We start from the raw sequence: 60,948 nt of genomic DNA on the forward strand, positions 1-60,948 counted from the left end.
TTTGATATTACGACTTCAGTATTTAGATATAATTATTACTAGTTTTAGGTACCCGAGCTCGACACTAAATGTCGAATAATATAAAATCCAAACAATATTTTGTATGATCGTTACACTCAATACAATGTAAAAGAACTAAAGTATCAGCAAAACATCACATCGAAGGTACCTGAGACCGAAATGTTTATATTAGCCACTTGAAACTATAAACAAAAACTGCTTGCGTCATCTGTTTATACTTCACATTCCAAGCCTCGGTTTTTTGTTTTCTTAGGACATAAGTGTTGAATGATGCTTGTTATAAAAAAACAAAACATTCTTCGACCCATTTTTTTGGATTTACCCTCATTTCACTACGCCGAAACTTATCAAATTATATTATATTTGAAAGGTCAATTTTCAAGGTCTCGAATGGTTACAAGTTTTATTTAGCTAACCACTATTTCCCTTAGAATCTATATATATTGTGTTTCCTGGAAATTAGATAACATTCCAAGTTGAAGATATCAACAATTGTAAAAAAAACATTATATTGTTCCATTGTATGTATTGTTTGTGCTGTAGTGTTGTCCGCTAATTTTTCGACAATATCATCGACTATTATCAATAATTGTCCGAACCATGTCTTTACAATTGTAATTGTAAATCACAAAATAAAAAAACTATAGCCAATTTGTATTGTTTTTTACAATTTATAAAAAATAATTTTCAATTTGGTATATGCTATAGTAACAAACATCATTTTACACATAGAGATAATGCCCCATCTCTATACAAAATCATTCGTTATACTAATAGCTGTCAGTAATGTCAACTTCATTCTATCATCTGGTGTCTCAACATTGGTCTCAACCAACGCTAAATTTTTAAAAGATAAAGAAATCAATTTTTAAAAATGGATAGAAAACGGTAAGTCGCATATAAGAGATATCTCTAACAATAACAATCATGATAACATAAAATGTTTATTTTACTTACTAAAATTTGGTAGTCTGATGTATACACAATTCAATTTAACGATTTACGATCTACGGATGGGGCTATAGTAGGATCTCGCTAATCCGAACGGGCAATAACTTTATCCAAGCGTCCGGATAACGGACAAACAATATACTGTAAAAAAATTACAACTAAATTAGGCGATTGACGACTAACAAAAAATAGATGAGTAGTGCATGGCGACCCGCGCCCTTCCCGCCTCCCCTGCTACTAACACTCCACGCTGATTATCACCCGTCGTAGATCACCGGATTTGCGGGATTACTGTACTTTATAATCGCGCGAATGTCCATGGCTTTGCGCATGTACTAACAGCATGAAATTAACAGGGCTCACGGTGATGGTTCTGGGGATGGTGACCCGTCGGGGCCACCGCCCCAAAAGAAGCTGTGCCCGTCCCCGGAATTGGGGACGGGCAATTTTTGCGAGGCGTGCCGCGCCGAGGCGGGCAAAACGAAATTCTGTCATGTACCAAGAATAAAAATCAGTTTATAATAAAGGAGAAATTATACTTTGTGTGTTATTTCAATGTACTAAATTGGCGACGAGGATGAAGGCGATGTTTGGACAGATTGAGCCTTATATGGGGGAAAAAGATTTCAATGTTTATGTCCATAGGATGGAGCAATTTTTCGTAGTAAACGGAGTAGAAGAAGAAAGAAAAGTAACGATGCTACTAACAGTAAGAGGTCAACAGTGGAGGAGAGATACGACTTTTATAAGTGCAAGCAAGCAGAAATAGTCGGTAAGAGACTTTATTGTAGAGATAAAAAGAAAGGCCACTAGATGTGATTTTGGAGTGTTCCTAGATCAGGCATTACGGGACAGGTTAGTGGTGTCACTACTGAACCATTGATTAAAAAGTTTCTTACGGAAGGCAAAGAATTGACCTTCGACAAGGCGTATAAGATAGCCACTGCTTTTGAATCTGCAGAACGTGATTCCAAGAATATGCAACAAGAAAACCACATATGATTTTAAGCTGCCCAAGATATTTCCTGAGATAACCGCTCAACGTCGATCATCGATTTTTGCTAAGAAAATAAAAAAGCAATCCAAACAACTGGTGTACAATGTATATTTCTTTCTTTAAACTAAGAAAATAAAATCAGTCGTCTATAGAATATTTACAAGATATAAATAAAACCGTCGCACTAACAATAGGAATTTCAGTATCTACTGTAAGTAAAATTGCTAAAGAAGGTAACGATCTGTGGGCCTACCATCATCTCTTATTCTGACTCAGTTCAGGACCTAAACTGGACTGGTTAACTATTTCGTACCATGATGTCGTCAAACACGACCAATATACGTCACCGCCTAATCATGTTCAATATTGAATCGGAATCTACTATCATTCGTTCTTTGTCATACCATTATTTACAAATGAACCTAAACTCAGTCGGCTATCTGTCAAAATAAGCGATTCAAAACAAGTTACTATTTTTGTGCTTGGATTGGTCATGTTTGTTATTTATTAAATACAAAAAAATAGCAATATCTGTTTTAAAAAGTAATAGTGTTGCAGCATGTGTGCTCCTAGAAAGTATAAGTGGCAACTTGTGACTTGCGTTCGGGCAAAAGCACTCGAAATATCACCGCGAAAAAAGGTGCAAAAAATGTTGTATTTATGTTCTTTTATGAGAATGCAGTAACGTCGAATGCATTTTCGTTTATACATCATTTGAATTTTGTCGTGTAAAGTTGTCGGGCTTTGTGATTTTTTTTAATAAAGGTAAATAAATTCGTCCTAATATTTTGGTTCATATTTTGAATATATATGTTTTCAGATTTCAAAAAGTGACTATTAACTTTATTTTTAGATGTCGGACGAATTACTTTTGTTAGAATTATTAGAAAATGACGAATTAAATGTGATACGGCGACAAAGACGACGCGTTATACGGGAGCACCCAGATCCTTTCGATATGTTAGAAACAGACTTCATTACACGATATCGACCTTCTAAAAAAATTGTGCTGGATTTGTGCAACGAGATAAGGCCACTTTTAAAAAGCCAAGAAGATCTATCAATTGAGACAAAGGTATTTAACCCTTAATCAAATATTGGGAAATTATTTCCCACATGCCACTACTGTAATTTTTTTGTTTTATTTCGTTTTTGGCAACTCTAATCAGTACCAACCTTAGGGAAAAATAATCGTACAGAATTTTTTAATTTTATTTATTTGCAACATTTTGTCTTAAGGCGCGAACTGTCATTGTATGTCAATGTCAAAAACACAGTTTGAAATATTTTGTGAAAAAACCGGTTCAAACGGAAGATTTAAAAGTTTTTGAAGAAAAAAATCTGGTAAGTGCATAAACACAATAATCTTGTAAACTAGACTTGTTTTCTGAATGTTTCTTACGGTTTTTGGGCTCGCAGCATTGATATTTGTTGTATTTTCTTAGGTTTAATTATGTGGGAAATTATTTCCCATTGTTTGTTCCTGCATTTGAAAAATACCAATTTCTATATATACAATAAATAATTTGTCTGTTGCACTATATAAGTACCTAAACAGGTATAGTTACTTATAATTTTATCTAACTTACACAAAATTGTCAGCGAGTAACTCATATATGGAGCTTTCTCGAGAGTTATGACTGCGTTTGTGTGATTTCTCACTTGATTTTTATAACTAATTATTGTTGTAAATATGGTATATGTTCTTAGTAATTAAATAAAGTTAGTAAAAAGATGTTATTGACATGAGTGTTTATTTCGGACTAAAGAGAAGTAACTATGGCAAACAAAATACAATTAGTTCTAAAAATAGAACATATAAAAAATAATAAGTCACGACGAAGGTTACAATCTCCAACAGCCGCCCTTAATCGCAGTTGTGACAGAAACAAAAAACAAATAAAATAATTAAGTTTCTAAACCTAAGTTAACTACACATCGTTTGTGTGCTAGAGGTCCGAGGGCCTTCGTTAGTACATCAGCAGGCATATCGTTACTTTTTATATATTCTAACTTAACAATATTATTAGATACCTTTTCCCTAATAAAGTGAAACCTAGTATCTATATGCTTCGTCCTGCTGTGGTGTACAGGATTTCGAACAAGATTAATGGCACTTTGGCTGTCAGAAGCTAAGTTAACTGAACAAAGTATACCTGTTATCTCGTATATAAACCGACGTAAGTAACACGCTTCCTTCGTGGCAGACACTAATGCCATATATTCTGACTCGGCCGAACTTAACGCAACAGTAGGTTGCTTCTTGGATTCCCATGATACTGGACCTCCACTTAACTTGTAAACATAACCGGTGTATGACCTTCTGTCGATTGGACAGTTTGCCCAGTCTGCGTCACAAAACCCTTTAAAGGTTCTTCATTCTTATGACTTGACCATCCGTTCTTCTTGCCATATTATTTTAAACTAATGGAGTATCCACGGTCTTACACTCCTTCATATTAAACTTTTCTAATATAGAAAGAATATAATTCAGAGATCTTTTAATGAAAAATATCTCGACAAATCTTCTCAAAAATTCAAATTCTTGACAGTGTCAAATGTCAAATTAGATTTAAAGAAGACTATTATGTCATCAACAAAATTCCCAATATCATAAGTTCTTTACCATAGAGTTTGGTAGTTTAATTTTGTAAATCCATTTACAGGGCATAACCTTTTTTTTTTAGGCTTATCTACTAAATTCCATGTATGGAGTTTCATTAAAGAACTATACTCACCAGCCATATTATGGTGCCACTTATCAGCATCATCGGCATGAGTAGCTTCGTAATATGTCGTAGGTTCATTAGAATCTACCATTGACGTATTGTAAGCTTTATAAAAATTTGTTGCTTTTCTATCTCTGGAAGGGTATCTGCGCTCAGGGTGCGATTCCTGTTCCAAATTCGCTGTCATTTCTTCCACACTAGGCAGCCTTAAGTCACTGAGAGACTCTCGCTCTTCCAGAGTCACTGACTCTTTTGCACTTTCTAGATTTACTGGTAAAGTTGCTTCAGCCGCCGGGCTGATACTCTCATCACAGTGATAGAATTGACAGTCATGATCAAACTCAGAATCAATCTCTTTTTGCTCATCAAATAACAATATAGATTCTGACTGTGCGACAGATTGCTTCTGCTTTAACGCTGTAAAGCAATTTTCAAAAAGGTTGCATCTCTGGATATAATAACTTTTCGTGGGTTAGCAGGGTCCCTAAAAATATAAGTGCCTGGATTTTCAGAATAACCGACGAAAATTGCTTCCTGTGCCTTGACATCTAATTTCTTCCTGTGACACGAAGGTATATGGACTAGAGCTCTACAACCAAACACTTTTAGATGGCTAAGATCACCTTTTCGTCCATACCATTTGTCATAAGGAATTTGTCCACCTAAGGCTCGATGAGGAGACCTATTCTTAAGGTAAATGGCAACTTGGAATGCATCTTCCCAGAATGCTTTCGGTAGTGAACTTTCAGCTAGCAACGTTCTTGCCTTTTCTGTAACCGAACGATAGGTGCGTTCCGCTACTCCAACTTGCTGAGGACTATAAGGCGTCGTTGTTTGATGTTCAATACCTTTTGAAGCAAGATAATCAACAAACTCTTTATTCACGAACTCCTTACCTCCATCAGTCCTAATTGCTTTAATTGTTTTATCTAACTGATTTTCAACAAAACATTGAAACACACAAAATATATCTTTGACTTCTGTTTTAGAAGAAATAAAATAAGCAAACACTTTTCGCGTATAATCGTCTACTATTGTCAACATATATCTATTTCCTTGAAAAGAAGTTGTAGACACCGGTCCCATCAAATCCATATGGATCAGTTCCAAAGGGGAAGTAGCCCTATTAAACGCTAACCTTTTGAAAGGTTTTCTTGCTTGTTTACCTTCCACGCAAGCGATACAACTAGTTTTATCTACTCCTGTATACTTTATACCTACCTTGTGATTTTTCAGTTGGTTCATGCCTATACGACACAAATGTCCTAACCTCTTATGCCAAATTTGATAACTATCCTGACAGCCAGAGTGCACATCTTGTGTCAAAAAATTATCCGCCACATTCTCGGAAACATTTACAGTACCATCTAAAACGTACAGTCCACCACAGGGCGAGGCATGAGCAACAGATTCACCTGTAAAATTAAAAGTATCAGATTTATAAAAGTTACATCCATTTTTATCAAAAACACAAATAAAACCCTTTTCAACAGTTTTATATACAGATAACAAACTAGCTTTCAAATCTGGTATATAAGCAACATCACTAATGTTGTTGACTACGTTCTCGGGCGTGTTTATTGAAATATTTCCAATTCCGCAGCACTTAATCTGTTCTCCATTTGCGACAGTAACAGTACCTTGATTTTGTATCGAGATATTCTGAAACCAGTCCCGTCTAGAAGTCATGTGTCTAGTACAACCTGAATCTACATAAATTATGTCCTTTCTTGGGTTTCCAGAAGTATTAAGACTTGTAAATATCGTATCATTGGTATTTACCGCATTGCCTTTCTCCTTCTTGTTTCTCTGTGGACAGTCTGGTCTCTTATGTCCAGGTGTCTTGCACTCATAACAAACTATATTCTTCTTCATTGACTTAGGCTTCTTCTTCGCATGAAAAACAGAGTCTAATGACGTAGCCACATCTTTGGACATTTCATTAAGCAGTTTTGTTTTCACCAACTCTGTAGTCACGTCTACATTGCAATTTTCTAAAGCCATAATGAGAGGTTCATACCTTGGAGTTAGACCTCCCAAAAGTATTGCAGCAATAGACTTGTCCTCTATGACTACATCAATATCCGCAAGATCCTGTGCGGTTGACATAACTGCGTTAATATATAGTTCAATATTTTTGAACTCTGATAGACTCAACTTGTACAGTCTACGCTCCAAAAATAATCTTCGTCCTATTCCCTTATCTTCAAAGGCTTTTTGCAAACAAGTCCATGCCTCAGATGCAGTTTTCGCACATCTTATATGGGTTATCGCTGCACCTTCTACTGATAAGCATATCTTTGCTAATGCCTTTGCGTCTTTGCGTACCTTTGTAGAGGCAGGGGTTGTGTCTCCATTTGGGTATCCACCGATTGTTTCCCACAGATCCTCATGCATAAGGTAATTGCGCATCTTAAATTTCCATGTAGGATATCCATCTTTATTCCTCAAACATGAAAATGTAAAAGATGAGCTCGACGACGGGGAATTTTTCACACTCGAAACATCTCCAGATTCATGTGACATTTTCAGACTATTACTATTTCCTAGTCACACAAAAAATATATACAACTTTATTTTACCAAATAACGTGAAAAAAAAAACTAAGAACTAAGCGTTCGTGCTGATAACGTGTTGTAAATATGGTATATGTTCTTAGTAATTAAATAAAGTTAGTAAAAAGATGTTATTGACATGAGTGTTTATTTCGGACTAAAGAGAAGTAACTATGGCAAACAAAATACAATTAGTTCTAAAAATAGAACATATAAAAAATAATAAGTCACGACGAAGGTTACAATCTCCAACAATTATTATATTTTAGAACTATTTGTACTGCTCAGACTACCAAGTTAGTTTAGACTTCCTTTTATTTGTTTTAGCTATTTAAATATGGACGCTAAAAAGTTACAAAAAGTTCTACCAAAGAAAAAATTGGAGGAGGTGGTGCAAAATTTAGACAACTTGTCTGATTTATCAGCCTCAGATTCTGAAGATGACTCATGCTATGTCAATAGCATTCATTCTCCATCCGATACTTACCTCAATCAGCTTGACGATAACCTAATTGAACAACGTCTTGAATATATCTTCGGCTTCGAATCGAATGAAGATAAACAAGAAACGCCTACTATACAAGCCCAACAGATTTCAACGGATGCCTTACTGACAGCCTTAGGAGAAACATCTCATATCACAAACTCACCAACAACAGACAGTCCTTTGCTAACTTACTTAGATACAGAAAATGACGAATGTAATATACAACTTCAAGACATTCACGCATTTGAAGTTCAGCAAAACTTAAATGTCATTGACGTTCCCATGGAAGAGTTTTTGGCAGATGATGAACAGACTGAAACTAACAACGAAATACGCAGAGATCGTTCTAAGCCAAGAGTATGGGAGACAAAATCCGAAACCCATGATATTCACGTTTTTGAAAAACGTTTTAAACCCAAGGCGAATGACACGCACAAAACTTCACCACTAAGTATTTTTGAACGGCTTTTTCCTGATGAACTGATTGTTATAATTGTGGAACAAACAAATAGATACGCATATCAGAAAAATAGCAACAATTGGCAACCAGTAACTCAACAAGATATTAAGGCGTATCTAGGAGTTTTAATCCTCATGGGCTTAAATCCTCTGCCGGACATGGAACTGTACTGGTCTTCAGATCCTTTTTATTACAACAAGGAAATTGCCCAGGTTTTCCCAATCACAAAATTTTAAAAAATTACGGAAAATCTCCACTTAAATGATAATGAAATGGAACCACCAAGAGGCTCTTCTGAATACGACAAATTATATAAACTGAGACCCCTCCTCACAGAACTGAACAAGGTTTATCAGAGAGAAGCATTTAATTCTGAAGTACAATCAATTGATGAATGTATGGTGAAGTTTAAAGGTCGAAGTTCGTTAAAGTAATATATGCCGAAAAAGCCCATCAAGAGAGGATTTAAAGTCTGGGCAAGGTGCGATGCAAAAACCGGGTACTTGTACCATTTTGAAGTTTATACTGGAAAAGGCGACAGCACGGAAAATGAAGGATTAGGATACAATGTTGTCATGAAACTCTGCAGTAGTGTACCAAAAAATACTTTAGTCGCATTTGATAACTTTTTTACAAGTTGTAATCTTATGGAAGATCTTTATGATAAAAAGATTTATGCAGTAGGGACAGTCAGATGCAATAGAAAAGATCTACCTGATATAATAAAGAAAAAGCAACCAAAACCATTGCGATTGGAAAAACATCAGTTTGCAGCTGTTACTGCAGAGCCAATCACAGCCATTAAATGGCTTGATACGAAAGAAGTCGCTATACTTACGACAGCCCATCAGCCACTAGATACAATGCTTGTAAAGAGGACCCAAAAGGATGGTTCTAGAGCAGACATTCTTTGCCCGAAAGCAATTGCTTCGTATACACTTAGCATGGGTGGAGTTGATCTATTCGATCATTTTAGATCATCGTATCCAATAAGCCGTAAATCACGAAAATACTGGATGAGACTTTTTTTTTTTTTGTTCGATGCATCCATAATAAATGCATATATTACCTACAACTATACACATGTTGCGACCCTTCACGGACACCGAGAATTTAGGTTACGCTTAGCACGTGCCCTAATAGATAATCACACAACACGGAAAGGTAAAGCACAAACAGGTGTACTTTTTAAAAAAGATAAGAAAGGGGGTAGGTTTGGCGTGCCAGACGAAATTCGTTTATTGAATGTGGGCATACACTTGCCAGAAGAGACTAATACTTACAAAAGGTGTCGCTTTTGCAGTACCAAACAGAAAGAACAGAGAACAAAAATACAATGTTCCGCCTGTGGAGTAGCTTTGTGTGCTAAAAATTGCTTCAAAACCTTTCACACTGTTCCACCTCAATAATATTATTTTTCTTAGTAATTAAGTTTCAGTTTATATTAAAACTATATATCATTCCTAACGTTGTTGTTTCATTTTATAACTTTATTCACTCATATTACAGTATTTTTTTCAATTTTATTATATAAGACAAAAAAGAAACAAGTAAAGTAGGAGCAACTTACATGTATAGAACTTGTAGTAAAAATATATCAAAAGTTGAGAGCTATTCCGGATAATGGGAAATAATTTCCCACTTAATTATATTTTGCTTTGAAATACCGGATACTGGGAAATAATTTCCCACTGCAAAACCCCCATTTCCCCCCTTTTTATAAAAAAAAGGAGTTGTTTTTCGAAATCTACGACACCCACTTACCTAAAAGCCGTGACCAGATTTCAAATTACTCGAAAAATAAAGTTTGTTTGATTAAGGGTTAAAATAATTTCACCCCTCAAGTTATTCTGTCTTCTTAAATTACTCACAAATTCATAAATCTATTATAAAAATATGTACATTAGGTTAGTTAGTATATTTATATATTAGTGTGAAGTTTGCTCGGTCGCCATACTAAACAAGTCGCCGCTATTTTGCGCAGTGACAACTCCGCGTCTGTGTGGGAGCTACGTCTCTGTAGTGTTGAGTGAACATTCCTCTGGTAAGTCTATTTTACGGTGTTTGATGTCTTATAATTATATTTATTAAACCAAAAAATTGTTCAGTGTGATAATTTATAGCTGTTTCTGTGGTATGAAGTAATATTTAAACTGATACGTGGTATGACATTTTTTACGTAAAAATAACAGTCCTCTGGAAATTTATAACACAGAGGACTGTTCAATGTGACAAAGGACTGTTTTATTTGACGTCCGTGTATTTTATTAATATTCTTTATAGTCTGCACTAACCTACTGCTTGTCGATAGCCTCTTTCTTTCTTACATTGGCCTATCACGCTAATTCAGGTCTTTTGTTTTCTACTATTATGGATTTTGGAATATAAAATAATACGTACATAGTAACTACGTGTTTTTAAACCCTTACGGTTTTTTTTAAATATTCCCACTCCACCTGTCTCTGTCTACCCCACCTGTGGGACTAAGGCGTGAGCTTTATGTAATGTAAATATTAAACGTATGTTTTATTGTTTTATTATTGCCGCAATGCCACCAAAGAAGAAAGATTAAGATGTGAACGGCTAAAAAATGATCCTGTAAAAAGAGAGCAATTGAAGGAAAAAGAACGACGAAACTACCAACGTGAACACAAAGCTGTGACTAAAGAATGGAGAAAGCACTGTGCTACCTATCGCGCAAAAAAGAAAGCTTTGAAAGAAATTACAAACAATTTTGTACGACAAAATAAGCCCGAATCCGAGGGTTCACCTTCTCCTCAAAGTTCTGTCTCTCTGTCAATAATACCTATTACCACTCCACGAAGTAATGCAAGAAAGAAACGTGACAAAATTATAAAAGATAAAGACAAAAAGATCGAGTATTACAAAAAAAAATCCGAGAAGTATAAGAAGAGATTAGAACGTTTGGAAAAAGCTAAGACAAGGGAAAATGTAGACATCCCTAACACTAAACTTACCAAAATGTGTGATTCGTCAGAAACTCGCAGAGAAGTAGTCAAAAAGGCACTATTCGATGAAGTATTGAATGCACAGCTGAAAGAAAACTATGCTAATTTAAAAACCCTGCAAAGACAAACAAATATTCGGAAAAATCGTGTCGGGTAAACTAATACACAAATACAAGTTATGGCGAAGCAAAAATAGTGCTATATCTTACAAAACAATTCAGAAGTCAGCGCGTCAATCAGTTTTAGTTAGTACCCAAGCTTCGGACTCGTAAAGACAAAATTTCATCTGATTGCCTAAACATTGTACGAACCTTCTATGAAAATGATGACAACAGCAGACTTGGCGCAGGAAAACGAGAATGCCTGACCAGAAAATGGTTTAAAAACTAGAAAAGATATCTATCGGTTAGCATCGCAAATTTATACAAGAAGTTTCAAGCTGAACATCTTAAAATAAGCTACACAACGTTTTGTCGTTTACGTCTTTTCTCGGTCATAACACCAAATGTAAACGAACGTGACACGTGCCTCTGCATAAAGCACGCGAAAATCGATCTGAAACTGTCAGCATTGCACAGGCGAAGAATTCTGACTTACAATAGTCACACTGCATTGCTTGTAAAGACGTGTTGTAATCGCTATGACGAGCTATGTTTGTCACGAACCTGCCTAAGCTGTATTGACAAGAATCCTGACTACAGGGAGTTTGATGACAGCTAGCCTATTGAATTTAAAAAATGGATATCCGAGAATCAAACTTACAACGACCCCAAGACCAAGAATGCTCGAACAGTTACCAAATACCTAAAGAAAACGTTCACGGTTCGCCGTCGAGAACTAATAGAAGAGCTGCACGATGATTTGGAAGCCTATTATCAACACGAAAGGAACATTACCCATCAATACAATGCTATCAAGAAATACAAACAAAACCTTACCGACGAAGATGCTATCATACATATTGATTTTTTAGAAAATTATTGTTCAAAATACGGTCAAGAAATACAAGCACTTCATTTTGGAGGGTCAAGACTTCAGCTAAGTCTTCATACTGTGGTAGTGTATACCAAAAACTCTATCAAGTCTTATTGTACCGTTTCCAAAAATCTCACACATTCACCAGCTGCTATATAGGCACATTTGCGGCCAATCTTTAAAACTCTCCCACCTAACATGAAGAGCATCCATTTCGTCAGCGATGGACCCGTACTCAATACAGAAATAAAACGATGTTTTACATCCTGGCATCAAGGCTTCAACAAGAAGTTTTAAATGTGAAGAAGTTTACGTGGAACTATTCAGAGAGAGGACATGGCAAAGGGGCCCCTGATGGCATTGGAGCGACCTGCAAGAGAACCGCTGATGCCGTCGTCGCGACAGGTGGTGATATTGATAGCTTGGAATCATTTGTAGAGGCCATTCAACTAAGATGTTCCGCAATTACCTTGTTCACAATCGACGATAAAGCCATCCAAGAATTGACAGACGACCTTCAAAATGAAACAGTTAATTTAAAAAGCTTTAATGGCACTCTAAAAATTCATCAAGTAAAGGCTGAAATATTAAGAAGTCCTCTGGAAACAACTTCAAGTGCCACTAAACTCATAATGAAAAGTTTAAGTTGCACTTGTGAAGACGAGTGCCAGCATTTCAATTTAGGAGTGTTACAGTACAAAAACACGACAAAACTTAACGTAGATGATATATACACAGACTCAAAGTGAAGACATGGACAACTCACAGGATTCCACAATGGAGACCGACGACGACGCTGCACTGGCTGGTCCTAGTTCAATCAACCAACAGAATTACACCGTCGGTGATTACGTCTTGGTTAAATTTCTAGTAAGAAACACTGAATATTATTATGCTGACGTAATCAACAAGATAGACACGGAAGAAGGCGAACTAACAGTAACCTTCCTAAAAATTTGTGATGACAAAGGACACACATTCAGAGTCGATGAAAATGATGTTTCTGATGTGTCCTTTGACCAAGTATTAAAGAAGTTGCCAAACTCAGATATTGCCCTAAAAGGGAAAAAAATATTTTATAATTTTAAAATATCTGTACCTGTTTTTGAGAAATAAGTCTGCATTTATAAGTAAACAAGGCTGATTCTTAGTACCTAAGCCTAATTTTGATTATAATTATTTTAATTCGTTACTTAGAGAGCTAAACTCGTAATTTGATCGTGAAAAATATCTATAGTATTTAAATTCTGTATGTGATACAGTATTCAATAAAGAAGAGAATTTATTTGATTACATTTAATAATTAATATTGTGTTTTACTTCATATAAACATTGACATAAACTGTTCTCGGGGTGGCAAAACAGTCCTCTACCGCAAGTTTTTTTTACAAAATTGCCTATAATTCGAAAAATAAGGGAACATTACAATGGTTTCTTGTTTATATGTATTTAAATTATAACTATCTATCGATTTAACATATTATATTTTTAATTTTCTAGAAAAATAGGGTTTGGACAATTTTCAATAGACAAGTTTCCAGTTAGTAGAGAAAGGCCCATAAATATTTATTGTTGTTTCAGTTTATTTATTATATGATGGCACTAACACCTGCCGAACGAGCTAAACGGTACCGCGAAAACCTGAAACTAAATAAAATAAAATGAAAAATATAAATAATGTAAAACACACGAACAAAAAAAGATATTACGATCGATTGGAATTTCCAAGACTATTCTCCAAAAAAGAGGATCGAAGGCACTGGTATCAAAATATTTAGGGCTTAAAATTACATAAGATTTAGCAGCAATAAGAAATATGTAAGAAGATAAAAGAAGAGATGGAAGTTTTTTACAACCGGGATGACATTAGTAGATCTACATCCGGCAAACGTGAATGTAAAACAAAATATAAGAAAAAGATGCAAATACGGTATCTAACCGACAGTTTAATCAACTTATTTCAACTAAATGCTTGTGACATAAAGTCATTTAAATGTATGTACAGTTTGTGTGATAAATGCAAAAACAAAAAAAATAATTTCGAAGGTAATAATAACACTGAAGTTGAATGGTTGCAGTGGGAGCGTGCAAAAAATTATTTGCCACGTGTAGCCATTCTTGAGGTGTTGTTGGTATCTGGAACAAAAACAGAAGATTAAGTAACAAGAAGTTATCGTTTACTTCTATTCTTTCAGAGTAACAAAGAAAACGGGGTAACGAAAAACAGAAGTGATTCAGAAAACACTCTCAGTTTAAACGAAACAGAAAATACTGTAACTGTAAACGAAACTACGGGAACGCTTTTCGCCGCCCCAAAACCATTTCGCAAAAGAAGACTGCCAGTTGAAAAAGATACAACACAACAAGAAGCTGTAAAGATTTTACAAAACATGTACGAAACTAGAAAGAGCAGGGATGAAAGTGACGCATTTGGAGAGTATGTCTCTAAGAAACTGAAACAAATAAAAAACAGTTATGCTAGGAATACTACTCAACATCACATTAACAATATTTTGTACAATGCATCAATATGACAATATGATTTTCCTACAAACCCCACTGCTAGTAGTTCCTGGGGATACAACTCTGAACCAAATCTATCCACTTTTTTGGAAAATAATGCTGTCTGTAGCTCGAGAGGATACTACACCGCACCGAGACCCTCAGCTTCATTTGAAACCAGTTCTTCGGATAGCTCCAGGGCACATATTGCACATCCTCGTACCAGCGCAAGAACACCGAGTCCGTCTAATTTATCGGAATCAAGCCAAAATTCGACCCAATCATTAAACGATTTGTTGGGATCAATCCAAAATAAAAAAATACATGATGATTTGTTGATTATTAAAAAATTTATCAGTAAGGTGAATATCAGTAAAGTATGATTTGTCTCAATTGTGTGCAAAAAAATAAGCTCGTATTGCATTTTTTGTTAATATATGTTTGTAAAGACACAAATTATTTTTGTTAATGTTTGTGTTTTTTTCCAACGTAGTAGTCACCCACCCTCGCACCACAACTGTCAGAAAGTTTTGTTAGATCATATTAAAAGTAATCAAAAATAAAAATGTTGTTTGACTTACCTGTATGTATTTTTGTAAAACCTCATTGAGAGCCTCGCACACTTCTGGTATGATTATAGATATCACTTGGTCTAACAACTTGAACACATTTCCAAGACTTTTATAACTGCTACCAGTTGCCAAAAATCTTAACGTTACCGCAAGTATTTCCGTCACACTTACAGATTTTCTAAAATTAGTTTGCCTATTTTTGTCCCAACTAAATTTTGTAAATATTCAAATTCGGAACTGTTCATTCTTATAAAATCTTTTAAGCAACCATCAATGCCCAAATCCTTGAGATAGTCTGTGGCACTATATTTTTCTCTCGCTTTTAGCCATATACAGCAAGATAAAAAAAAATGTATACCTTGATGAAAGTTACATTCCCTCGTCCTACTAATTGAAGAAATGTTGGCAGTCCGTGACATTACTTGTGTAAGACAATATGACCGTGATGCTAGTGAAGAGCCATAAATAGGATCCTATCTATGAAATCGACCAACTTGGAGATCATGGGCACAAAATGGTAAGACTTACTCCTTACCTCTGGGATCTGAATCCTACTGAATTCATTTGGACTTAGGCGAAACAAAAAATTGCTACGTGAAATGTCGGCGCAGCTGACATTAAACCTCTAGCTAAAGAGGTATTCGCGAGCATCACTGCAGAGGACTGAAAACATTGTGGTGAACATGTTATAAAAATAGAAAAAGAATACTATGAGAGAGGTCAAATAATGTATGAGACCATGGATCAGCTGATAATTAAATTAAATGACTCGGTCAGCACTGATGATTCAAGTGACTCAGCATCCGAAGAGACTGCAGGTCCTTCATAACTAAGCAATGAAAAAGAGCAGTTTTATGGTGTTGAATATTTGGAAGAAAAAAAAATTAAGGTTAATATATTCTTATAATAATTCATGGAAATTAAATAAACTCTGAAGTTCAGTATGCAACGAGTGTTTAAAAATACAGAGGTTAAACTAATGGCTAGGTCAATATGCGCGCCGAATCTAGGATAAAATAATAATAGCAGTATTTTATAATAATATTACGCGCGCGATAAACTACAGTGCGTTCGAATTGTAAGACGTTTATAGGACAACTACTAAATTAGTGTGCGTTATTGTATGATACTACTGGATGATCGTAAACTAAATTTAAAATTTTAATAACTTAATTTAATTAATTAACTAATTCAATTTATTAAACGTAAAACGAACAAGATAATTTATAATTACCCATGGGAGATAATACGAGTGGGGAAGCGACGAAAAAAGGGACAATGGCTTCATCCACAACCCAGTCTGTTAACCCTGCAAATAGGATGACCGTGAGAGAGACCGTGAGATGAGAGCGAGACCACCATTGGGAAGCGTATTGTCAGCACGGTAGCCGAAGAAATTGATAAACTGGTAATCGAATTACCGGATATATTCTAATCCTAGAGGAAAGACGGTTCATTCTATCTACCCGCCTCTAACGACCCTGACGAACCGCAAGCCTCGGAATCTCTCAAAGCGGAGGTAATCACTTCAGTGAAAGAGGAATTGAATAAGCAACTCCAAGTGATCCTATTTTAATCTATAAAATATCTCCAGTGTGGAATAATTCTAGAAAATAAGGCATTAGACAATCATTCGAATAAAACAAAAACCAAAGCTTGGGAGGAAGTTCACAAAAAGTAAAATCTTGCCAAGTACTTTTTTTCCTTTCATGGATCACTTGTCTTGTAACATCATCGTCACCTGTTCCAGGTTAAACGAGTTAAATGGACCACCACGCACCCTGAATCAAATAAAAGTTCAATGGAAAACAATGAAAATTAGTGCTCGAAGGACAATGAGTTTTTTAAAAAAGAAAATAAGAAAACTGGTGGAGGTGGGAGACCAACAACTCCCAGTGATGAAGTTGTTACAATAATAGATCTATTGAATCCTGCAGAGCTATTAATAGATAAAAATGTATTTGATTCAGATGGAATAGTATATATATTTCAATTTTTCCTGACTCATAGTGCCATGCATGTGGTGTTGTTTTTAATAATGAGTTAATATATATCAGTAAAGCTTACCAGTCAAATACCTCTACCTATACTCGCTAAGGAATTTTAAGTTTCAATCTGTGAATGAAAAGTGTTAATGATAATATAAATGAATTTCTCAGAAAATATGTATAGGTATAAATATTTTGTACTCACACATAACACAACATTCAACATTTGTCTAGTATTTATGTACTGTTATGTAGATAATATTTTTTTGAACTTATAGATTGTTACTCCATCCACAAGTAATGTAGAAATGGAACCTGCCAGTGAAACATGCACATTTTTATTACTGGTATGTTGGTAATATTTTGCAATAAAAAGTTATACTAATTAGTCTTGAGTACAGTACATAATATTATTTTCCTCTCCATTTTAGGATACCAATCTAACCAGTCTAGCTGGAAATGAAGACATAAATTTGAAAAATCAGGAGACAGGTATATGACAGGAGACAGTTGCTATGTTATTTGTAAATCAAAAAGTATTGCATGTGAAATATTAAGACATTTTCTTTTTTTTTAGAACATGTGCATGGACCCCTTCATGGACAACTTCCACATAATATGGACAACACAGCTGATACTAATGAAACACCAGTAAAAAGAAATATGAAACCTATTCTCCCAAAAAATGTATGCAAATATTGCACATCTTTTATTTACTTCTAGGGACATAAAAAATGGTTAATCAGATTTTAATTATATTTTACAGGTCTTTAAATATAAAGATACAAAAAAAAAAATATGTCAAAGACTCATTCTAAGTCTGCAAAGGTAATTAATTTGTTTAATGATTTGTAGTTGTTACGTACATTGTCATTTATTAACCTACTATATTATAGTAATGACATTATTTACCTTTTCCAGAGCATTGATTATTTAAACAGCATGGTCAAGTACAGTAGAGAGTTTAACATGAAGAACACCAGAGACGGTTGGAAATAATGAAAGCAGAGCACAAAATTGTTATGGCCATCCAGGAAGAAAAATTAAAGAGTGCTATTTTAGAAAAAGAAATTTTAGAAATAAGGAAAGCACGAGAGCAATCTTTGTGAAATTATTTTTATTTAATAAAATTTCTTGTATTTTTACATAATATTTTATTTACCATGATTATATACCAATTACATTATAACAAAATATAAAATAGGTTATACACACCAATTAACAATATATTATATGTAAGATTGGCCTGATTTTTGTATGGAGAAAGTAATGGGACCCAAAAGTAATATCGGCTACTTTTTGTTCTAACATTGTAAAATTTAGCTAAAAATTATCATTAATGAATGCTGCCCGAACTGCATTTCCTCTGACTGAGTTATTTTCTGCATGTGCTACTGGAACACTGTTATATTCTGCTTCTGGGACTAAATCTTGTTTCTGCATAGCAATATTGTGCAATATTGCCAATGTAACAATATACAGTTTTGTGTTTTCTAGCTTTGTTGTACACCCTCTTAAGAGACAGCGAAACCTTCGCTTCCACACTCCAAAACACCGTTCAACTGTGTTACGAGTGTGAATATGGGCTTTGTTGTACATTTCTTCCTTGTGTGTTGCTGGATGCAATACCGGTGTAAATAGATAAGGAGTACATGCATAACCTGAGTCTCCCAGCAATCGTCCTTTAAACTCCTCTCTCTCAAACCTTTGTTTTAAACGGCACTCATTAAAAATCCTGGAGTCATGTGTGCTACCCCGCCAGTGTGCCACTATATCCATAATCTCTAAATTTGCGTTTGAGACAACCTGTAACAATATACACAAAATGTACCGATTCGACAATACAGAATTGTACTTACCTACTACCTACTAATGTTACTAAACAGAACGAAAAACTTACTATAGACCATTCAGTTAAGTATTGAACTTTTATAAAAATCGGCTGAGATAAGTACAATTTGCGAATCTACCCGAGTAAAAACTTAGTATATGGAAATAGTTTGTTTACCTCTCCACGAGCCCAAGTCCTTATCGCAGCTAAAACTTTCAAGTGAGGTGGTATAAAGCCTCCTCTTGCATCACCAGCCAAATCATTTTTCACCATTTCAATAATTAAATGCGCAGTGGAGCGTGTAAATCTATATTTGTATTTAAACTCATCTTCTTGATAGTCTTCAAATGGGTTATTGCGAACTTTGTACAATTTTACACGCCTCATTATTGGAAACGATTCTTCTATTTCTTTTATCATTCTCAAATCATCAATAAAATAATCTCTGTTGATTTTATTACATAATTATTGATAAATCAGTTGAACAAATATAACACACGATCGAACACCAACCAAACATTGAAATATTTTAAGGTTTTATTCAAAGACTACAAAAGGTATTGTTATGTTCTGTACGAGGATACGATAATAATCTTTGCTTACTCAAGCGCTAAACCATGCGGCTCCGCGGAATAACTTTTAAACCGAGATTAGATTTGGATTAGTTAACTCCGTCCTTACTCTATATTTATTAATATGTTATTTGCCTAATCTAAGCGTAAATTTTGGAGTAAAGTTAATTCAACACTAATAATTTATTAATAAGACAGCGCGGGTTTTGGTATGCCGGTGTAGGGTAAACAGGGATTAGGGACTCGGTCCAATGCTCGCTCGGATGATGCTATAGTCCCGATCTTCGACATTGGGCCGAAAGACCAGTGGAACCAAACTATTAATTCCACTCACCCTCCAAGTGGTGGTAGTGATAATGAGTTTTCCCCCATGAAAAAAAAGCATAAACCCGGTAAGGAACACCAAGTCACCTACTTTGCCGTTTCTATACGTTTAATTTCAGACAAAGGCAAGAGTGTCACGAATAAAACGTTTCAAGATTTTGTAAAACGTTATGGCATAAAGTATATCCAAGACGCTGTTGCCACACCTAGTGCTAATGGACAGGCAGAGAGGTTGAACAGAACTATTTTAGATGCTTTATCCACCTCTGGCCAAGGTGGTGACGACAAGTCTTGGGATGAACACATATCGGACATACAGGTTGGCATAAACACTACAAGATACAAAACTACTTTGGCTTTAATTAATGTTTATTGTTTTGTAGGTGTAAAGCCGAACCACACCAACATGTCTATTGCAAGGTCAGGTAGAGGCAATACTGAGACCAACTGTAGATGGTTTAACAAACCTCTACGATAGTGATGCACCATATGAAGATATATATAATTATAATAAATCAAGATAAGACAATAGATACACCTATGGAGGAAGTTGCACCAACAGATGTAAATGTATATAATTAAAGTTTGCTGTGTATAATGTATCTTGTGGCATTTTTTCTTACATAAGAACTTTATTCACTATCAAACGAAATTTAGTATTTGTAAGAGTATGTCCTCAATTAAATATATAGACTTTATTTACACTAAATTATGACTTAGTTGTCAACTTGTGTCTATTCATCCTTCTATGGTATAAAAGATTCATTAATTACTTAATTTGTTCTAGGTGACACCAATAAATACCAAACAAAATTGTGATAAAACAATTACTGAAAGTGAAGTTGGACTGTCAACATCTCAAGCTGAATGCTTCAAATTAAATGCAGTGGTGGGTACCAAATATGTGTACTTTTTTTTTATGCCTATATATGTATTACTCAAACCTTCATGTTCTGCAATAAATCATTAATAATTAATATTTTCCTTTTTTCGGAATAAAGATAATAGTAGTGTAATAGAACAAAATAAAGAGAAACCCCCTTATTCATAGACGTTTTTTACCCAAGGACGGAGTAAAACTGTGGTAACTAGTCTGTTTCTCAGTGCTAACGGCATGTCAGCCTCAGCCGTGCGTAGACATAGGGCCGTTGTGATTGGCTTATATTGAGATACAAGAATTCACGAAAGAATAGTAACGTAAAGATAGTCTCGAATATGAAGATTTCGAAAATATCATCGTTGCTAAATATTGGCGATGTTTCTAACAATGAAAGAGTCTCCCTATCAGACTTAAATTTGATAGATCCTATGCGCTTTGATCAGGTGAAACATATTTTAAAATTATTACCTAGGTATTTATGGTATAGCATAGATTGCTATACCATAAATACCGAGGTAAAAATTGCTGCTGACATAAAATTGAGTTATTTAGGTACCCTGAAGTTGTAAGTTTTCCGTAGTATTGTAATGCTCTTTGGTGTGAGTTATAATTATTTTTATTTTCAGATGACAGAAGACATTGCAGCTGTGCAGCTATTTTCTCTATTTGAAATTTCCAGTTTGCGCTATGCATGCATGCATTACTAATAGTATTGTTATTGCTTTCAAAATAATATTAAAAGAATTAAGGAAGGGACGGGTTCGTATCCTCGAAAAAAAAAAGACACGAACTCCAATGCTTGGCATGACTTGAGAAAAAGGTGCTAACTTAAATCTAATATTGTTACTTTTCTATTGTTTTCGTGTAAAACAATAAGCATAATAATTAATACAGTCCCTAAACAAACTTCGTTTTGTATTTCAGTTTTAATAATATGTGTAAAGGTTCCCCACGTTCAGTAGTGCAGCTGAAGGCACAGTGGGGTCTTTTAAAAATGAATGGTAAAAAAAATAAAAATAGAAGAAAGGAAGGAGTTAATGAAGACTGGTGGTGGCCAGCCATCAATAACACCATGAGTCAGTAGCGAAGACATTAGCAGCTGGCTGCCTAATGAATTCGTTTCTGACACAAATGAATTTGATTCTAATAGTATAAATCAGGTAATATTCATTTATGGCATGTTTTCTAATGTTACTATGGAGTCAGTTTTTGTAACTATTCATATCTTTGAGGTGGGAATATTATTGCATTATGAAAATTCACCTTTACATGACAAGTGTTCATAACCCTCTACCACCACACACACAACTAATCAACATGTTATTATTGAATAGGTATATTAAAACAAAAGAAAAATTAAACTCAAATAGTAAGTTTAAAAACGTACCTAATATTTATTAATTAGCAGTTTATGTACACACACAATAAAATGGTTAATTAAAAATTTTTTGACGCTGTCGTTGTCATTAGAAGTCGTTGGAACTGCATGCCAACTGCAAACCGACTGCAATCGGACTGTACAGTTCGTTTGTAGTTTTATTACAGACTTACTAACTGCGTTCAAACTTGAAATTCGCAGAGGTGCAGTTGAAATGCAGTCCGCTGTCTAGAGCCTTACTTGCATAGGTTTTTTAAGTAAATTTGTTACCACGTTACGAACAGAAACCTGAGCCTGATTCGGAAGAGTTGAGTTCAGATTTGCAAAACAAGCTACTTGAACAACCAGAGGCGAAGGACCTACTGAAGAAACGGGAGTAGGTTCGTAGGTATACTTGCAAAAATCTTGTCACTAATTTCACGCGACATTATCTAAAACATCACAAATATGAGTTGGAAGTATTCCAATATATATCAATGAATGATCCCGATCCAAAAGTACTAAAACATGCCATTAGAGATGAGCAAATTTTTACCTTTTGGATCACTTGTAGGGGTAAATCTGTAGTTACTTGAGTGAACTGCAAGACCATGGCCCAAAAATCCAGCCGAATTTTCAGGTATATTGATCATTTTCCTTTACATACAACTGAAACTTCGTTGCTACGTGGTGCCTTACACCGGTAGATGTAATAATTTTAGGATTTTTTAATTTTCAATAATAATCGAAATAGTCAAAACAGATTCCTATGACAGTCCGAACCTTGTGCTTAAATCGAAGTCATCATATTCCTCAAAATAGTTCTTACGCGTTTTAAGTATCTAAATAATCAATATTTTGCAAAACAGAAGATCTTGAATTATTCCAGTATGGTGTTTATTGTATGGAGAGTGTCACCAGAACACTGTTGGTGCACTTAGGACATATCGAGAGAGATATGGTACGACACTCAGATGTCCATCATCTGCGCAGGTAATAATAAAAGCGGTACAAAGGCTCCGAGAATATGATGAGTTGGTGCCCCGCACGTATGAAGGAGATGCCCCGCGACATATTCGCGGCAATATGGAAGAAAGAATATCGACAAATTTCGAAAAGTATTGTAGCATTATGAAGACTGAGCGGATATTCAATAAAAGTTTTAGCGCGGTCTGTAACTTCCTCAATGGAACAACATGCGGCCTTACAAATAACAAAAAGAATCAGGCGTTCATACCCCGTCACAGACAGAAACAACAGCTTTCCTTTTCAAACAATATTTTGTAGACAGATGAGAGCACTTTTACTAGGAATAGAATGTGGAACCGCCAAAACTTGCGGTATTGATACTATAATAATCCCCATGTAATGAGAGAGTCGACCCAACAATATCGATTTTCAATAAATGTTTGGAACGGAAATTATGGGGACAAAATAGTGGGTCCTGTAATATTTAATGGCAATTTAAATGCTCAAAAGTTTTTGGACCTACTGAACAACCCTATGTCTGAATATCTAGAAGATCTGCCAGTGGTATATAATATTCGCGAGTATGGGGACAAAATAGTGGGTCCTGTAATATTTAATGGCAATTTAAATGCAAAAAAGTTTTTGGACCTACTGAACAGCCCTATGTCTGAATATCTAGAAGATTTGCCAGTGGTATATAATATTCGCGAGTATGGGGACAAAATAGTGGGTTCTGTAATAATTAATGGCAATTTAAATGCTCAGAAGGTTTGGACCTACTGAACAGCCCTATATCTGAAAATCTAGAAGATTTGCCAGTGATATGGTATGGATATTCGCGGGTATGGTTCCAATTGGGCGGAGCACCTGCACACACTTCGTACTGGCGGTGACGTCTCAACAGTTTGTTTGGCGAAAATTGGATATGACGCCATGGTCCTCATCGATGGCCTGCACCTTACCCGAACTCAGCCTGCACCTCACCCGACCTCAAACCGCAATTTTTTTTTTTATGGGGATTTATAAACAATGAAGTACAGGGTGGCGCAATAGAACGTGCTTATTGCATCATCTTTTTTGTGGGGTAGGAAGCGCGCGGCAGAAGGTTACTATTGTTGGGTAGGCGTCGGAAAGCAAACACGGTCAAGTCTTTCTGGACGCTGAAAGTGACGATGACGTAACAAAACTAAAACAGAACTTGAACCAGGTGCTGGATGTTTCTATTGACTCCGATATCGACTCATTGCCAATAGAAGCATCATAGTTATCTACCAATATTGATACCACCTGTGCTGTAAACGTAAACGAGCAACCACCAGAACTCCACACTAATACTTCAAAGTCAGTTAATCTACCACGTTCTAATAGAAGTTCAATCAACTTTACTGTTCAAAGAACTGCAGTTTCAACTAAAACTACCGTCCCTAAAAGGAAAAAATAAATCGTTACAGACTAACCATCCGGATTTGAATGTAAATACAAATTTAGAGGCATCGTGTACTTTACTAAATGCTCCATTACAATACTTTCAGTATTTTTTTTTATGTTGATCTACTCAGCCACATTGTCGAAAAGATGCAGAAGTCGATCGATCTTACCCAAAGGCCCCGCCCAGAAACATAAAGTCTTGAAACAGAAAGGGTAAAATGAAGATGTTAACTGGCACACTTGAAAAAAAGGAATTAGAAGAGTTAGCAAAGTAAAGAAAAAAAATTAACAGATTAAAAAGCGATTTTCTAAGAAAAAAAATTTACAAGACTAGTCTTGAAGAAGACATAAATCTAACGTTAGAAAGCGTTAACGATCCATGTGCCGATATACAAGGAAAATATAATTGTGTAGGATAGGAAGAAAATCATTACACTACAATAAGGAAAGAAGACAGGTTTCAATGTCGCTGATTTCTGATAAATTGTCGCTTTTGGGTCCATAAAGATTGCACCAGATATGAAAATTACTGTCAGAAATATGGGAAAGCCCAACTCCTGTATGCGTGTGGGGAAAAATAAAACTCGAGCGTCGAGTATTGAAGCCGTTTATTCGCAAACTAAACTGAGCACTTTCATATAAATAAGTGGGGCAGTATAATAATACAAACTTTATGAAATGGGTTACTGAAAAATTAATTCCTGATTTAACAGAGCGTTCCCTAATCGATTATTGTAACGAACAATGGTCCTTATCACTCGGTTAGTCGTTAATAAGGCACCAACCAGCGCAACAAAGTCGCAGCCCGCGCGCCGCCCTATAAGCAGCGAAACCACGGCACTCCGCGTTTAACTCTTTCAGTCTTGGTGGTTAGTGTCGGTAACCACCACTTTTCGATTTTTTTAATTTAAATCCACGCCATCTATCGGGCATCGGTTGGATTAAAATGAAAGTTTGAACCACAGCTGACGTGAAGCGGCCGAGTGTTTGGTTTTTATATGAATGACAGTTCAATTGATTTGATATTTACGTTAACGTACGTTTTCGAGGGCGTTGGATACAAAAAACTGTGAATCAGGTAAGTAAGCTTTTTTCTTCTATATTATTTGTTCAGTATACTTTCGTATATATATTTTATACGTGTATCAAAATAAAATTCAGTATTTTTTTGTTTTCGATACGTATATAGGACGAAAAAGGTAGTGGTTAGTGACACTAACCACCATGACTGTTGTAGGTTTATGGTCATATTCTATATGAAACTTGCACATGTAACTAAAAGTGTATATTTCTTATATATTACAGTATGCCGCGCCGGCTAACAGACAGAGAACTTCAGGAGTACTTGTTGGAAGACATTCCATCAGGTGACGAGAGTATTTGTAGCGATGATGATACCGAAGAGGACACCGACAATCAGCCAAACCCACTAGTTTTAGGTGATTTGATAGGAGAAGTTCAATAAGCTGTCGATAATGACAACCTTGATAGTGATGATGACCAGTCCTTGTTCGAGTACAGTCCGAATTCCAACCAATCATTTATAAGAGCTCCAAAATGGAAGAAAAATTATAGAATGGACGCACCCGGTGAGTTTTCTGAAAATGTGGGTATAGCTGATCAAATTCTTAGCATGGAGAATATTACACCTCTTTTACTCTTTCGCCTTTTTTGGACAGAGCACATTCAAGATATTTTATGTTTTCAAACGAACCTTTACGCTGCTCAATCCAATAAGCCTTATACAGCTACTACAACAGAAGAACTTGATGTTTTCATTCCTTTGAACTTGTTGATGGGCATAAAAAAACTGCCAAGCTACAGAGATTACTGGTCTTCAGCACCTGATTTGCATGACAGCTATGTTTCTAAATTTATGAGTTTCAATAGATTTAGTTGGCTTTTGAATTATTTGCACGTAAACGATAATAGCGTAATGCCCAACAGAAATAGTCCGGATTTTGACAATCTTTATAAAATTAGACCTCTTCTCGATATTTTGCGATCTAATTTTCAAAATAACTACAAGCCATCAGAAAAAGTTGCGATTGATGAAAGTATGATCAAATTCAAAGGCAGGAACTACTTGAAACAATACATGCCAAAAAAGCCAATCAAACGAGGATACAAGGTTTGGATGATGTGTGCACAGTCAGGTTATTGTCTAGATTTTGATTTTTACACCGGAAAGCAGGGTGATAATGTTGAAACTGACTTAGGCGGTAAAGTAGTCAGAAGTTTTTGTTAAATGTTGAAGAATTAAAATCATAAAGTCTATTTTGTCAATTATTTTAATAGTTATCCTTTGCAAGTAAAATTACAAGAGTACAACGTTTTGGCCTGTGGAACGGTGAATCCAAATAGAAAGTTCATGCCAGCACTAAAAGAAGACAAGAATTTACAAAGAGGTGAACATGACTACAGGGTAAGTGAAACAAAGATAAGTTTGCTGAAATGGAAAGATAAGAGATCAGTATTTATTTTGTCGAACTATCATGATCCAAAGAAAGTCGGAAAAGTTAACCCGCAGAGAGCGCGATGGTACCAGTGTTGAAGTGCCCTGCCCAGAAGCCGTGAAAGATTACAACGCAAATATGAATTTTGTCGACAAGTTTGATCAGCTAAAAGGAAGTTATGCTTTGGACAGAAAATCCCACAAGTGGTGGCACAGGATATTTTTTCACTTTCTTGATTGCTGTGTTGTCAATGCCTTCTTAATTTATAAAGAATTGCAGTCTTCTTCACACACAGACCTATCCGAATTGACTCTGAAAGAATTCAAACGAAGTGTTTACCAGGGGCAACTGGCGCCAGCTTATGTTAGAAAAAGACCCGATTCAGTAAACAGCAACCGTAGCTCTACAGCCTCTTCTCCTGGATCTTCATTTCTAAAACGACACAAACCTACAGTTCCTGAGAAAATACGTCTGGAATGCAATCGCCATCAACCTCAGAGAACCACTAGAAGATGCTGCAAATGTAGCACTAAAATGTCTCCAGTGCGTACTATATGGCAGTGCAATACTTGTAAAGTGCCCCTTTGCTTACGAAAAGGAAAAACATGTTTTGCAGGTTTTCATAAAAAGTAATCTAACATTATGTTTGCTTGCGAGACAATTCATTATAGCTTATAATTTTATTAAATAGTATGCTTCATTCATTATAGTTTTATTTGTATCAATAGTCATTCTTTTTTTCTTACTTTCTAAGATATCTTATTTGTAAATGATGCTAAAAGTTATGTAAAAATAAATGTTTAAAACATTCTTCATGTAAAAACGTGACGGAAAGAGTAAAAAATTCGCCATTTCGGACCTCGAAACAAAAGTACCTATTGTGATACACCCCGGGATGCGCGCTGCGACGCCCTTTCCGAATTTGAAAACCCCATTGAAATCGGATAACAATTGGATTTTTAATTAACAAAATTAGTTTTCAGTGAAAATTCCTCCGGGAGGAAAGGTGCGTGTAACTTCAATAACATCGCTGTGACCCCTACTTTTGAGACTGCACGATTGTTTCTTGCATCACTAAGTATCACCAGGCGAAATCTGGGATTTTTCCCTTGGATAGTTCCTGAGATGCGAGGATAATTGTGTCAGTGAAGTGTCTCGTTCTCTGTGTTTTGCTCCATTGTGAGCTGGATTGTTGTTACGATCTCTGTTTGAAAGTGGTATCAGAGGCGGAGGGACCCTACGTACACCTCCACAAAGTTTCATGGCCATACGCCCAGTAACCAGGCACCTATACTTTTTTTAAATCTGAAATTTTGTGAATCGTGAATTTGCTGAGCAACATCAGGAGGCATAGCTCGACGTATATTCTGGACAAGAGAATACAGAGAAACTCCCAGATGAACCAGATCTTGGTGCAACAGGAAATGTTGTAGTTCGTTTGCTTCGAGGAGTGCCAAGAAAGCAAAACCACATCATATACCTTGATAATTTTTATACCTCTTTGCCATTGGTAGTTTTTTTTAGCTAAATCAGGATGCGGCGGTTGAGAGCCTGCCCGCAGATAGAAGGGAGACAATTGAAAACTCAGGGTAATTACGTGGTACGAGCTTTATTTTTACACCTCCGCGTTACACTCGGTACTGGTTGCTGGTGTTACGCAACAAGAGTCACTGGCCTGGGGAACTCCGATCCAGGCGAATGGCACGTAGATGTTGCACGTGGCTGGCTCCGGCGGCAGCTCGCCGGGCAGTTGGAAGGCCACGTGGGTGAGCAGGGTGTGCACGTGGTCGGGGTCAGCTCCCGCGACGTTGGTAGTGTGCACGTGGTCGGCTCCGGCGGCTGCTCGCCGGCAGTCGGTCGGGTCAGCACACCCGACGATGGTGGTGCGCAGCTGGACGTGGTCGGGAGGCAGCTCTCCCGTCCGTTTGCTGTCCGTGATAGTGCACCGTGCAAGCACACAGTAGAAAGCACGCCGTATAAGAAGAAGGCACACCGTAAAGAAGAAGGCACGCCGTAAAGAAGAAGGCACGCTGTAAAGAAGAACCTGGAATCAGATTCTACCAGGTCGGAATGCAAGCTAGGCTTACATTCCGCGCCAGCGACTCGTGTTAGCTCACAAGCCCTGATGCCCAGAATACATAGTTAGCGGTTAGTAAATTGGCACACTCACCCTAGCGGGAACAACGATGTGTGTGACAATATGTAGTGCCGCGGCCAAAGATAATAGTTGAAAAGGTGGGGAGTCGCGCTGCACGCTTATTTATGCAGGCGCCATTCGGACGTAAGTCAGTGCAATGACAATTCATTGCAACGATGATGCTCATTGCTAGTTCTAATTGCGAGGGCGTTAATCATTCACATTATAACCACAGACTATTTAGAAAGATAACAGTAACGTTAACAGAATATATATGTAAGATAATTGGTAACGTTACAAGGAATTCACACAGTGGGAACTGTGCAACAAAACAGGATACCAAATAATAAACTTCCAGAGAAGAAAAATCTGTGCCCAGAGGTAGTTTTGAGGAAAGAGTGTCTGTGCATGATGGTATAGATTTGAGTTGTGTGGCTTGGAAAGATAATAAGATAGTAACCCTGTTATCTTCTTATTGTGGAGCATTGCCTGTAACTAAAGTGAATAGATTTGACAGGATAATAAAAGGAAAAATTGATATTACTTGCCCGTTTATTGTCCAAGAGTACAATAAACATATGGGAGGAGATCTCATGGATAGCTTTTTGGGCAGAAATCATATAAAAATGAGGTCTAAAAAGTACTATTTGCGTATTTTTTTCATCTATTTGATCTAGCTATTATAAACTCTTGGATTGTTTAGAAAAAAAAATGCTCAAGAAAGAGGTGAACCTAAAAAGAGTCTGCTTACAATGAGCCAATTCAGAAATGAATTGGCCTCTGTGCTATGCAACAGAGGAACCACCAAAGAAGCTAAAAGAGGGCGTCCTAGTACCAGTGTATTAGAAGAATTACAATAAAAAAAAAAAAAAGGTTCTCCAGCTCCACCACCTCCATAAGACATCAGAAAAGATGGTGCTGAACATTGGCCACAAGTAGGTGGGTCACTCCGGTGCAAATTTCCCAAATGTAAAGGCTATTCCACAAATTCGTGTAATAAATGTGGCGTCAATTTGTGCTTAAGGCGATACCTCAAGGTCCATTTTCATACATTTTGTTTCACCTTTAATCTGGGTAACTAAACAAGTATTGGCAAGTAAAGATAAGGAAAGCTGTTAACACGAAGAAAGAAGGGATAAGAGTGGACAATATAAGAAAGGCAAAAGAAAGAAAAGTAATAATGGGATTCAAGGATAAGGAAGAAATGAAAAAGGTGTAAAAGAAAAAATTACAACAGCAGGAAACCGACTAAAAGTTTGAAGAAATGAAGAACAAAGACCCATTGGTAATTATGAAGGACGTGCTAAACTTCCATACAGATGAGGAAATTGTGTGTGCCCTCAAAAACCAAAACAAAGGCCTCTTTGAAAGGATAGAGAGCGGGAAAATAAAAATCGAGGTCAAGTACAGAAAGAGGACCAGAAACTCGCTCATGTCACACATAATCCTGAGTGTCTCACCTGAAGTATGGCGGATGCTTACGGGGGCTGGAGCGGTGCATGTAGACAGCCAGCGAGTCCGAGTTGCGGATCAGTCGCCCATAGTCCAATGCACAGAATGTTTGGGCTTCGGACATGGGAGGAAATTCTGCAAGGCGGCGCAGGATGTCTGCAGTCACTGCGGAGGACCCCACGTGAGAGCCGAGTGCGCAGATTGGCTCGCGGCTGTGGCTCCTACATGCTGCAATTGTCAAAGTGCCAAGCTGGACAACACCGACCATAACGCGTTCAGCCAAGAGTGCCCTGTGTGGAGGAGGTGGGACACCATAGCGAGATCCTCAGTGAGTTATTGCTAAGGTGGTCCCGGGCGTCAACAAGTCAGCAAAGGATCCTAACACAACCAGACCGTTTGTGGTGGCACAGGCTAACCTGCAAAGGAAGGCACTGGCCACGCAGGAGCTGTTCAAGGTGGCAATCGAAAGGAAAATGGCAGTTGCCTTAATATAAGAACCGTACATCGGCGGTACTGGCAGAGTGAAGGACTACGGGACGGTCAGGATTTTCCAATGCACAGAACAACAGCAAGGAGATGGCAAAGAAAAGGCTGCAATCGCAGTATTTGATGAAGACCTAGAAGCCAGAATCATCTCGGAATTCACAACAACAAATATCGTCGCTGTGAAAGTCCGAAACAGTGCATGGGAGGCCTTGATGGTCTCGTACTAATTTACTCAATAAGATAGCGAGAACAATGGGCACCGGGGGACTCCTGCTGATGGGAGGCGACGCGAATGCCAAAGGTCTTTAGTAGAGTCAAACGATCGACCGAAGAGGCGAGATGCTAACTGACATGCTGGACGAGAACGGACTTCAGGTGTTAAATGAAGGTAACGCGCCGACATTTTTCACGGTACGCGGAGGGAAGGTCTATTCCAGCCAGGTAGACGTGACCGCCTGTTCGGTCGACCTGTTGAACAAAGTCGAAGACTGGAGAGTGGAGGAAACACTGACCAGCTCAGACCACAACACCATAGTTATAAAATTAAGCTTAAAAAGGGTAAAAGGGATAGAAATAAATAGAACAACACGTATCTACAACACAAGGAAAGCAGATTGGGGTGTATTTGACAAAAAATATTTGGAATTAGCTGGGGAAAACAAAATAAACAAAAATGAAATTGAAAAAATACAGACCAAGGAAGAATTAGAGGAAAAAGTTTCAAAATACATAGAAACAATAGTTAAAATTAGCGAAAACACCATACCTAAAAAGAAAAATAAAACAAAGTATAACTTACCTTGAAGCGGCGATAGCCTAGTTGGGTGTGGAACGGACTGCCAAGACGAATGTGTCCGTAGGTTCAAATCCCAGGGGCACACACCTCTGACTTTTCTAAAAAAAAAAAAAACAAAATCATGTGTGTATTCTTTGTGAATTTATCGTTCACTTTAACGGTGAAGAAAAACATCGTGAGGAAACCTGCACATCTGAGAAGTTCTCTATAGGAATTTCGAAGGTGTGTGTAGTCTACCAATCCGCACTAGGCCAGCGATCTACCTCTTGTCAAGGAGGGAAGAACGCTAAATGAAAAGGAATCTGCAAACTGGCTCGCCGAGACCTTTTACCCAGACGACCTCCCGGAAGAGAATAACGAAGGCCACCGGCGCACCAGAGAAATGGCAGAGAAAGTGAATTAATGGAGAAATGATGAAAATCATGACCCTCCATTCACTAAGCACGAACTGCAGGTTGCGCTGGCGGGCTTTCATCCGAAGAAGGCGCCCGGGTCTGATGGACTGACGTCCGATATCTGTGAGCGGGCGATCGCCCAGGACCAGGAATTTTTCCTATCACTGGCAAACAAGTGCCTAGAGTTGGCCTGTTTCCCGAAAATCTGGAAGCAGGCCACGGTGGTCGTCCTAAGGAAACCAGGACGCGATGACTACACAACAGCCAAGTCATACCGACCGATAGGACTGCTGCCAGTGATGGGAAAGATTCTTGAGAAAATGCTGGTGAACAGGTTAAAGTGGCACCCCGCCCTGTGGAATGGGGGCGTTTGGAGAATTCCACCACGGTATCCCCTGCCTGTCGTAAAAGGCGACTAATAGGGGCCATCGGGGGGTCGTCGGCGGGCGGCTGGGGGCCGTCCGCCCTTAGTGTACGTTGTGCACATCTCGCACATTGTGATGACCCCCGAGATGGACGGCAGCGTGGAAGGTAGGCCTCATGCTGCCGTTGACGCCGAGAACGTCCTTCGGTTACGCGGGGGCTTCTGAGCCCCCCCTATAGGAGACGGGCCGCAACAGGCGGCACCGCGCAGGGACGACTGCGGACGAAAACTTAAACATTTCAGTCAGAGGAAGCCCACAGTCGTCCCTAATGCGCCGAAGACGGCCACCGCGGAGTTTTAGTTGGTATGCCGTGCGTGTATATAGGTTAGGGACTCGGCCCGGCGGTCACTCGAAGGTCAAGATCAAATCCGGGTGGCTCAACGCCGGGCCGTAAGGCACGGTGACCCCAACATAACCGCTCAGTCGCCCCCCCCGAAGGCTGGGCGGTAGTCATAAGGCACTTTCTCCGCGACAACAAAAAAAAAAAAAAAAAAAAAAAAAAAAGGTTAAAGTGGCACCTCATCCCCAGAATGAGCGCGAATCAGTTCGGCTTCATGCCACAGAGGAGTACCGAAGACTCCCTCTATGTCCTGATGAGCCATATTAAGGAAAAATTAAAAGAAAGTAAAGTGTAGTAAAGTGCAAGGGTCTGTCGGAGGGCCGATCCTGTGGAATCTCCTTCTCGATCCCTTACTACAGGATCTACGGCGCCGGGGCGACTATTGTCAGGCATTTGCCGACGATGTCGTCCTGGTGTTCGATGGAGACTCCACAGGGGAGGCACAGAGACAGGCCAACTCGGCACTTGTCCGTGTGCGGGATTGGGGGGTCAAAAACAAATTAAAGTTCGCACCAAACAAAACGAAAGCCATCGTTGTAACTAAGAAGCTGAAGTATGACACCCCAGTCCTGCGCATGGGCAACACCGATATTGGTCTTGTACGCGAGATCAAAATACTAGGCGTGACCACCGATGACGGACTGACGTTCAATACGCATGTCACACGTTCAAATTTCAAAAATTTTTTGTATACAGACCATACCAACCGTATAGTGTGGCACATCATTGTCTTTGGCTCGATTAGTTCTATACGTTTAAATAGTTTTTGACATCCCCCCCCCTTAATTTTTCAATTTTTTTTGAATTTCATCTTGTTTTGCCGACGGTGAAAAATTTTTGTATTGACAGTACTCCGGATTATTTTTGATTCGTGTAGTACTCGCCGAGACGCGTCCAACGACGTATCGCATGTCGCGCTCCGGCCAAAAAATTGCACCGAAAAGCCCCCCCACCCACCTTGTTTTCGCTTGACGAGGTAGACTTCGGCTATACCATTGGGAGAGCCGAATTTTCAAACTCGCCATAGAGCTTCCAAAGTATAGAAACCGAATAGGGGGATACTTACCAGTTAATTCTGTAATAAACTCGACGACCGCCGCACACAAAGAGCCAACCAGGACCTGAAACAAAAGAAAAATTAAAAAAAAATTTAGAAAGACCAGAAATCGAACTCAACAAAAGGAGAGGTGCAGAAAGCACCAAATATACTTATTACTGACATCGTAAGCCATATACACTTACGTTAAATCCAGACACACTCAAGTAGTGAGAAGCATTTTGACTTTTATTTAAATTCTTTATTTTGACATATTGTTACGCGTTCCCCCGACAATGTTCGGAATACGTACCCCGGCCTAGGACGCAGGCGCCAGGTCGAAAGAAAGGACACCGGAAAAGACCAGTCCTGAGAAAGTAAAAGCCACTGTAGCGCAGGCCCGACGCAGTATAGAATCACGAATGGAGGAGGAAGATCAGAGGAAAACCGCCGGCCCTGCGCAGCAGAAGGCAAAAGGGGTCCCGTCGCCGTCTACCGCCCCGGCTCAGACGCCGGAAGGAATAGGGAGGGTGGCCGAGGCACGATCATGTCTGGTGAAGGTAAAGCTGCAAATAGGAAACAGCCGGAACCTGAAGACCGACATCAAAAACGACGTGCTGGCGGCCACCGAAAGGCTATATGAGCTGGTGAAGGAGGCAGAGGGTGTCGGAAAACAAAAGAAGAAGGACGAGGCGAAGAAAGGAAATGGGCAAGAGATGGGCAAAGACAGTGAAGAATCACAAAGTAGAAGAGAAGAGGAAGAAGAAAGAGGAAAGATAGAAAAAGAACTAATGCAGAAACTAGAAGAACACGGAAGACTGCTAAGCGAAAGTAAAAAGGAACTGGGAAGAATAAACGAAGAAATGAAGAAGAGTAGGGAAGAGATGACAGCGCACAGAACATACGCGAGTGTAGCAGCCGGCCCACAAAGAGAGAAACCACTCAGTGTGGCAACGGCGCTACACTCGATTGTAGTGTCATCCAAGAATGAAGAGGAAACGGGAGAGGAAGTTTTAAATCATATTAGGAAGACAGTTAAGGCGAAAGAAGAGGGACTGAGAGTAGATAAAATCAGGAAAGCAAAGGAACGAAAAGTTATAATGGGATTTGAGGATAGGCAAGAATTGGAAAAAGTAAAAGGGAAATTAATAAAGGAAGGGAAAAACTTGCAGGTACAGGAGGTTAAGAACAAGAACCCCTTAGTAATAATAAAGGACCTGTTGCGCTGCCACACAGATGAGGAGATCATAGAAGCGATAAGAGCCCAAAACAAACAGGTTTTGGGCCAACTGGATAAAGAAGCGGATCGGATGGAAATCCGATACCGCAGGAAAGCGAGAAACCCGCTGATGGTCCACGTCATCTTACAGGTGTCGCCCCAAATATGGAAACGGCTTACCGATACGGGGGCGCTACACATCGACGTGCAGAGAGTCAGGGTGGAAGACCAATCCCCTCTAGTCCAATGCTCGAGGTGCTTGGGCTACGGTCACGGGAGAAGATTCTGTCATGGCTCTCTGGACGTATGCAGTCACTGTGGTGGGTCACACCTGAGAGCGGAGTGCCCGGACTGGCTGGCGGCTGCAACGCCGACATGTTGAAACTGCCAGAAGGCAAAGTTCACAGACACCGGGCACAACGCCTTCAGCGAAAACTGCCCAGTGCGAAGAAGATGGGACGCACTAGCCCGATCCGCCGTGGCTTATTGCTGAGGTAGTCCCCATAGCCTCGAGCACAGCGATACCCATCACCGACTCCGGCGTCAGGCCATACCTGGTGGTGCAGGCCAACCTTCAGAGAAAAGCGCTAGAATTGCAGGAAATAATGGCAGTAGCAGCGGAGAGAAGGTTGGCCTTCACTTTAATCCAGGAGCCATACGTCGGAGGAACCAGCCGCGTGAAGAACTACGGGACCGCCAGGATCTTCCAGTGTGCGAAACCGGACACCGGACCGGTCAAGGCAGACATAGTAGTCTTTGACCAAGATATGGATGCCTTGATCTGTCCAGATCTCACCACGACCAACATTGTCGTAGTAAAAATCCGTACCGGCGCCTGGGAGGTCGTGGCGGTGTCATGCTATTTCGAACCGGACCGGCCGGTTGATGGATATCTCGAACATCTGAGAGTTATCTGCCACACGCTGGGCAAGAGGCGCCTATTAATAGGAGGGGACGCCAACGCGAGAAGCCTATGGTGGAGCCATGAGATCGACCGAAGAGGAGAGGAGGTGACCAGCTGGCTGGATGAAGCCGGACTCCAAGTGCTAAACGAAGGCACGACACCAACGTTTTTCACCGTTAGGGGAGACAGGGCATATTCCAGCCAGGTGGACATCACTGCCTGTTCGGTCGATCTCCTGGACAAAATCCGGAACTGGAAGGTTGAAGAGGACCTGACGAGCTCCGACCACAATACCATAATATTTAATATAAATCTACGTAAGGATGACCAAATTCAAATTAGGAATACTACAAGAAAATATAACACAAAGAAAGCAAATTGGCTACAATTTAGAGAAACATTTGGGAGATTGATGATAAAACACAAAATAAATAAAACAGAAATTAATAATATAAAAGATAAAGAAGATTTAGAACACAAAATTATTAAATATACGGAGCTATTGATAGAGACAAGTGACAAAACAATAATAAAGAAAAAGAACAACTCGAAATACACAATATCTTGGTGGTCAAAGGAGCTCGACAGGTCCAAAGCAGAAATGATGAGAAGGAAGCGTAGGATTAGGTGGGCTGCACCTTTGAGAAAGGCAAGGACCATAAGGGAATACAGGGAGGCGAAGACAAAATACGAAGAAGACGTGAAAAACGCCCAAACGCGCAGCTGGAAGGAATTTTGTGGAAGGCAAACAAAGGAAGGACTGTGGGATGGGATATATCGGGTAATGGGCAGGCTGACCAAGCGGCACGAAGATGCGCCACTTGTGAGGGAAGGGCAAACCCTAGGTCAGGAGGAATCGGCAAGATATCTTGCCGGGACCTTCTACCCGGCCGACCCTCACGAGGAGGATAATGAGAATCACCGGCGCACCCGGAAGCTCGCCTCATGCGTTAACGACCCGGTCCATGGTGAGGTACATGACCCACCGTTCACGGCTGCACTGGTAACCTTCAATCCTAAGAAGGCGCCCGGATCGGACGGCCTGACCTCCGCTATCTGCTAGCAGGCGATCGGCCAGGATCCGGAGTCTTTCCTATCACTGGCCAACAAGTGCCTAGAATTGGCCTACTTCCCGAAGATCTGGAAGGAGGCCACGTGCTGAGGAAGCCGGGTAAGGACGATTACTCGGTTCCCAAAGCGCACCGACCGATAGGACTGTTGCCAGTGATGGGAAAGATCCTGGAAAAGATGCTGGTGGGTAGGCTCAAATGGCACATCCTTCCGAGGATGAGCCACCGCCAATACGGCTTTATGCCACAAAGGGGCACCGAGGACTCCCTCTACGACCTGATGAGTCATGTCAGGACCAAACTTCGACAGAAGAAGGTCCTGATTATGATATCGTTGGACATAGAGGGAGCTTTCGATAGCGCCTGGTGGCCGGCTATAAATGTCCGGTTGGCGGAAGAACGCTGCCCACCAAACATTAGACGGTTGGTCGCCAGCTATCTGGATGATCGGATGGTCAGGGTTCGGTATGGGGGTGCAGAGTCTGCACGCAGGACCGTTAAAGGTTGTGTTCAAGGCTCTATTGGGGGGCCGATCCTGTGGAGTCTCCTCCTCGACCCCCTGTTACAGGGTCTCGAGCGAAGGGGCGACTATTGCCAAGCTTTTGCTGACGATGTCGTCCTGGTGTTCGATGGGGACTCCACAGGAGAAGCTCAAAGGCAGGCCAATGCGGCTCTGGCCTATGTGCGGGATTGGGGTGTCAGAAACAAGTTGAAGTTCGCGCCTCACAAGACCCAGGCGATGGTGATCACTAATAAGCTTAAGTATGACACCCCGATCCTGCGCATGGGCGGAGTCGACATTGGTCTGTCAAACGAGATCAAGCTGCTCGGCCTCCTAATAGACCGAAAACTGACCTTTAACGGTCACGTGAAGCAGGCGTGCGCCAAGGCCATCAGCCTGTTCAAGGTGCTCGCGAGGTCAGCCAAGGTCCAGTGGGGATTGGGACCCGAGGTGATCAGGACGATCTATACGGCTGCGGTGGAGCCCGTGATCTTGTACGCTGCAAGCGCATGGGCTCCAGCCAGCCGGAAGCTGGGTGTTAGGAAGCAGCTCGGAGCGATCCAGCGCAGCTTCGCGCAGAAGATGACGAAGGCCTACAGGACTGTCTCGCTCAACTCGGCCCTGCTACTGGCGGGAGTGCTCCCCCTTGACATAAGGATGCAGGAAACCGCACTCCTTTATGAAGTCAGGAAGGGGCACTCTCGGGCAGTGGTGGGAGACGAAGAAGTGGAAGTTCCTGTGGCCTTCGTCAACTTAGACCACCCGGCGGAGCGGATGGGCGGGAGCTTCCAATGCCTGGTGGACGGGGCGGAATTGGCTCGGCACGTCGGTGAGGGTCTTAGCATCTTCACCGACGGAAGCAAGATTGATGGGAAAGTCGGAGCGGCGCTGTCCATATGGAACGGTGCCGCCGAGACGAGTACCAGAAAATTGCGGCTCGAGCCATACTGCTCTGTCTATCAGGCGGAACTTCTCGCCCTCCGCAAAGCCGTGGAGGAGGCGCTCCGTAGCGGGCTTCCTGCGTGCGGCATCTTCAGCGACGCAAGGTCCGCTCTCGACGTCGTCACCAGAGGTGATTCCCTCCATCCCATAGCGTTTGAAATTAAAAACCTGTTAAAAGAGGCCGAAAAACGCACCCAGAAAATTGAGCTTTTCTGGGTGAAGGCACATGTGGGGTTGGAGGGAAACGAGAGGGCGGACGTACTCGCTAAGGATGCCGCACAACACCTGAAGACCCGTGCGCACTACGACAAATGTCCGGTTTCGTTCGTCAAACGACAGATCCGAAAGGACTCGATTGACGAATGGAGCCGGAGATACGCGGACGGAGAGACGGCTTCGGTGACGAAGCTGTTCTTTCCGGACGCGGTCGAGGCGCACAGGGTCGTAAGGCGGATCGCCCTGGACGCCACACTGACGCAGGTGTTCACGGGGCACGGCGGGTTCTCCGAGTACTTGCATCGGTTCAAGTGCAAGGAGAGCCCGGCGTGCCAATGTGACCCTGACGTTCAGGAGTCGGTCCCACATCTCCTGCTCCAGTGTCCCATCCACGCAGTCGAACGCTTTGATATAGAAAGCACGCTAGAATGTAAGTTAGATATAGACAATATAAGTAAAATAATTAAAGAGAATGTAAAAATAAATAGTTTATTAAGATACTGTAAGAAAATAGTAGTAAGGGTAAATAATAGAAATAAGCAATACTAAGAATTGCTGAATATATAAATGTTAGTTTATATAGGATAGCAATTTTAAACTAGAACTAGACATAGGTAGATAAATACAGTAAGAATATAAACTAGGTAAATTAAGCTATTAAATAGACATAACTTTGTACGAGACTAGCTAGATAGATTAATAGATATATTAAATTGGTATAACTTTGTATTAGACTAATGAAGTAGATAAGTAGAAATATTAAATAATTATTAAAGAATGTAAAAGTGACAAGCTAAATAAAATCCCTTGTCCTAGATAGGGGGAACAAGGAAAAAAAAAAAGAAAAAAAAATACACATGTCACCTCGGTATGCAAGAAGGCAGCGGAACTGCACAAGAGAATGACCAGGGCGGCTAAAGTGCAGTGGGGACTAAACCCTGAGGTGATCAGAGTCATCTACACCTCAGTGGTCGAACCCACGATATTGTATGCAGCCAGCGTATGGGCACCGGCGACAGTAAAGGCGTACATCAAAAAACGTCTAAACGCAGTACAGCGTAGCATGCTGCAGAGGCTGACGAAGGCCTACAGGACGGTGTCCCTCAATTCGGCCCTGACGCTCGCGGGAATATTGCCCCTTGATATAAGGGTGCGAGAAGCTGCACTCTTATATGAGACCAAAAAGGGATATTCCCAGCGGATGATAGGAGACAGGGAGATGGAGCGTCCTGAGGCCTTCTCCAGCCTTAAACATCCGGCGAGTCGAGAGAGATGGAGCGTCCCGAGGCCTTCTCCAGCCTTAAACATCCGGTGAGTCGAGAGAGATGGAGCGTCCTGAGGCCTTCTCCAGCCTTAAACATCCGGCAAGTCGAGAGAGCTGGCGCTTCCAAAGTCTGGTGGACGGTGCAGAAGTGGCACAGCACACACAAGGCTGCATAAACATCTACACGGACGGCAGTAGAATAGATGGCAAAGTTGGAGCCGCACTGTCCGTATGGAACGGCGCGGCCGAAACCCGAAACGGAGGCCAAAAAATACAAACTTGAGCCGTTCTGCACCGTATACCAGGCGGAAATGCTAGCCCTCGAAAAGGCTACGGAGATCGTGTTGAGGCATGAGGGCCGCAGGTTTAACATCCTCAGCGACTCTAGGGCGTCCCTAGAGACGGTCTCCAGAGGAGAGTCTCTCCATCCCCTAGCATTCAAAATTACCAAAAACTTTGACCAAATTAAGGAAAGCGGCAAAATACTAAACATATTTTGGATAAAAGCACACGCAGGGATGGAGGGTAACGAGAGGGCCGACGAGCTCGCTAAAGACGCGGCCCTCAAGCTAAAAGTCCGACCGCACTACGCCAGCTGCCCGCTCTCGTTCGCAAAGCGACTCATAACGTCAGGAGTCGCTCTGCGAATGGGGTGAACGCTACGCGCGAGAAGACACGGCCTTAACAACGAAGATGTTTTTCCCGGACGCGGTGGCCGCATACAGTGTCGTGAGGAAAATCCTAATAGGCTCGACCCTCACGCAAATATTCACGGGACGCGGCGGGTTCTCCGCGTACCTACACCGATTTAAGTGCAAGGAGAGCCCGGCGTGTCCGTGTGACAATGAAACCCCGGAGACAGTCCAACATATAATCGCAGAATGCCCAATGTTTGAAAAAGAAAGATATAACAGTGCGAGATAGAGAGCAAAGTATATCTACATAATATACCGACTATATTAACAGATAAGAACAAAAGACCAAAATTACTAAATTTTATGAATAGAATAAGCAAAATAATTATAACTAGAAATAAGATAGAAATAAGCTAGAAATAACAGTTAAATTTTAAGATTATATTTTAGTTTTAAATACAGTAGCAATAAGATAGGGTGCTAGGTCAGGAAACCTCCAAGTGGTGCACCCTGGGCAACGGCGCGTCGATCAGACCGATCAGGCTGATCTGCGCGGCGGCGAATATCCTGACAACGAGGTGGTTGGCGGAGATATAAAATACTTGTACGTTATAATAAAAATAAAGATAAAAAGAGACCTTATACTAGAAATAGGGGAACTAGAGAAAAAAATAAATAAATAAATCCCCCTGACCCCCCATTGACCATTGACATTTCAAATTAAACAGAATCACAACTGACTGGTGGGGTAGGCCTACGGGGGAAACCATGTTAAAAAAATCGCGCTAAGTACACGACCTCATAGGTGGCGTGGAACGTGTGCATATTATGACGATTGCAACTTGTACAACTTTTTGAATCGTTATATCTCAAAAACGGTGGCTCATAGGAAAAAAGTATTGATACATTTTTTGTAGATTATTTTATGATCTACAATTTTTGTCTGAAATATTTTTATGATAAAACTTGCCGTTTCGCTGAAAATCGCGAAAAGCTCATTTTTTGACCTTTGACCTTGAATATTTTTTTACCATACAGGGGAAAGATGGGAAACTTTCAAATTTTATTTTTAATCATATTTTTAACAACCTTAATGATTTTCAGCTTGATGGGAATTTATCTAGCTTCGAATGTTTAAATTGACCGGACTATGGTTTCATTGCCTTTTCCCTTATTTCTTGCTAATATAAGCATATACATATAACAACTGGCGACGAGTGAACTCACTAGTACTGTAATTAATAATGTCTTCGGGAACAACAAATGGTATTTTGACGACATTCGATTATCAAACAAACGATTGAGACAGTTTCAAATCACGCTTGTCCGAGTGGTTCATAGCCAACGACATAACCAATATTTCGACAAGGCGAAAATTAAAAGACGGGCCATTCTACTGAGCACACTCAGCGAACCGACGTACAAGTTGGCGAATGATCTGGCGAATTTGATGAAATTCTGCAATTGCTGGACGGACACTGTAATCCTAAACGACTCGGATTTGCAGAAAAGTCAATGTTTTACTCTGCCGTACAACGGCCGGACGAAACTCCCACTCAAAGGGCGGCGAGGGTTAGAAGTTTAGCTAGAGCATAAAATATGGTATTGACAATGAGGTGGCAACGAAAGTTTGAAATTTTATAAACATGAAATACGCAACCCAGGTCACTGGAACTCTAACTAGTACAGATGGAAAAAGCTGTAGATTTTCATACGATGAGCCACTTATAGAACCGTAAATCAGAAAATACGGAATACTATTTAGTTTGTGTATTAAAAAAAGTTATTTGGGCGCGATCGGAGAATGAAGTGTGTGAATAGATAAATGTGTAGGCATATCCGCATTTGGTGAAGAAAGAGTGCTGCTCCCCCAAAACACACGAGAACACACATGGGTAGCCATGTGTGTTCACAAACATTCATAAATTAAACTACGAACTACTGACCCATCCAGCATATTCTCCAGATGTAGCCCTCTGCGACGATTTCCAACCAACAAACCTGTTAAAACGACTAAATGGTAAAAAAATGGGTTGAAAAAATGTCTGAAACGAACGCCCATTTAAAGGCCCTTGAAATCTATTTATAAAAAGAATAACAAATGAAATTCATAAAACTTAAGTAAATAATTAGCCAGTTGGCTTACTTTGTTACTAATTAGATAGTACGGAATATTATATAATTTGTGTATTAAACAAAGTTATGCCTATTTATTCTTTATTGCATAATAAGGAAAATATAAAAAAGAACTCAGTGCCTAGACAAACTTTCTAAGATAATCAGAAACATGACCATAAATTCCGAAATCCGAACAGCATACAGTTTCCAAGAGATACTACGCTTGAACGAAGATTTAGAGACTGCACCTTGTTACACACAAGGGTGTTCAATCTGCTGTTGAACTGGAGGATTTGGTTTGAGTTGATCTTTGTTTTCAGTGTACGGTTTTGAAAAAAATTCAAGCGTTTTGTTTTTGATTAGGAAATGTAACATATTATAGGGTAGTTTATGCGAAGTGTGGTGCCTCACTTAATCAAGGTAGGGATAACTTCAGACAATATTTTGAAGTAGATTTAATTCGCTCTTCTACAATATTATGCCATTATATTCGTAGATTGATGCACCTTGTTTTTAAGAATTGAAGTGGGGCCAATGCCCTTTAGCGTTGACCTTGAACGCTATACAAAAGCTCACTAGATGGCGGCACGCGTTGCTACACGGTATTGTACATACAATTAAATCCTTGATTGTCAAAATATTAGGTATGTCAATGTTACGTTGGAAAATATTATGTATTATATGTTTATAGGAAACTACTGGTTAAATCGACCCAAGGAAACGTGTGAAAACATAAAAAAGATTATAATATATCGCTTCTTAGTTGTTATGGCTATTAAAGTTATTAAAACATTCAATGTCGAGACTCAGGAGCGTATATAATATTACAGGGTCAAATTAAGAATCTTGTAACAGGAGTTTGAGGTCAAAGGAGGTAGAAATGAGTAAAATCATGCTCTCCGAGTATACATTTGACATTCTCGAATTGCGTAAAATTAAGTTAAAAAAGATAACCTTAAAATATACGAAAACTTTGTCTAACGCTCGCAGGCCGTTGCTGCGACACACTCGCTGGGCTCACGCATCGTGAACGTGGTTCCAAGATAACCTAACCAACTTTTTGGGCGTATGCCCAGAAATAGAATATGTAAGTATAGTTACAAAGACTAGATCCAATGTTAGCATTGAAATAAAGTGTACGCTATCTTGAATTTCCTTGTTTTATGGTCAATTAATTTCAAATCGATATCAGGTCGTGCCCTTTGTCACTAAACAGATTTGCCCCCTGCATATCACGCAGCAAATTCGCCTCGGGTGGCGGTTGATCACAATCACTGGCCGGTTGTTGTAATGTGTTTTCTATGTATTTAACTAATCTTTCTATTTCTTTTTTACTTTTTGTGTGAATTCTAAATTATCCCCCCCTCCCCTTCCCGAGGCAATTCTTTTGCGAACATCTCCCCTGCCTCTCCCTTCCAACCATCCTAACAAAGCTCCTCTTCCTTCCCTCCATCCCCTCCCAGGCCCCGTGACCGAATAACTGCGAGTTGCCAGCGTACCGACCGCTGGCACCCTCAGTGATAGCGGTAGGGCCCACCAAGTCTTCATTGGGACTGCCGTGGTTGCTAAGCCGGGGGATCGCTTGTACACCGTTAGCACCTGGGGGTACCCACCCCCGGTGATAACCGCGGCAGTTACCAAAAAGAAAACAAACTGTTTTTGTACTATGTTTTCTATGTAACTAGTTTTTTAAGTCTAAAGAAATAAATATAGTCAATATATATACAATTATTTTATTTTTTAAAATCTAGCCTTTTGTGGAACTCAGGGTGCCGCTTTCGATGCTTGGGGCACTTTTGGTGCCCCGTTTCTACGCGGCATTCCGCGCAGAAATTGCCCGTCCCTATTTCAGGGGACAGGCACTGCTTCTTCGGCGGCGGCGGCGACGGATCGTCAGCAGCATCCTCATGCACCCTGTTAATTTAATGCTGCTAGTACATGCGCAAAGCAATGGACATTCGCGCGATTGTAAAGTACAGTAATCCTGCAAATCCGGTGATCTACGACGGGTGATAGTCGGCGTGGAGTGTTAGTAGCAGGGGAGGCGGGAAGAGCGCGGGTCGTCATGCGCTACTCATCTATTTTTTGTGAGTCGTCAATGGCCTATTTTAGTTGTAATTTTTTCAGTATACTTTTTTGTCCGTTATCAGGACGCTTGGATAAAGTTATTGTCCGTTCGGATAAGCGAGATCCTACTATAGATTCATATAATAATTGAATAATATCGATATTTATAAGTAAGCCCCATCCATAGATAGTACATAACAAAATTATGACTGTTTCGTGTATGCATCAGACTACCAAATTTTAGTACGTAAAACAAACATTTTATGTTATGATGATTGTAATCTTTAGAAAAATCTTTTGTACATGCATGTAATATGTGACTAACCGTTTGTTAGCTTCAATTTTTTTCCAGTTTTCGAGATGTTATAGTGTTGTTCAATGTTGACATCTATTAGAACGAATGATTTTTTGTAGTGATAGGGTATTATCTCATATAACATGCACGTATAAAAGATAGTTCTAAAGATTACAATCATCATAACATAAAATGTTTGTTTTACGTACTAAAGTAGTCTGTTGCATACACGAAACAGTTACAATTTTCTTATTTACGATCTACGGATTGGGATTACTTATAAATATCGATGTTATTCAATTTACGATTATTCTTAGTTGAGTCTGCTCATATGAATCTAAAGTGGGGCCTCGTTAATCCGAACGGGCAATAACCAAGCGTCCGGATAACGGACAAGCAATATACTGAAAAAAATTACAACTAAATTAGGCGATTGACGACTAACAAAAAATAGCTGAGTAGCGCATGACGACCCGCGCCCTTCCCGCCTCCTCTGCTACGAACACTCCACGCTGACTATCACCCGTCGTAAATCACCGGATTTGCGGGATTACTGTACTTTACAATCGCGCAAATGTCCATTGCTTTGAGCATGTACGAACAGCATGAAATTAACAGGGTGCATTAAGCAGGAGCGTCTCCGGCCCCGCCGCCAAGAGACGGACCATTGAGTCCCCAGAAATGGGGACGAGTAATTTCTGACGAGAATACACGGCTAAGAAGTGCCCACGGCATCAGCGGCGGCACCCGAAGTGCCGCAAAAGATTAGATTTCCAAATAAAGTAATATTTGTATATTTTCTATATTTATTTCTTTACACTTAAAAACTAGTTACATAGAAAACATATTACAAAAAAAGGTTAGACCTAGAGTCACGAACCACTGGAGCCCTATACTCGGAACACCTCTGATACAGGAGACCATTAGCTTGAACAAATATGAAAAATTCGTCAGTCTCTGCATTTCAATGACAACAGTAAGAACCTTCCTAGGGAACATCCTGATCATGACCGCATATACAAAATACGTCCATTAGTTGATTCTTTGTATGAGGCTTACAGTAACATCCTAATTGAAGAACACCTCTGTGTGGACGAGCAAATGTGCTCAACTAAATCACGGAACACATTGAAGAGATACAACCCCACAAATGGGGCTATAAAGTCTATGTTTTTAGTGGTGTTACAGGTTTTGCCTATAAGACAGATTGAAACTGGCAAAGAAAATGTCGTCTTGGATGGAGAGCCAGATTTAGGTGCCTCATCTAACGTAGTCATGCGATTAGCTCGTATGATTCCAAGGCACCAGAATTTTAGACTTAATTTTGATAATTATTTTACTTCTCTTCGTTTGTTGGAATACCTAGCCAAAGAAGGCATTCTCAGTTTGGGTACAATTAGAAGAAATCGGATCCCGGATTGTAAGCTGTCAACTGAAAAGATAATGGTGAAAAAGGAACGAGGTTATTCGGAAGAATATGTGGCCGATGTCAACGGGATTCATGTCTCAACTGTTGCATGGAAGAACAATAAAATTGTCAGCCTGGCGTCCACCTTTGCTGGACAGAAGCCCGAAAGTGATGTTCGTAGATGGGACAAACAAAACTCGAAAAATGTAAATATAAAGCGACCCAATGTGGTAGGAGAATACAATCGGCATATGGGTGGCGTTGACCTCATTGACAGTATCATGGGCATTTACAAGATACGTTTGAGAAGTAAAGGATGGGCTCATGCGTCTGTTTTACCATTATTTAGATTGGACCATGGCCAATGCTTGGCTTTTGTACAAAAGGGTAACTAAGTACAAAGGCCTCCAATCAGGTCGTTTATCATCTGCAGATTTTCGTCAGGAAGTTGCTGTGACCCTTTGCGAATTAGGTACAAAACCTAGTATATCTAGTGGGCGGTCACTTGAAAGCGAGATCCAAGGAAAAAAGCACAAAGGACCTGCTCAACATGTGCCTCCAAAAGCGGTACGTCAAGACCAGATTGGACATTGACCACAATGGTCTAATAAAATAATCAGACGCAAATTTCCGCAGTGCGTAGGATTTACCCATACTGTCTGCGAAAAATGCGGAGTAGCATTATGCTACACGAAAACAAATTTTTTTTTTCAAAAACTTTCATTTAGGTTAGGATACCTACCAACTTATCTTACTTTTTTTTTACCACTTACCTCATTGTTGCTTGTAGGCAATACTCCCTATTTTTGTGTTTTTCTTTATAAATGTTAAAAATATAGAAAAATAAAAAAATACGTGTCTTTTATTTTTACGCTATTGAATCGAATCGAAAGAAATAATTAAAAACAGATTTCATGAGTGATAGAGGGATATTATACTATGTTCTAAGATACAAGTAATTGCATTTTGTTGTGATTGTTACACCTAAATATTTATATTATTTATACCATATTGTAAAAAACACTTTTACGTTACTTATGCTTTTTGAACTCTTTCTGTTATTGTTTATTTGTTGGCCAATAAGAAGAACATCAACATTCATCACCCTCACATTGGGGAATATAATCAGCACATGTGAGGCGTAAATTTATTTAATAGTGTTATGGGAAGGTATAAATTTTTTACACGAAGTAGAAGGTGGCAGGTTAAATTGTTTTTTATTATTAATAATAATTAGACCTGGATATGACAATTTCTTAGCTGTTATATCGAAAAGTAAGAAAGGCAAAAAAACTGCAGCAACAAACAAATGTCAAATAAATGTCAACAAACAATAAATTGTCTTAGATCCTTCCATAACACATAATCTTTCTTTAATTAAATGTTACAAGTAATGTTACACTGCTTAAAATGTCAAATAAAAAAAATCTACAAAATTTTCTGTTCCCAAGTATTGTTAAATTTCGAACTTGGACTAAGTGTTAACAAAAATATTATATATTACATAAATATCATAATTTTATAAGGTTTTGGTATATACAAAATGTTTTACCATACTCAATGCTAGGAGAACCTGATATTTCTCCCTAGTGCACTTCATGTAAAGGGCATAAAATCGTAAATATAACTAAATCAGATGAGGAGGTCAATGGTGGTGTATTACCAATGCAAGCATATTGTTCACATTGTAAATAACGAAACAAATTTTATTTAAATTATAGATCAATAGCAATCATTTTTATTATAAGTTAATAACAATATAATCATTTGTTTGTCATTAAGATTTATGGAAAAAGAAGAAGGTAGCAAGAAGAGATCAGCGTCAACATTACTGCGTGGAGATTAACGAAATGGCAAAAAAAAAGCTTTACCTTGAAGCCCCATCGAACGTCATCATTTCAAATACTTTAAATGTAAGTACAGAATTTGGTGATAAAATTTAATGTTCTGAGTGTGTACATATGTTAAAAAGAATTAACTCCAGTAGGTACTACCCTCGAAACGTCAAATTTCAATGTTTAATTGTGTTTCGAGATAATCAAATATCAACAAAAATAGAAAAATGGACATAAATTCGATTGATGTAATGGATTTGGAAGTGTTGAGAACAAACCAGCCGTCTACTGAACCCCGTAGTCCCGTGAATCCTTTTGAATTAAGTGATGAAGATTTTTGTTATAAACATAGGTTCACTAAAAGGTTTGCAACTAAAATAGTGGATTCACTGTGCGAGAATTTAGTCTACGACCCTCCAGGACACGTTAACTCCTGAGTTACAAGTGGTTTGCATAACGCAACTGGGCTCATCATAAAGTGCATACAAATTCATTAATGTCGATAGCAAATACTGCTAGGATATCTCAAACACCAATGCACCATCTAAGTTTTTATAATTTGTTTCACAGATTCAAGATGATACTGGAAACTTTCATGGTGTATCCGAGCCGGTTATTAGCAAAACTTGCAAGATAACAACTGAAGTTTTAGCAACTATATCACACCGATTTATAAAGATGCCTGCTACTTTGGATGACAAAGGGATGAGGAAATTTCGCAATATTGCTAACTTTCGGAGTAATAAGTGCAAATATCTTACGAATAACTTATGTATATATGAAAAAAAAAAACGCAGTATAGTGAAATGTTAAGATTTAATTATATAAAACATAGTGCACCCCAAAAATTAATAAGATATCTTTATCACGCAATGACACAAAACGTTATTTATTAGATAATTCAACTGATACCCTAGCATGGGGACATTAAAGAATAAAGGACATTTGATTTAATTAACACTTTCTGTACAACTCACGATGTTTATGTTAATGCATGTGTGTTTATCAGTGGCGAAGCGTTCATACAAGCCGATTCCCACCGGCTTCCCATTTAGGTTTTCGGTGATACTAAAAAATATATTTAATAGGAAAATTTAAATTTACAACATATTAGACAATGGACTACAATTATAATAGTTTAACTTATTAATTAATGATCGCTTAGTAATGACATCTATCGGCCATTAAGCCCGTTGTTTGTTAATTTAATCGATATCGATTACTTATTTTATATAACGTTAGATGGCGCACTATATATTTAGTTCGCCAGAAATTCCGTTAAAATTATGCGAGGTAACCCGCTGTCAAGCGGCTTAATGTTGTAGTATGTTTTTTTAATATAGATGGCAGCACTTTCTATGCCAGTGTTTGTCAGAATCGTGCGGAAGATACGGGCAAAGGGAACCCGAGCATTTTCGGCTTCACGTTAACCGACTTTGTATAGTTGTCACTTTTTATGTCCATCAAACGTCGTAATTTATTATGCTACCAAGTTGCAGTGTTTGTAAATTGTCATATTCATTTTATTTTTTGATAGTTCTGTGATATTTAGTTACCATCGCTTTGTTTATTTAGAAACTACAAGTAAATGTGTGTTATAATGGAATTAACTACCTGTGATCAGTTTAATGTCTCCTTTACGTAAGTATATTATTAGTCTGTGATTTCACATATTAGTATTTAGATGGTTAAATACTAGAAGTAGATCTGAAAGTTTTTGATTTCAGACACAAAATGTTTGTTAGAAGAAAATAAATATTATATTTTACAGAATTCAAATACAAGCAAAAGTTATCGAATAACCTTTCTTGATTATGTAAATTGATTATAATTATATAAGTTTATCATGTAGGTACACTAAGTTGTTGGTCTGTTTGGCGATCGTGATACCTATTTCTATAAGGGGAAATAACATTTACAGTTTTATTTTGAAAATAAACAGATACTTATAGGCAGGTAGTGTGGTTATAAATACCAGTCCCGGATCTTATTTTTTTTAAGGCGGGGCAAAATCTGGATAATCCCCCCCCTAACCACCTATATTTTTAATTTTGTCATCATAATGATCATCATTTCGCGTCCCGGGAAATAATTTATGTGTGTTATATACTGGATGTCTCAGTAGTCAAAGTTGCGTTAATGATGAGATGTGTATTTGTCTGCCAAGTTTGAATTTGCCGCCCTCTAAATTCGCCGCCCGGGGCACGGGCCCTGGCTTGCCCCACCCTAGATCCGGGGCTGATAAATACTTACTTTTGTTGCTGTTATAACAAATTAATAGGTAAGTACTTATATTTGTGATTAATGGAAGGAGAGTTAACTACATTTATTGTTCGATTTTATGAATGTTTCAATTATTTACGTAAAATAGGTAATTTACTTAGTAGGTATGCCAATGTTTGTCGATTTCGAATCAAGACTAATTCGTTGCCTTAGTGTTTGTTTTCCGATAAATTGCCCCCAATATCTTAACTGAGGCCAATATTATTACACCGGGTTACCTTTTGAAAAATTTCACCCTTCGTCACTGATAAATAGTACGACAAAATACAATTGAAGTGCCTATGGCACGGGGCGCAGACAGAGCAAAGCTAGAGAAGCATTATTAGTTGTGGAAGGAGTTCCCGTCACTCCCAGCACGCTTAGTGCACCCGATGCGCTGATCTTGCGTTTGCGGCTCATTACATGACCGTCAACTTGGTTGTATTGATCTTTGAATGTCAGCTCCACAGAATCCAGGGCCACTTCAGCAGCACTTATTGTATTAACATAAACATCAGCAAATGTTCTTAGTTGAAATGTTGTTGCTATGCTTTGTTCCACGCTAATTGTTTCTCTGCCCCGACCTGGCGCGTCCACCTTCGTAACTTGAAGAAGCAAACGTGGATAGTCATTTTCAACAAAAGCAAAAACAATAGATGCCCATTATCAATTACAGTAGAACCCGTTTAATACGATCACGCTTAATACGATTTCTCACATAATACGCCATTTTGCATCGGTCCCTGCAACTTGAGACATGTTTTCATACATTCTTTAACGCATAATACAATTCGTCATCCCGTTTAATACGCCCTAACGCCAACACATATTACCTCTGCGGCAGCGGCCAGCGGACTGACTGAACTGCGGCGACCGAACGTGTGCGGGCGGCGGGTTGGCGGGGGACGGCGGACGCGTGGTCAGTTTGTTGTCATTTGTTGGTTTAGGCGGGGCTACTACCTACGCTTACGCGCTCGTGCTCTGTATTCTTCGTATTGTGTTGTGTGGACATCATTTGTTTGTTACAAAATGACTACAATTAAGCGAAAGGCCTTGTCAATTCAAGAAAAAATTAAGATATTGAATGCTTTTGATAAAAAATCACAAACTAAAAATCAAACTCCAACCATTGATGATAATGTGGCATCGTACGAAATTCAATCAATTGAAGATCTGTGGCCTTATTCTCTATCCCGCACGTTATTTTAACAGTGCGTAACGAGCACGTAACACAACGCATCATGTTAAGGACTATAGAAACTTGGCTTACAGAATACCATTCCACGTACATTTCTCGAAGATAACATGACACGGCCGCGTTACGCGTTTACACTACCATACAGAATAAGGGCCCTTATTGAGAATGTGAATAACACACAAGAAGAGGCTGAAAGTGATAATGACCAAGAAGATGAGTCAACTCCGATTTTGTCGCACGCCCAGGCATTATCAGCAGTTAATGATTTAAGACGCTATCTAACTTCTTTGAATCAAAGCGAAGACGCACTACAAAAGTTAAATTACGTTGAAAATCTTGTAATTGCTAATGCCACAAAATCTTTTTGTCAAACTAAAATAAGTGATTATTTTAAATAACGTGATAGATACACGGCATTTTATATAACGTACATAATTTTTAAATGTACAATTCCGTACCCAATATTAATACATACGTATGTAGTAGGTCCGTTTTTTATTTCCCTATATCCCGCATAATACGCTTTCCCGCTTAAGACGCGTTTTGGTTGAGTCCCTGTGAAATCGTCTTAAACGGGTTTTACTGTACATTTACACGCAACACACGCACACATACACACTCTTCTTTCATAAATAGAACCTGTGTTACCGACTATTTATGATAACCGGTTCAACCCCCACATCCTCTCTGCAGCGCAGAAAGAAAAGGAAAAAAAGGCCCAAAGGCGCCCCGAGGCAAATTGGCTGCGCGATCCGCAGGGGGCAAACGAGGCACAGGAACTTGGGATAAATGTCGGGAAAGAATGGCGTCCACTAATTAGACGCGGAGAGACAAATGATCAACGCGGGAATTTTGGGAAGATTTCAATAGGATGCACGCATTGAGAATGGAGACATTCAGCAACGGCTTGAACATCTTCATGTACCACTTGGCACACCGTTTCCGCTCCATCAGGTACGGCTATAACATTTGGTCCTGTACTTCCTACCCACTCATAGACCCGTTGTAGTATACGACTACTTGAGGCTCGAATGGGGTAGGCCTCACTGGGTTCGTATGTGCTAGGTGTAAGCCCGTGGCCGTACCATGGCAGGTAGAAATGGTAGTTAATAAAGAAGTCAGATTACCACAAAGAAATGGACACAGCAAAATACGAAGAGTGTATAATATATAGACAACACGCCTTACCAGTGGCGAATTTTACCAAAGCTCCCATACAAGTAGAAAAGAAAAAATATTAGAATCGCTGCAATGGGAAAATATTTCTTTAGACAATAGTATGTTGAAAATAGAATTATTAAAGTAAGTGAGCCTACACATAACCGATAAGATATATGCCACTGACCAAATGGTACTACAGCTTGGGAACCATATATCGCCACCATGTCATTGCCATTTTAATGCCATTGAATTTATATGGGCACTGATTATGGGCTATGCAGATGAACAAAATTACAGCTCTTTTCAGTGATAATAAAAAGATGGGGTAGCTGGGAAAAGCCGATATTCGCGAAACCAACAAGGAATGAGCAAAAGTGGTGAACAGAACAAAAATATCAGTTGAGAAGAGTGGAACAGAGATGTACGCATTGAAAATTTCACAGAGAACAAATAATCAACATTGAAGAAAACACTAGTGACGATAATAACTTTTCCTGTTTGGAGTCTAGTGACATAAATTAAATATAAAATTTTTTCTGTATAAATTATTTTATTTTTACTATGTTTTGTGTTTTTTGCGACCAAAACTATTTTAAATCAAAATTTTCCCAGCATAATATATATGTAGCACAGTTATTATATTTAATCTATTTATTTATAAATTCAGCGTTTAAATATAATTTTACTTACAAAATATAAATACCATATTAACGGACTACCCGAAAACGTAGTATTTGAGACTGAGTCAAGTTCTTCCAATTAACTCTCGTAATCTTCTAAATCAACCCGAATTTGTAAAATGTGACACCTTGTGAATCAAAAAGTAACAGCCAATATAAATGAAATGGAATTCACTAACATTGAACGCGTTAGCATCATAACAGGTGATTGGCACAAGGAATTAAAGCACATTCGACGCCGCTGTGATAGGCGAAAGGCGCAGAAAAGACAGAAAAATATACAGGGTGTCTGGTGGCAGATTAATGTTTTTAAATACAATTATTTCAAAAAATAATAAACAGTGCAGGGGGAGGTTGGTGCCGTAGGAATGACTCCCAAAAACATTGAACTGTTTGTAAGTAGTTTACGTGAAAATCCACGACCTTCAATACGGTAAAGAACACCCTCACGGCGACTTCCAAGAGCGATTTTTCATAAAATTTCAAAAAAGGAACTGAAGTTCCAACCTTTTCAAATTTAAATTATTCAAGAATTGAAAGGAAGTGATTGTTTCACGCAAAAAAAAATATCTAAACGATGTTGGAGCGTTTTCGCACGGTTAAAACCATTTTTTGGAACGCCAAGGCTCATTTTCACTTAAAAGGCCACTTCAACAAGCAGAACTGGCGTTACTGGTCTCCAACTATACGCAATCCATGACTTTTTTTGCAATGACTACATTCTTTGGTTGGAGAACTTCATGTTGCACTGTAACGTAGGCATAATATTCAAGCCCACTTCGAATATGATTTTAATTTTCGGCTCTATCATAATAGGCGCAGCACTTTTACTAATAGGACATTGAAGAAGCAGCAGAGGCAAGAAATATGCATTTCCTTTTATATAGACAACATTTTTGCACGATAGTTTAATAGACTGTATAATATGGATGTTTTGAATAGACTGTTTTTTTTTTAAGTTACTGAGCCATTTCGTAAAGATTAACGACGGATAAATAATTTTGGGCCAGCTAGATTTCATTTTTGTTAGTGTTCTGGAAATACTTTCAAGAATTATCATTAAACTGATGAAAACAATGAACCTAGTGAGGAAGAAGGTACACTCGTATTCAAAGTCAAAAAGGCGGTCATAGCCAATAAAAGATCGATTGATTTTAACAACATGGATGAGTTCTTCGAAAAACCTAAGAAGAAGAAAAACCACGAAAAAAGTCATCCAGTGTTGATCTATCGACGAGCGGTGTTTTTAGATGTACATCAAATCAAACACTGATGACGGCACACATGCATCACACATGATTAAAATTGAAATTAACGATGTGAATAAAATAAAAAAATACTGCAACGACGAAACAATGGAAACACGCTGAAGTGCGAGTTAAATATTACGCGGAAACTGACTGTGATAAGAACTTCCAAACCGCCAAGGACATTATACAGGGTGGTGACGACATAGCGACATTAAATGAAACCACATACCGAGTATCACGTTAGTAGTACGTATACCAAAAATTATCAAATTACAATCAATGGTTTAGCCGCAGGAATTATTTTTTACTTTAACGATTTTAGAACATGATGTACATGCATTACGATTTAGCCACGCAAGTTCATTAGGTCATTCACCTCAAAACAATTTCATTTACCTACATGCGTAATAAAACTAAATACAATGTGCTACTCGCTACTCAGAAATAATATTACAATATTTTATAGTATTGCTGGTTGTATTTAACCCTTGATTACGTTAGTCCTTCAAACTGACAGCTATCACGAAAGCCCAGCGGCTGTATGTGTCAGCGCGTAAAAAACGCGCGATTGCCACCTTTAGGCTGGTTTTAGTTTTACGCCGACGGCACGCGCACCGTCAGCGCTGATGGCCGAGATATATGGACTTCTAGGAAGCATTTTTAACCCGGCGTCATTGTTGCCGGGTATCTAATACCCGACGCATTTTAAAACTGTCATAATTTTAAAACAAAATGCGCGTGTCTTTTGTCCTTTACAGTAGCTGCGGTCGTTGACCTCTATTTGCGTATTCTCTTCTCTATTTAGTGTTGCTCCGGCTACCTCATAGTTTAAACGTGTGTAAAGAGCGCGCGGGTAAGTTATACCCGGCCACAATGGCCACGTAACATTTATAAAGACAGCGTGTTTGTTGTTTTTTATTGTTTATTGATAAATTGCATATCGTTTTTCACAATTTTATGAACCATGTCTTACGAAAGCGAACAACGTCGACTCTTAGCCTTATTTGAACAAGCTGACGCCAGTGAAAATGAACAGTGCAGTTCAGACGACCAGGGTGAAATCGACCATATTTCAGAGCGAAGTCAAGGCAGTAATACGGAACAGGAATGCAGCGATGATGAGCAAGAAGTAATTGTTTCAACAAGTAACCAGCAATTTTATATTGGTAAAGACAATTCCACCAAATGGTCTTCGCAACCACCTCGGACCAACGTTCGCACAAGGTCAGAAAACATAATTTTACAAAAACCTGGGGTAAAGCCTATTGCGCAAAATGATAAGACTGAAATAGAGTGTTGGAAACGCTTTATAAATAATAATATGCTGGAACAAATACTTTGTCATACTAATGCTAAGATAAAACAGAGACAGTTGTCTAACAATAAACAATCGCTTCAGTATTTATTGAAAGAAACAACTATAGATGAACTATCAGCTTTGTTTGGCTTGTTGTACTTGGCTGGACTAAATCGTTCTAATCGCCAAAATTTGAGCGACTTGTGGAGAACCGATGGTACTGGTGTGGAAATTTTTAGTACTACTATGTCTTTGCAGCGTTTTTACTTTTTACAAAGCTGTTTGCGTTTTGATGATGCAACAACACGCCAAGAGCGAAAGCAACTGGACAATCTGGCTCCAATTAGATATTTTTTGAAGAGTTTGTCTCAAACTGTAAAAATACTTATACTCCCAATGAGTATCTTACAATCGATGAAAAACTGGAAGCATTTCGCGGCAGGTGCTCATTTCGTCAATATATCCCGAATAAACCTGCGAAATATGGCATCAAAATTTATGCTTTGGTTGATGCAAAAAACTTTTATACAGTAAACCTTGAAATTTATCCCGGTAAGCAGCCTGAGGGGCCGTTTTTGCAAAGTAATAAAGCTTTCGATGTTGTAGACAGATTAGTGCATCCTATTTCTAAAAGTAATAGAAATATTACAATGGACAATTGGTTCACGAGCATTCCACTGGTAACACATTTGCAACGAAATCATAAACTAACATCTACAGGTACATTACGTAAAAACAAAAAAGAAATCCCACCAAACTTTATAACCACGCAAAGAAAAGAAGTATACAGCACTCAGTTTGCATTCCAAAAGATATGACGCTTATTTCCTACATGCCTAAACGGTCTAAAGTGGTGCTGGTATTGTCTTCTCTTCATCATGACCAAAACATTGATCCTGCTAGTGGTGAAAAAGGAAACCAGAGATAATTACATTTTATAATTCTACGAAAGCTGGCGTCGATGTGGTTGATGAGCTCTGTGCTACCTATGATGTATCTCGAAACTCAAAACGCTGGCCTATGACAGTATTTTATGCGGTCATGAATGTAGCTGCAATAAATGGTGTGATTATTTTTCGTGAAAATAATAACTCGAAAACAAACCGGCGTGATTTCCTTAGAAAACTCAGTCTATCAATGCTTGAAGGTCATCTTCGCGTGAGAAAAAATATGGAGAACTTACCGAGAGGCTTACGTAAACGTATTCACGAACAAGTCGGTGAAATGATGACCTACCCTTCGAATAAAAGTTCTAAAACATATACGAGATGCAAAGACTGTCCTTCTGCCAAAGACAAAAAAACTAGGCATAACTGCAATAAGTGTAATAAGCCTATTTGTATACAACACATTATCCCATTATGCCAAAGTTGCGTAGATCTCGATAGCGAATAAGTCGATATATTATTAGTAAATAAGCTTTGTTTTATATAGTTCATAATTTCATGTTTATGTTCTAAAGAAAATTTTATGTTTTGTCTCTAAATGTCTATTATGTTATGTTTTCGAATAAACGTTTTAAGTTATGTTCTAAAAAAATTATCCCAGAATAAAAAGATTTAATTTGATGAGTAAGATGCTCATTTTATGATAAATAAATGTTTGATTTTTATTAATAATGTATTTAACTACCTATTTCCCTATTATAGAAGACTAATATTGACATATGCTTGATTCAGTGTACAATAATGTACATGGGTAAAATTTACCCGGCCACAACGGCCAAGTTCTGTTTATTAGCCACAATGACGCCGGGTTAAATGATGCGTACCTATCAGCGCGCACAGTGGTCAGCGCTGATAGCTACGCGGCCGTACGCGTCGCGCGTCGGCCCCGCGTAGCTGTCGGCGCTGACGATCGCCCGAGCGCCTCTGCTTTCAGTGAGCGTTCTAGCGTCGAGCGGAGCGGACGTCGTCAGCGCGTACAGTCATGGCGAATCGCGAAGTGGATACAAGTCGAGTTATCGATGAGGTACGCCTGAGGAAGAAATTGTGGGATGCATCCGATCCACTCTACAAAAATAAAGATGCAAGAAACAAAGCCTGGGAGGATATTGCGGACACATTGTTCGAAAATATTTCAGGAGAAGAAAAACAACAACTTGGTTTGTTTACTTTCTTATTTTATTATCTAAATACCTACACTACTACAGGATAAAGCCTTTTCAAGTTAAAATATACACGAATCTTGCCAGGGCACGCTTCCAATAGGGCTAACAAAGTACTCAGCAAAATGTTCTCGCAGAGCGTGTCCAGACCTGTTTGTAGGTACAGCTGGCAGGTCTACCATACCCTCAATTGTAAGTGTGTCTTCTATACGATAACCATCGCGAAGTCTTATAAAGTTATGCAATACGCAGCATGCTTTAACTATATTCTTTGTAACATCAAAACTCACATTAATAGGTGTATGAAACACTCTGAACTTGTTTGTCATTATACCAAATGTAGATTCTATGTATCGTCTACTACGGCTCAGTCTATAATTAAATATTTTTTTCTTGTGGGTCATATTGGATCGTGCATATGGCTTTAGAATTTTATTGGATATGCCAAAAGCACCATCACCCACAATTACATGTTCAACTGGAGTATTTGTTCCAGGCAATGGCTTCGGTCTAGGAATATTTAAAGTGTTTTGTTCAAGGCTCCTGTAGAGTGTACTGTTTTGAAATATAGTCGAGTCCGAGCTTTTCCCATATGCTCCAATGTTTACATATGTAAAACAATAATCTGCATCGCACATAGCCAGCAGAACAATGGAGTAAAAATTTTTATAGTTGTAGAATATTGATCCACCACCGGTTGGATTTACGATTCGGATGTGCTTGCCATCAATAGCTCCAATACAATTTGGAAAGTTGGTCTTTTGTAGAAAACCGTTAGCAATATTTAGCCACATATCAGGTGTATTTGATGGTATGCATTCATTGTGTAGCGTGTTCCATGTTACTTTACACACTTCGTCCACGATCTTACTGATTGTTGCGATTCCCATCCTAAATGAATACTGCAAATCCGTATATGTTCGACCCGTAGCAAGAAATCTGAAAATAAAAAGGTTTTATTATTTCAGGCAAACTAGTCCAACAAAGATGGAAAACAGCCCGTGATGCGTTTTTTAGAACAAAGAACGCAATGAAAAAAACGCCTTCTGGAAGTGCTGCACCAAAATACAAAAAGTACATTTATTATGACGAATTAAGCTTCCTAGCTCCAACAGTTGAGAATGAAGTTGATGAATCACTCAATGAAACCATACCCTCCCCTTCCCTTCCCTCACCCTTAGCAAATATAGATAACACATTGGATAGTATGGTATCTTCAGAACACTCTCAAGATTCTGATATATTCACGCAGCAAGTTTTTTCAAACACTCAGCAGGGTGAGCAGAATGACCGTGGTGTTGATTCACCATCATCACAAAAACCTTGGCTGAAAAAGAGAAAAAGAAGGGCCCCGAAAACAAATCCAGAAAGTTCTCCTTTTGAAAAGGAATTATTAACTTTATTAAGTAATCAAACACCAGATCTTGCCGCAGACGACCTGGCTTTTTTCGCTTCTTTAGGTCCAATCTTAAAAAGTTTTGATGTAGGACAAAAGCTGGAGTTTAGATCGAGAGTGCTGCGCGAAGCCACGAATATTCGAAATTGGAACAGACCAAATAGCTCAAATAGCTCTTACTCTAATGACGCAAGATCTACATTCGACACGTATGCATCATCATACAATTATCAGACTCCAGGTTACTCAGGGTACGAAACCAATGATGCAAATCCAGGTAACTCTGGTTATCAAACAGCTAGACGTACTGATGAATAATTATATTATGTTTAATTACTAATAATATGTAATTTGTTTTTTTTTGTCTTTCCTATAATATGAAACATTATAATAATAAATATGTTGTTTTGTTACCTACAATTTACCATGAATAAATATAATGATAAAATGAGTAAATATATTTTTTTCTTACCTTAAAGTCACCATTAGTCGTTCAATCGGTGGTATAGGCACGATTCGTAAGCTGCAATGGACCAGTTTATCCTGTATCTTTGCCAGTAATTCGTCAAAAGTTCTAGTTGACATTCGAAAGTAATTAAAGAATTTACTTTCGTCAGCCCTCAAAGTGCCATATAACAAGACAAATTCTCCTGCAACGGCTCTCTGCTCAATCAATGGATGAACATGGAGTCTTCGTCGTCGCCGGTTTTTATTTTCTTGGGATAGATAGTACAAAGCAGCAATAATTAACCCACTCCGCATTTTGGTCGTCGTCTGTACAGTATGGCGGTCAGTACTATACTAAAACGAGCCACGCTGAGCCTCAGCGCTGACAAACTACGCGCTGAGCTATGAGCGCTGACGGTGAGCGTGCCGTCGGCGTAAAACTAAAACCAGCCTTATAGACGATATGCGCCATAAACAATGTAATAAATCATAAATCTTTATTCCGTAAACGGTGTTATATTCATAAAAAGATTGTGAATATGGATACCTACAATATATAAATTTGATATTACGACTTCAGTATTT

At 38.9% G+C, this 60,948-nt stretch overlaps 4 protein-coding genes across 4 annotated transcripts; 2 read left to right on the plus strand and 2 right to left on the minus strand.

Moving 5' to 3' along the window:
* Positions 1-19,879: 19,879 nt before the first annotated feature.
* Positions 19,880-31,884, minus strand: LOC115451642. The gene is made up of 2 exons (XM_030180005.2): positions 30,621-31,884; positions 19,880-29,053 (listed from the first exon to the last, which is right to left on the minus strand). The coding sequence occupies exons 1-2, from the start codon at positions 30,878-30,880 to the stop codon at positions 28,639-28,641; spliced, it is 675 nt and encodes a 224-aa protein (XP_030035865.2). The 5' UTR covers positions 30,881-31,884; the 3' UTR covers positions 19,880-28,638.
* Positions 31,438-41,317, plus strand: LOC119190372. The gene is given in 6 exon segments (XM_037442136.1): positions 31,438-31,656; positions 32,349-32,615; positions 33,414-33,713; positions 34,414-35,613; positions 35,777-37,364; positions 37,367-41,317. Coding segments are annotated over 6 exon segments (5,700 nt in total). The 3' UTR covers positions 39,493-41,317.
* Positions 41,318-57,547: 16,230 nt separating this feature from the next.
* Positions 57,548-60,737, minus strand: LOC115442444 (protein ALP1-like). The gene is made up of 2 exons (XM_030167475.2): positions 60,389-60,737; positions 57,548-59,459 (listed from the first exon to the last, which is right to left on the minus strand). The coding sequence occupies exons 1-2, from the start codon at positions 60,676-60,678 to the stop codon at positions 58,583-58,585; spliced, it is 1,167 nt and encodes a 388-aa protein (XP_030023335.2). The 5' UTR covers positions 60,679-60,737; the 3' UTR covers positions 57,548-58,582.
* LOC119190490 lies at positions 58,314-60,391 on the plus strand. Its single transcript, XM_037442475.1, has 2 exons — positions 58,314-58,517; positions 59,489-60,391. The coding sequence occupies exons 1-2, from the start codon at positions 58,343-58,345 to the stop codon at positions 60,232-60,234; spliced, it is 921 nt and encodes a 306-aa protein (XP_037298372.1). The 5' UTR covers positions 58,314-58,342; the 3' UTR covers positions 60,235-60,391.
* Positions 60,738-60,948: the final 211 nt, after the last annotated feature.

This window comes from Manduca sexta, chromosome 4 (assembly GCF_014839805.1).
Source record: "Manduca sexta isolate Smith_Timp_Sample1 chromosome 4, JHU_Msex_v1.0, whole genome shotgun sequence".
NCBI classification, from domain to species: domain Eukaryota; kingdom Metazoa; phylum Arthropoda; class Insecta; order Lepidoptera; family Sphingidae; genus Manduca; species Manduca sexta.

Bases quoted from the DNA above. Each gene is read 5' to 3' on its own strand.
- LOC119190490 (XM_037442475.1), top strand. From the start codon at position 58,343: ATGGCGAATCGCGAAGTGGATACAAGTCGAGTTATCGATGAGGTACGC. The intron at 58,518-59,488 runs GTTTGTTTACTT...TTATTATTTCAG, and splicing joins AGAAGAAAAACAACAACTTG to GCAAACTAGTCCAACAAAGA.
- LOC115442444 (XM_030167475.2), bottom strand. From the start codon at position 60,678: ATGCGGAGTGGGTTAATTATTGCTGCTTTGTACTATCTATCCCAAGAA. The intron at 59,460-60,388 runs GTAAGAAAAAAA...TTTTATTTTCAG, and splicing joins CGACTAATGGTGACTTTAAG to ATTTCTTGCTACGGGTCGAA.
- LOC115451642 (XM_030180005.2), bottom strand. From the start codon at position 30,880: ATGGTCGGTGTTGTCCAGCTTGGCACTTTGACAATTGCAGCATGTAGG. The intron at 29,054-30,620 runs GTGAGACACTCA...TCTTCTTTACAG, and splicing joins AAGCATCCGCCATACTTCAG to CGTGCCTTCTTCTTTACGGC.